Here is a 72,089-nt window from a genome sequence, read left to right as displayed (position 1 = left end):
TAGGAAGAAACCTAGAGAGGAACCAGGCTATGAGGGGTGGCCAGTCCTCTTCTGGCTGTGCAGGGTGGATATTATAACAGAACATGTTAAAATGTTAAAATGTTCATAAATGACCAGCATGGTCAAATAATAATAATCATAGTAGTTGTCGAGGGTGCAACAAGCACGTCCGGTGAACAGGTCAGGGTTCCATAGCCGCAGGCAGAACAGTTGAAACTGGAGCAGCAGCACGGCCAGGTGGACTGGGGACAGCAAGGAGTCATCATACCAGGTAGTCCTGAGGCATGGTCCTAGGGCTCAGGTCCTCCGAGAGAAAGAGAGAAAGAGAGAATTAGAGAGAGCATATTTAAATTCACACAGGACACCGGATAAGACAAGAGAAATACTCCAGATGTAACAGACTGACCCTAGCCCCCGACACATAAACTACTGCAGCATAAATACTGGAGGCTGAGACAGGAGGGATCAGAAGACACTGTGGCCCCATCCGATGATACCCCGGACAGGGCCAAACAGGCAGGATATAACCCCACCCACTTTGCCAAAGCACAGCCCCCACACCACTAGAGGGATGTCTCCAACCACCAACTTACCGTCCTAAGACAAGGCCGAGTATAGCCCACAACGATCTCCGGCATGGCACAACCCAAGGGGGGGGCGCCAACCCAGACAGGAAGACCACGTCAGTGACTCAACCCACTCAAGTGACGCACCCCTCCCATGGACGGCATGGAAGAACACCAGTAAGCCAGTGACTCAGCCCCTGTAAAAGGGTTAGAGGCAGAGAATCCCAGTGGAAAGAGGGGAACCGGCAAGGCAGAGACAGCAAGGGCGGTTCGTTGCTCCAGCCTTTCCGTTCACCTTCACACTCCTGGGCCAGACTATACTTAATCATAGGACCTACTGAAGAGATAAGTCTTCAGTAAAGACTTAAAAGTTGAGACTGAGTCTGCGTCTCTCACATTGGTAGGCAGACCATTCCATAAAAATGGAGCTCTATAGGAGAAAGCCCTACCTCCAGCCGTTTGCTTAGAAATTCTAGGGACAATTAGGAGGCCTGCGTCTTGTGACCGTAGCGTACGTGTAGGTATGTACGGCAGGACCAAATCGGAAAGATAGGTAGGAGCAAGCCCATGTAATGCTTTGTAGGTTAGCAGTAAAACCTTGAAATCAGCCCTTGCCTTAACAGGAAGCCAGTGTAGAGAGGCTAGCACTGGAGTAATAAGATCAAATTTTTTGGTTCTAGTCAGGATTCTAGCAGCCGTATTTAGCACTAACTGAAGTTTATTTAGTGCTTTATCCGGGTAGCCGGAAAGTAGAGCATTGCAGTAGTCCAGCCTAGAAGTAACAAAAGCATGGATTAATTTTTCTGCGTCATTTTTGGACAGAAAGTTTCAGATTTTTGCAATGTTACGTAGATGGAAAAAAGCTGTCCTTGAAACAGTCTTGATATGTTCTTCAAAAGAGAGATCAGGGTCCAGAGTAACGCCGAGGTCCTTCACAGTTTTATTTGAGACGACTGTACAACCATCCAGATTAATTGTCAGATTCAACAGAAGATCTCTTTGTTTCTTGGGACCTAGAACAAGCATCTCTGTTTTGTCCGAGTTTAAAAGTAGAAAGTTTGCAGCCATCCACTTCTTTATGTCTGAAACACAGGCTTCTAGCGAAGGCAATTTTGGGGCTTCACCATGTTTCATTGAAATGTACAGCTGTGTGTCGTCCGCATAGCAGTGAAATTTAACATTATGTTTTCGAATGACATCCCCAAGAGTTAAAATATATAGTGAAAACAATAGTGGTCCTAAAACGGAACCTTGAGGAACACCGAAATTTACAATTGATTTGTCAGAGGACAAACCATTCACAGAGACAAACTGATATCTTTCCGACAGATAAGATCTAAACCAGGCCAGAATTTGTCCATGTAGACCAATTTGGGTTTCCAATCTCTCCAAAAGAATGTGGTGATCGATGGTATCAAAAGCAGCACTAAGATCTAGGAGCACGAGAACAGATGCAGAGCCTCGGTCTGACGTCATTAAAAGGTCATTTACCACCTTCACAAGTGCAGTCTCAGTGCTATGATGGGGTCTAAAACCAGACTGAAGCGTTTCGTATACATTGTTTGTCTTCAGGAAGGCAGTGAGTTGCTGTGCAACAGCTTTTTCTAAAATGTTTGAGAGGAATGGAAGATTCGATATAGGCCGATAGTTTTTTATAATTTCTGGATCAAGATTCGGCTTTTTCAAGAGAGGCTTTATTACTGCCACTTTTAGTGAGCTTGGTACACATCCGGTGGATAGAGAGCCGTTTATTATGTTCAACATAGGAGGGCCAAGCACAGGAAGCAGCTCTTTCAGTACTTTAGTTGGAATAGGGTCCAGTATGCAGCTTGAGGGTTTGGAGGCCATGATTATTTTCATCATTGTGTCAAGAGATATAGTACTAAAACACTTTAGTATCTCCCTTGATCCTAGGTCCTGGAAGAGTTGTGTAGACTCAGGACAATGGAGCTTTGGAGGAATACCCAGATTTAAAGAGGAGTCTGTAATTTGCTTTCTAATGATCATGATCTTTTCCTCAAAGAAGTTCATAAATTTATTACTGCTGAAGTGAAAGCCATCCTCCATTTGCGAAGGCTGCTTTTTAGTTAGCTTTGCGACAGTATCAAAAAGAAATTTCGGATTGTTCTTATTTTCCTCAATTAAGTTGGAAAAATAGGATGATCGAGCAGCAGTGAGGGCTCTTCGATACTGCACGGTACTGTCTTTCCAAGCTAGTCGGAAGACTTCCAGTTTGGTGTGGCGCCATTTCCGTTCCAATTTTCTGGAAGCTTGCTTCAGAGCTCGTGTATTTTCTGTATACCAGGGAGCTAGTTTCTTATGACAGATGTTTTTAGTTTTTAGGGGTGCAACTGCATCTAGGGTATTGCGCAAGGTTAAATTGAGTTCCTCGGTTAGGTGGTTAACTGATTTTTGTCCTCTGACGTCCTTGGGTAGGCAGAGGCAGTCTGGAAGGGCATCAAGGAATCTTTGGGTTGTCTGAGAATTTATAGCATGACTTTTAATGCTCCTTGGTTGGGGTCTGAGCAGATTATTTGTTGCAATTGCAAACGTAATAAAATGGTGGTCCGATAGATAGTCCAGGATTATGAGGAAAAACATTAAGATCCACAACATTTATTCCATGGGACAAAACTAGGTCCAGAGTATGACTGTGGCAGTGAGTAGGTCCAGAGACATGTTGGACAAAACCCACTGAGTCGATGATGGCTCCGAAAGCCTTTTGGAGTGGGTCTGTGGACTTTTCCATGTGAATGTTAAAGTCACCAAAAATTTGAATATTATCTGCTATGACTACAAGATCCGATAGGAATTCAGGGAACTCAGTGAGGAACACTGCATATGGCCCAGGAGGCCTGTAAACAGTAGCTATAAAAAGTGAGTGAGTAGGCTGCATAGATTTCATGACTAGAAGCTCAAAAGACGAAAACGTCATTGTTTTTTTTTTGTAAATTGAAATTTGCTATCGTAAATGTTAGCAACACCTCCGCCTTTGCCGGATGCACGGGGGGTATGGTCACTAGTGTAACCAGGGGGTGAGGCCTCATTTAACACAGTAAATTCATCAGGCTTAAGCCATGTTTCAGTCAGGCCAATCACATCAAGATTATTATCAGTGATTAGTTCATTGACTATAACTGCCTTGGAAGTGAGGGATCTAACATTAAGTAACCCAATTTTGAGATGTGAGGTATCACAATCTCTTTCAATAATGGCAGGAATGGAGGAGGTCTTTATACTAGTGAGATTGCTAAAGCGAACACCGCCATTTTTAATTTTGTCCAACCTAGATCGAGGCACAGACACGGTCTCAATGGGGAAAGCTGAGCTGACTACGCTGACTGTGCTAGTGGCAGACTCCACTAAGCTGGCAGGCTGGCTAACAGCCTGCTGCCTGGCCTGCACCCTATTTCATTGTGGAGCTAGAGGAGTTAGAGCCCCGTCTATGTTCGTAGATAAGATGAGAGCACCCCTCCAGCTAGGATGGAGTCCGTCACTCCTCAACAGGCCAGGCTTGGTCCTGTTTGTGGGTGAGTCCCAGAAAGAGGGCCAATTATCTACAAATTCTATCTTTTGGGAGGGGCAGAAAAAAAGTTTTCAACCAGCGATTGAGTTGTGAGACTCTGCTGTAGAGCTCATCACTCCCCCTAACTGGGAGGGGGCCAGAGACAATTAATCGATGCCGACACATCTTTCTAGCTGATTTACACGCTGAAGCTATGTTGTGCTTGGTGACCTCTGACTGTTTCATCCTAACATCGTTGGTGCCGACGTGGATAACAATATCTCTATACTCTCTACACTCGCCAGTTTTAGCTTTAGCCAGCACCGTCTTTAGATTAGCCTTAACGTCGGTAGCCCTGCCCCCTGGTAAACAGTGTATGATCGCTGGATGATTAGTTTTAAGTCTAATACTGCGGGTAATGGAGTCGCCAATGACTAGGGTTTTCAATTTGTCAGAGCTAATGGTGGGAGCCGTCGGCGTCTCAGACCCCACAACGGGAGGAGTAGAGACCAGAGAAGTCTCGGCCTCCGAGTATAAACCATAGTATAAACCAGCCTTTAGTCGTGAAATCTTTGGTTGTTTAGTACATAGCCTCACATGTGAATCCTTAAAGAGATGGGTGGGGCTAAAGATTAAAAGGGTGTGAATGATGATGAATGGGTATAGACAAAGAAGAGCTCTCCAGTAGATACCAAAACATTCAAGGGCAATTTTCTCAAAAGTGAGGTTACAAGTTTATCAACTTTCAAAGCAGAATTACTTTCCCATTGTTCCTCAACTATAGTGTATGATATACCATTTTGTGGCTCTGAGTCTCTACTTTTATCAAATGTAAAAAACACAATTTCAAATTTTGCTACATAAGACCGAATCGAGCCGGTCGGTCACATATTGTGAATAACATTTAGAAAACCCCAAAACCAAAACACTCATATTGTAGCTCATTTGACTAGGGCTATAAAAAAAAAAACATCTTTCTTGATTGAATAATGATTTGCACATTTATTATTTGAATGAGTGAAAGAAACTATTCCAGGAATTACTTAATCTAGGGTTAGACAAACTATACTAATGTTTTACAGTATTCTGTACTTGTGAGTTCTAACATACTACACTATGTTTTACAGTTTTAGAGAATACAGACATTTTATGTTGTAAGTCATTTCACCTAAGTCCTGTGAGGAAATTGCTTCCGCCTTAAAGGACAAGGTCCATGACATCCCAAAGAAGGTTCTGTCTGTGATTTGAACCAAGAAAGCTACAGGGGGGGGGGGTCACAGACAGCGTGTCAGAGGTCACACAGGTTCTATGTGACATAAGGTCCCACTACATCTCGTGGCCTCGAGCTGAATAATTCCCAAGCATGGCAAGGGCCTTCAAAGAAAGTGGATTTCCAGGAGTGATTCCAGTTGTCATTTCTGGATGTGTACACCGGATGGCCTGAATCTGTTCATGATGCCAGGGTACTTCGAAATATTAACCTTTTCCAGCACCTTGAGCAGGCCAACATGGATGATTTCCACCTTCTCGGCGACTCAGCCTACCTCCTTGTCCCTTACCTCATTATGCCTTACAGGAACAATGGGCATTTCTCTCCAATGCAGAAGAAATTCAACTCCATCTCACAGCTCCACGAGAGTTGACATTGAAATGGCATTTGGACACCTCAAGGTCAAGTGGAGACGCCTCAAGTACCTGCCCATGGTGGACATTGAAAGGTCCCTGTGGTCACCACAGCAGCATTTTGTGTTCCACAACATCCGGCTGTGGCATGATGGTCTTGAAGACTGGGAGGCTGATGCTCCGGTCCCTCAGGATGTCAACGATGAAGAGGCTGAGGTCAGTATACCTGCACAGAGAGAGGGATGATATTGCTTTACTGATGTTTTAGAGCAACTGTTGATTTTTATGTTATTTCAGATTACAGGCCCAACATATTGTGGTGAATTACTTAGAATTTATTTTCATTTTAAAACAAGTATTCCTTTTTTGTCCCAAATATTTTTATTGAACAGAATAATTTGTTCCGTGAACAAATATGTTGCTAGGTTCTGACAAACATAGTGACAAACCAAGTTTATTCAAGTCAAACAGCTGAAAAGACAGACATGCATTTATACTCTCCTATTAGGCGGAGTCTCCTCCTTGCACATCTAGACAGCCAATTTGTTGCTAGTCAGGAAGTTAAGTGATGTGTGTAATAAAACTGTTCCTTCTCACTTCATCCGACCCGATTTCGGCTCACATTCCTCAGTAATCCACAATCCACGGATATCCAACCTAATCAGCGACCGCAACCAAGAGATTGCCTTTTCCCTCACTTCGTAACTATCCAGACCCTCATACATGTAATCATTAACTTCTAGTATAGCAAGTATTTCAAGCTAGAATCCAACAGTCCCCCCTTTTAGAAGAGTACCTCCATACTGTTCAACATGACATCAACTTTGAAATACTTGTAAATGAACAGAAAATAAAACATGATTAACATTCTCAGTTGATTTATATGTTCACACCTGTGAGACTTACGGTTTCTTATCTATAAGCACACTATGTACACTCTTATTCCCCCCTCCTCATACAATATTTTTTATATTTATTTTACCTTAATTTAACTAGGCAATTCAGTTAAGAACAAAATCTTATTTTCAATGACAGCCTAGGAACAGTGTTGTTCAGGAGCAGAAAGACAGATTTTTCATTGTCAGCTCTGGGATTTGATCTTGCAACCTTCCAGTTACTAGTCCAACACTCTAACCACTAGACTACCTGCTGCCTGATATTCAGCTGGAGCTTTTGACTTTCTCCATTTCCTCCTTCGGGTTCCTAAGAGAGTGATAACACAAGACTTGAAAAGCAAAAAGAAACACAAAACATAAGTATTTAATAATGCGTTAAGCTATGCATAATTATTTATGCAAAGAAAAACCTAAGATTGATAACATGATGATTCCAATTCTATACCTTCGGGATACTGTTCTGCTGGGTTCCACAAAAATGAAGGCCCTAAAAAAGCTCCTCATGCTTTCACCCAGTCTTCCCCCATTAGTTACAGGTAACAAATAAATTATTCTAATTTTCACTTCGCTCCCCATCTCCTTCCTCCATGGCCATCCGAAATACATGTGCATGGCCTTAATCAACTCGACCTCATCTTGAGTTAAATCAGCACTGTATACACGTTTCAACATCAATGCCTTCAGAAGGTGATATCCCAGCAATGGTAACAAGGTAACCCTTTTTACCACTAACACTGCCCATGATGCATACTTCAAGATACTCCTAATTTGTGCAGTAGTCCAGTTCCATACTGTTACTATAGCATCCTTCACCACTTCTACTGCTCCTTCAGTTACTGTCCCTACAGCGACTGTCGTGAGAATAGTTATTGCATTTAATCTGTCTCCTGCTCCTGATCTCCATTGCCCTTGTGGTTCACGGATAGATCTAGGACTGAATCTATCAGATACTTCCTACCTGTCTCCCAACTCATACCCGGTTTTCTAGCCACCAATATCTCCAATGACATCCTATGTTCTGCTACAGTCGGTAACTGTGGATAATACTTCCCTGTGCTCAGGTTAGGTACACATTCCTCATCCCAAGGCCGATCTACACCCTGCCCCTTTGTGAACACCCTTGTTAAAAGTGTAAACTTTTCGTCCCAACAGGTTGATAGGCAGCCACCTTCTGACACTTTCTGTTTACCGTCACTCTGTCCCAATCTTCTGGGAGATATGTCAAGTGTCTGCTGGGTGTTAGGAATGGAGGAGAGATTAGTGGTGTTGGAAGCATATCCAACCTCACAACTCTGAGTCACATGTTTCTTAATCACACTCTTGTCGTGACTTTACTTTCATTAATCTGATGACTGTTATTTATCGAATCACCTATGTTTAATTTGTTACCCGACTAAATTAATAATGTAACAATTAACTCAATAGGAATTTGGGGCACCATGAGAGCGTTTTTTTAAAGAGCTACCATCTCCAGAATTAAACTCTAAAAAGGTCTTTACCTATCACATCCATAAACAATCAATATATTAATGATAACCTCTTATCATATCATCATTCTGAACAGTTGTAACCTTCTTGGATCTGCAAAACCCCCAGCCTTATTTATGATTCAGTACTTCACAAATTGGTTTAATTATTTATTTACTATCTAACTAAATATTTCAAATATTTTTTTTCCCCCAAATTTTGCGTTTTGAGCCGTTGGAAACTGCAAAAACGATTTTAATCTATTTAAAGATGTTAATGAATCATCAATACTGGATCAGTAATGTGGGAGTTGGACATGAATGAATTTGCAAAAGCAGAATTAATTGATTAAGAAATGTTAATGATTAATCATATCGGTATAGGCTATCTGGGAATTAATCTTTAATCAACCTCACAGAATAAACATACACACTTAATACATGAGAGAAGGTCCCTAGCGGACTAACACAACAAATGGTGGCTTGTTACACAGAAAATGAAGGGGGGAAGAGAGAGGAAAAGACACTTATCGTTGATTCATTTTTGAAACTATTCTCACTGTAATCATATACTTTGCACACGAACCAACGCCCGTTTGGGAAATCATGAATGTAATTACGTTACGTGTGAATGCCTTCATTCGCCATTTCTCTGTCGGAACTAGCCCTCCTTAAGAAGGTTGTTGGCCTTTCAGCGGCACGCTTGTATGGCTCTGATTGTCCGAGAGGGGTCTCCCCTTTCCCATCTTTGTAAGAGGTGCGTAACTGGCTGCAGGGAAGTCAGGCGCAGGAGAGCAGAACTGGGTAATAACTGGAGCAGTTTAATGAGGCAAAACCAACGGCACCCAGAACAACAAAATATGGGTTGAAATAACCCGTCGCAAAGCAGTCTGAAGTGCACATACACTTTACAACAAACAATTCCACACACAGACATGGGGGAACAGAGGGTTATATACACGTCACATAATGAGGGAAATTAAACCAGGTGTGCGGGAAAACGAGACAAAACAAATGGAAAATGAAAGGTGGAAAAACCTTGTTCAGTCTCCTCAGGACTTTAAACGGCCCCACAAACCGCGGACCCAGCTTCCGGCAGGGCAGGCGGAGGGGCAGGTTTCCGGTCGAGAGCCAGACCCGGTACCGGGGCCTCACTGCGGTGACGGTCTACGCCGGCTTTCTGCCGCAGCACAGCGCGCTGAAGGTGAACATGGGCGGCATCCCATGTCGTCTCCGCGCGCCGGAACCAGTCGTTCACCGCAGGAGCCTCGGTCTGACTCTGATGCCAAGGAGCCAGAACCGGCTGATACCCCAGTACACACTGGAAGGGGGAGAGGTTAGTGTAGGAGTGGCAGAGCGAGTTCTGGGCCATCTCTGCCCAGGGCACGAACGCCACCCACTCCCCCGGCCGGTCCTGGCAATAAGACTGCAGAAAGCTACCCACATCCTGGTTAACTCTCTCCACCTGCCCATTACTCTCAGGGTGAAAACCTGAGGTAAGGCTGATCGAGACCCCCAGATGCTCCATGAATGCTCTCCAGACACTCGACGTGAACTGTGGAGCTCGGTCAGACACAGACACCCGTAGTGCCGAAAGACGTGAGTGAACAAGGCCTCCGTCTGTAGGGCCGTAGGGAGACCGGGCAGAAGAAGGAGATGGCAGGACTTGGAGAAACAGTCCACAACGACCAGGATCGTGGTGTTCCCCTGTGAGGGGGGAGATCTGTGAGAAAATCTATCGACAGGTGAGACCATGGCCGAGACCATGGGTAAGGTGCCTAGGAGCCTTACATTGGGCGCACACCAAGCAGGAGGAAACATAAACCCTCACGTCCTTGGCCAAGGTGGACCACCAGTACTTCCCGCTCAAACAGCGCACTGTCCGAACGATACCTGGATGACCAGAGGAGGGTGATGTGTGAGCCCAATAGATTAGCCGGTCACGGACAGCAGACGGAACGTACAGATGCCCAGCGGGACACTGGAGGGGAGCGGGCTCTGCACGTAACGCCTGCTCAATGTCCACGTCCAGCTCCCATACTACCGGCGCCACCAGGCAGGAGGCTGGGAGTATAGGGCTGGGGTCCATGGGTCGCTCCAATGTGTTATACTGCCGGGACAGTGTGTCTGCCTTGACATTCTGGGAACCTGGTCTGTACGAAAGGGTGAAAAAAAAACATGGCCCACCTTGCCTGGCGAGGATTCAGTCTCCTCGCTGCCCGGATGTACTCCAGATTGTGGTGGTCAGTCCAGATGAGAAAAGGGTGTTTAGCCCCCTCAAGCCAATGTCTCCACGCCTTCAAAGCCTTGATGACAGCCAACAAGTCCCAGTCCCCCACATCATAGTTTCGCTCCGCCGGGTTGAGCTTCCTCGAGAAGAAAGCACAGGGGCGGAGCTTCGGTGGCATACCCGAGCGCTGAGAGAGCACGGCTCCTATCCCAGCCTCGGACGCGTCCACCTCCACTGTGAACGCCAAAGAGGGATCCGGATGGGCCAGCATGGGAGCCGAGGTAAACAGACCCCTTAGGTGACCAAAAGCCCTGTCCGCCTCAGCCGACCACTGGAAACGCACCAGACCCCCCTTCAGCAGTGAGGTAATGGGAGCCGCTACCTGACCAAAACCCCGGATAAACCTCTGGTAGTAATTGGCAAACCCTAGAAAAGGGTGCACCTCCTTTACCATGGTGGGAGTCGGCCAATTACGCACAGCTGAAATGCGGTCACTCTCCATCTCCACCCCTGAGGTGGAAATGCGGTATCCTAGGAAGGAGACGGACTGCTGAAAGAACAGGCATTTCTCAGCCTTGACGTACAGGTCATGCTCCAACAATTGACCAAGCACACTGTGCACCAAGGACACATGCTCGGCGCGTGCAGCGGAGTATATCAGAATGTCATCAATATACACCACTACACCCTGCCCGTGCAGGTCCTTGAAAATCTAGTCCACAAAGGCTTGGAAGACTGATGGGGCATTCATCAACCCGTACGGCATGACGAGGTACTCATAATGCCCTGAGGTAGTACTGAACGCCGTCTTCCACTCGTCTCCCTACAGGATACGCACCAGGTTGTAAGCGCTCCTGAGATCTAGTTTCGTGAAGAAGCGCGCCCCGTGCATTGACTCAATCGCTGTGGCTATGAGAGGTAGCGGGTAACTGTACTTCACAGTGATCTGATTAAGAGCTCGATAGTCAATACATGGGCGCAGACCTCCCTCCTCCTTCTTCACAAAAAATAAACTCGAGGAGGCGGGTGAAGTAGAGGACCAAATGTACCCCTGATGCAGGGATTCGGAGACATATGTTTCCATAGCCGCCGTCTCTGCCTGTGACAGGGGATACACGTGACTCCTGGGAAGTGCGGCGTCTACCAGGAGATTTATCGCACAATCCCCCCGACGATGGGTGGTAATTGAGTCGCCTTCTTTTTGGAGAAGGCGAGAGCCAAATCGGAATATTCAGGGGGGAATGCGCACGGTGGAGACCTGGTCTGGACTTTCCACCGTAGTAGCATGAATGGAAACCCCTAAACACCTCCCCGAGCACTCTCGCAACCACCCCGTGAGACAGGCTAACCAGGGTAGGCCTAGCACCACGGGAAACGCAGGAGAGTCAATGAGGAAGAGGCTGATTCTCTCCTTGTGACCCCCTTGCATCACCATGCCCAGGGGAGTGGTGGCCTCCCTAATCAACCCTGACCCTAATGGTCGACTGTCTAAGGCATGAACTGGGAAGTGCATAGCCACTGGAACAATGGGGATCCCTAAACTATGGGCGAATGATCGGTCTATGAAATTTCCAGGTGCGCCTGAATCGACGAGCACCTTATGCTGGGAATGCGGGGAAAACTCAGGAAAAGTAACATACAAAAACATGTGTGCAACAGAGGGCTCTGGGTGAGAATGGTGCCGGCTCACCTGGGGTGACGCCAGAGTGCCCTGCCTGCTGCCTCGACCCCCAGAGGAACCAACCCGGCACTGACCAGCAGTGTGACCTCTGCGGCCACAGATGGTGCATGTGAAGGAACCCCCTCCGGTCTCCCTGAGCACAGCACCTCCCAGCTCCATGGGCATCGGAGCGGTGGTGCTGGGGGATGGAACCGACAGACCCCGCTCTGGACGTCCGCGGGTAGCCAGCAGATTATCCAGCCGAATGGACAGGTCCACCAGCTGGTCGAAGGCGAGGGTGGTGTCCCTGCAGGCCAAGTCCCGACAGACGTCGCCCGAACAAGGAGAGGAACCTACTTCGGTGGAGGTCGTGACTGTCTTCTACTGTTGTTCACTAATGGAAGATGCTCCTTGGAAAGGCTAGCCAGCCGTGTCAACGGATCCCATTGGTGATGAGCATAGTAGGATACAGTGATTTTATTAGTAGTAGGATGTTCCCACTTAAATTAGCTTTTCTAGATATTTGATTTTATACAGCGAATCAGCCATACCAGTGATTGTCTGAGAGGTGAGCTTCTCGCCTCTTGTGTTGATATTCAAAGTTCAAAAGCTCTCTGGATGTGAGCTGCAGCTCTACATGCCTCTCTGGTCTGGGAGAATAGTTTATTTTCTTCACCTCGTGTTGAGGTTCAAAGTTCCAACCATTTCGAACCATGTTTTCTGGTCTAATGTTAATTTCTGTTACCAATATCCTTTTATGCACTCTCTCGAAATGGTGGTTCCCTCAGTCTGACCTCACTCGGGGCATGGCTATTACTATGCACAGTTTATAGGAGAGATTCTCTTTTGGCTCCTAAAATCACACTCCTATCTTAACAAAAATACTTTCATATTGTTCATATTTAATATACAACATTAAGGATGGAAACTTGACCGATAAAGAGATATACTTTCCAAGTTACAGTATTTCATTGCTAACCTTTTTAATGACATCACAAAATAAAAACCAATATGACATTCATTTTCTACAGATCATCTCTGACCATTCCTCACATTGTTATGTTAGAAATATTGTTCCAGTATTCACTTTTTGAACGTGTTAGAGTTTCGGCGGGAAAAGCCTGTTAACAAAGACATTCCTTTGGTTCATACTGGAGGGGATGAACCAAAGAGAAGAGTCCTCTTCTCCTGTAATTTACAACAGGGTGTGAACTGTCAAACTGGCCCAGTTCCCTCCTCCCCTCTTCTGTGAGTGAGAAAAGGTCTGGTTACTGCCATCCACCACCAAGCTGATCTGACCCATTCTGATCCTCACGGGAACAGTCATGACATTCTGCAGAAGATGTGATGCTATTATTACAGCAAACTTCCCTTCTGGTGAGATGGCCACCTGTATACAGGGATCAGTGGCTATTCTTTCAAGCGTTGTACCTTTTTCGATGAACCCCTCACTAAAAGTTGACAATTGTGTCTGAAATGACAAAACTATCTCTGCTACTCTCACCATGATCTAGGTATGTGTGACATTCAACTTGTCTTCTTAGTAGTCTCGATATTGTGCACAGTTAGCTGTCCTTTCTCTACTACGAGCTATGACCTGTGTTACTATACACAGAGGAGTGGTAATCGTTCCCCAGAGAGTCTATTACCCACGCACATCTCCACCACAGTCATTAAATTCTTCTTTCCCAATTCCTTGCCTTGGTTTTTGGGACTCCATAGAATGCACTGATATTGTCAACAACGGTTGTGTCAAAGTTTTCAACCTCCTGAAATGTTTTTAGTTCTGGTAGCACTAGTCTGAAAGTTATCAACTGACCGTCAGAGCAAAATCTAGTTTTGTTCTTTAGACTCTGTGTCATTACGTTCCTTCCACACTCCTGTCTGTAATAAAACTACACCTTGTTCTGAACAGCCTACGTCCAATGTACTACTCCTGTTATCAAGTGGCTCCACCCAAATCACCATACCTTTGTGATTAGTGACCTGTCTGGGGTAGAGTCAGTTCGGGTACTGACTCTACCCCAATGCATTCTCATGTCAAATAAATGTATACATAGAAGGATTTATCTAACCCATAACACGTTAGTCACTACTGCTAGTTCACTTATATAGATATAAACATACTAAAACATGCTCCAGTCAGTTTCCAATTATCCCTCATCTGGAACAATGATCACTCATGTTCCACGCCACCTAGAAAACATATTGACTTAAACAGGGAAGAGAGAATACATGTTTAATTTCACACCACCCTTGATGAGATTGGGGCAAGGACCGTCCATCCGTTGAGTTCTATGCCAATGGGATGCTAGTCTCCACGCCAGTCTCCTTCATCCTCGGGTGTCAAAGCAAGACGCAGACTACGAGCCTTGTCATTATTAATTGTACTGTATCATCCAGAAAGCCATATGTATTGATGTGGTAACATTAGGATTCTGGTGACATGGTAAAATGAAACCCCTACTATCAATGTCCCCATCGTGGTTAGCCCAAGCTACCATCTAATGGGTTGTCTAATAACCTCCCTCTCGGAGGACATGAAAAGATAGATAAATTATCCAACCCAAATTTAGAATGACAATCCTTAGCGCTTCACGTTGAGTCTATCACTCGAATTCAAGACTAACACACGCCAACATTGTCAGAATGTAGAGACGGGAAAATATATATTCAGTATGTACTACTTATATTACCAGCATTAACTTGTCATCACCGCCCCCCCCCCCCATCCCTGTTTTACATCTAAATTACAATACATTTCCCAGTGTGCAGATCTCCACACTCAACCTGATACCCCAAATAATACAGTTTAGGGCAACCCTAAATACTTTACGGGCACAGTTGACCACCCCTGTGCGTCTTTTCATTTTCATCTTCAGATGGCGTTACAGTTCATCTTCCCAGTGGCACATATGTAACTCATGCCTTTGATGGCCTTTGATAATGTCCCAATTTTTCAATATCTGGGGCATAATCTGATTTTCCCAAGCAAACGGATCTCTCACCTGAGCCTCCACCACCATCCCGTACAGTTCATAATGTCTTGTCCATTTTCCCACCAGTGCATCAGCAGCATGAGAGGAGTTTGGACGGTCTCAGGACTCCTACCACTTTCGTCATAACTTCGAGAGAGGACAGAGCAGAAAAACAGTTTAGGGCATTTCTGAGTCAGGAAATACAGACAACCTATTCACCATATGACAAATATATTACATTCCCAATTAACTTAATACAACATTTCTAAGACGAATGTCAAAGAGAATAGCAACCCACTGTTGAAACCATTTTGCAAATTAGCTTATACTCACTGATCATACATAAGACCCAAAGACAAAAACAAAACAACCATATTATACTTCATATTAAACTTAAATCTCACCCATTATCTCTAGCCTTTCTAGTGAGGGTGATCAGGCCTCACCAGCAACTCAGAACAAAGGTAATGTCACGTCCTGACCAGCAGATGGAGCTATTGTATTAGTTTTGGGGTCAGGACGTGGCAATTTTTGTGTATGTGAATGATTGTGTTGTTGATTGGGACTTCCAATTGAAGGCAGGTGTGTTGAGTTGCCTTTGATTGGAAGTCCTATATAGGTGTGTGTGTTTTTCTTTGGGGTTGTGGGTGGTTGTTTTTGCACTGCGTTTAATAGCCTGCAGAACTGTTGCCACCTTTATTGTTTTGTCAAGTGGATGCTTTACTCCTTTTTTAAAATTAAATATGAGTATTCACATACTTGCTGCGCCTTGGTCTTCTCTCCATGACAACAGTTGTTACAGGTAATCCCTTTCCCCGCACTTCAGACTACTTATTTAAAAACATTTTAAACATTTCCATCATTCTGCGTACAAGGTTTACATTAGATTTTTCTTATCAGGAGAATTTACATTTGTGCAACCAACATTCGAACAATAGATAGTTCAGAAAATGTAATTTGTGTGCCCTTTAAGGTGTATCCTCTCTAACCCATAAAGAACCTATTAAAATACCCCACACAATTAAATCATACACGGTATTAACACCACCAACAAATATTAATAACTGGTGGGTTGTGTGTACGTGTGCTAGTGTGTGCGGTAAAACGTAGGGCAAAAACAAACAAATGGCCTTGCCTTACTTAATTGGGAGATCCCTTTACGGCTGGATCCAGGGAACCTTTTATACATTATAAAACCAACAAAAATTTCACTAACTGTTCTCCCAAGACAACAGCCTTGGGAAACATTTCAAAGATGGAGATGGAGACACCCCATCCTCTCCTGGAAGAGAAAGTGTACATTTCGTTAGTATTCACTATGCTAAATCTTAAATCAGTAACACAAGTTTTAATTATAGACAAAACAAAACATAACTTCTGTTCACCGGGAGTCCACTGTCCTCCCTCCACTCATTAATCATTTGTGTTTTAATCCATCCCAACATTTACTTACCATTTATGTAGCCTGTAGAGTTTTGAAAAAGCAATTCTGTCAAGCGACAGCAGTGGAGTTACCAAAAATAAAATGGCCTTTTCTAGTGCGGTGGTAATGCAAAATCATGGGGAGTAAATTGTTAGACCCTTAGACATGCGTCATTAGACATGTGTCATTTCTCTCGCCACTGAGTCTAACAATTGACTCCCCATGATTTTGCATTACCACCGCACTACAAAAGGCCATTTTATTTTTGGTAACTCCACTGCTGTCGCTTGACAGAATTGCTTTTTCAAAACTCTACAAAACTCTACAAACAATTACTCACAATATTAACTCCACTCTAATTTCTCATGACCCCTCCTCCCTTTTGTCAATTCTATAAAGCTATTTCAGAATAAGACAAAATGTCTCACAAGATTAACCAAGGAGTGTTTGGCAGTGCCAATTTTAACTTGTTGCCTTTTAGAATCCATTCCACTGGCATTTCACACAGATTATTAACAATTAATGAACATGCACCTATGGAACGGTCGTTAAGACACTAACAGCTTACAGATGGTAGGCAATTAAGGTCACAGTTATGAAAACTTAGGACACTAAAGAGGCCTTTCTACTGACTCTGGAAAAACACCAAAAGAAAGATGCCCTGTTCATCTGCGTGAACGTGCCTTAGGCATGCTGCAAGGAGGCATGAAGACTGCAGATGTGGCCAGGGCAATAAGTTGACAGAGCTACAGGGAGACAGGACGGACAGCTGATCGTCCTTGCAGTGACAGACCATGTGTAACAACACCTGCACAGGATCGATACATCCGAACATCACACCTGCGGGACAGGTACAGGATGGCAACAACTGCCCGAGTTACACCAGGAATGTACAATCCCTCCATCAGTGCTCAAGACTGTCCACAATAGGCTGAGAGAGGCTGGACTGAGAGCTTGGCCTGTTGTAAGGCAGGTCCTCACCAGACATCACCGGCAACAACATCGCCTATGGGCACAAATCCACCGTCGCTGGACCAGACAGGACTGGTAAAAAGTGCTCTTCTCTGACGAGTCATGATTTTGTCTCACCAGGGGGGTTGGTCGGATTTGCGTTTATCGTCGAAGGAATGAGCGTTACACCGAGGCCTGTACTCTGGAGTAGGATCGATTTGGAGGTGTATGGTCCGTCATGGTCTGGGGCGGTGTTTCACAGCATTATCGGACTGAGCTTGTTGTCATTGCAGGCAATCTCAAAGCTGTGCGTTACAGGGAAGACATCCTCCTCCCTCATGTGGTACCCTTCCTGCAGGCTCATCCTGACATGACCCTCCAGCATGATAATGCCACCAGCCATACTGCTCTTTCTGTGCGTGATTTCCTGCAAGACAGGAATGTCAGTGTTCTGCCATGGCCAGCAAAGAGCCCGGATCTCTAGGGCCATTCCCCCCAGAAATGTCCGGGAACTTGCAGGTGCCTTGGTGGAAGAGTGGGGTAACATCTCACAGCAAGAACTGGCAAATCTGGTGCAGTCCATGAGGAGGAGATGCACTGCAGTACTTAATGCAGCTGGTGGCTACACCAGATACTGACTTACTTTTGATTTTGACCCCCCCATTTCTGTTAGTCACATGTCTGTGGAACTTGTTCAGTTTGTCTCAGTTGTTGAATCTTATGTTAATACAAATATTTACACATGTTAAGTGTGCTGAAAATAAACACAGTTGACAGTGAGAGGACGTTTCTTTTTTTGCTGAGTTCATATTTTTTAAATTAGGGGATAGATTAGCCTAGGGTAGAGTTGCCAGTGTGCTCAGTGGGTGCAGGGTGGGAAGGGCCTGGGATCACATATAAACAGCTGGGGAGATATAAATAGGTGTGTTTTGGGAGCTGAGTGTGTGTGACCCACTCAAGATAGCGAGAAACACAGACTGTTGAGTGAAGGTAAACATTAAACAAATCTGAGTTTTGATAAGAAACAATCCTCCAGTAGGTCTTGAAGATAGAATGTTGCCATGAGTTAATCTGCAATGCTGTCATCCATTATACCTTTAACTATTGAACTTTGAAAGGCCATTGCATGCTAAACTTACAGTAAGAGGCTTGATAACTGTTGAATTTCAGCTTTTTTTATCCTGAAAATGTTATCCACGCTTCACAGCTGATGTAGTTTTCAATGTCCAATACCCAACACAAAGCCACACATAATATACCAAACCCATGCCTTATTTAGTCTTTATGATGCATCTATCTACTGTAATATTCTAAGTCCCAGGTAACTGCCTAACACCAATGCAGAGACCTGGAGCAGCTATTTCATGCAGAACACAACCATTGAGCATGTGAATATACTGTACAGCTATATATTTTCAATGCATTCTCCAGTTTTTTGTGTATGTGATGAGTCCATACACACTCACATAAAATACTGCAACATAACTGCACTGCTCTCCAGTTTTACTGTTGTCCATTGAATGTCTTCTGAGGCCCTTTTGGTATTTGAAGCTGATGGTGGATCACGTGTATGTCAGAATGACTGTGATATATGCAGTTGTCTTTCTTAGCAACTTTAAGATGAATGCACTAAGTCGCTCTCAATAAGAACATCTGCTAAATGACTAAAATGCAATGTCAAAATGTGTATGGTTCCTGGACGTTAACCCATCTGGGTAACACTTTACAATAAGGTTCCATTTGTAAAAGGGTTATAATTACATTAACGGTTATATCGCATTGGTCTAGAGTGCCGTCACTGGTCAATGTTTGCCAAATAGTCAGCCAATATTTACCTCCACTTATTAACCATTTATAAATGCACTTACAAATGCTTATAATATGAACCCTTATGCATCCTCATTTTCTATAGTTGTACAGTGGAACAATAGTTATTTTCTCACCTTTTTTTCCTACATTTTTATGTCCCAGGAACTGAAGAGGTTGGTTTTCATGTGTCTTGACCAACCTTTGCCCTGATGCCCAGGCCAAATTTACATTCAATCATCATCATTACCGCTTACCAGATTATATCAACACATACTTACCACTTCTCTGTGATAGCCTAAGTATGGTGAACACAGTGTAAAATGGTAACCCTAATACCTTTGGTTGGTGAAACAGTGGAGATATCCTCTCACAACATTGAATGTTTTGATCTTCATACCCACCATTCATTGACAAAACATGTTTAACAAAGTGTTGAATCTTCTCTCATGTATGTAGTGATGAGTACCCAATGTCTAATCTCTGAGAGAACTCTCAAATCATCTCGAAATTATTTCCCCACATGTATAACTGCTAAAAGTATATCTTATTTTAAAGTGAGACCTATAAACATAACTGAGTTATCAACATCTATAACTGCTAAAATTAAACCTTCAAAGGTGCAATATACACAAATCATTGCCATTACCTGATTGCAAAAATTATAATAGTTTGCCTAATTTCAGTTGATGTGGCAAAACAATCAGTCATTGTTTAGAGAATCATTGTACCATCTAAATCACTGTGAAATATGCTTCCCATAACCAAAAATATTGTATTTTCAACTGTTTGAAGCTGGTGTACAAAACCAAACGTAATACTGTAAAAACTAAACTTAAGAATGGGAAGCATAGAAGTATGGGCGGCAGGTAGCCTAGTGGTTAGAGTGTTGGGCCTGTAACCGAAAGGTTGCAAGTCGAATCACCGAGCTGACAAGGTAAAAATCTGTCGTTCTGCCCCTGAAGAAGGCAGTTAACCCACTGTTCCTAGGTAGTCATTGTAAATAAGAATTTGTAGTTAAATAAAGGTTCAATAAAAAAAATTGTGCAGATAGAACATATCTACCACTTCTTACACTTGCTTTCAATGACAGATCTATAACCTTTAAAGAAAGTCAAAACCTACTGACCATTTATTGAGTTAAGCCTACCAATATTTATAACTTTAAAAAATATAGCTTAAAACTGGAAACCTCCTGGCCATTTATTAATATTAAGTTACAAACATGTTTAATAGTATATAATCTCAAACATGCAATACATAGTGAAAACTATTGAATTGAAGGATACATTGGGAAAACAATTTAATTGCAGTGACTCAAATCTGTGTAGCCTATCAATGTGAGCCTAACTAATTCAGATAAACAGGAGTTATTTTTCTCTACCTTTTTTTAACATTACAAGTCACAATAGAAATTGATAATAGATTTAACTATTTAAAATACAACACAGCGCCCCATGGCCCCTTCTGTTATGGGTGTAAGATGGCACAGTGATGCCATCTGTTGGTAAATGTTAATTACTGCAACTCCAGTGTTTTTTACCGGTGTGCTTGAAATACCCGGATGTATTGCAATATACGGAACAAGACTGGTTACTCGCATCAACGCCTCTGTCTCGTCATTTAACATTCAAACACCTTCTGTTCGGTTTTCATCCGTTTCTTTCTTGTTAAGCATTTCCCCATTCTTGAGTCAGACCTTATGGGAATGTGTGGGACAGAAGAGGAATTTATGACAATTTAGCATAGACAATAGCTACAGTACTCTACTCTCACCATGTCTACCATTTAGGTTTAGCTAGTTATGTTATCCACTGCTAGCTAATAACTTGCTAACACTAATAGCTAGCTACCACAGATGACATTTTTATAATAAACTAGTAAGTTCGTCTTAAAATTGGAACCACTAATTTTAGTGTGCTGACAAAGGATGATAGTTAGCTAATTTACCAGCTACCTAACTAGAGACTGAACATGAGTTCAAAGGTTAGATAGCTAGCTAGCTACCACGCTAATCCCAAAAAACATTCTAAACAAATTGCATGGAATATCATGTCGATGTTCGCTAACTAGCTAGCAAATGTGATCTATTTAGCTATATCATGCCAAGGATTATCTCGTGTTAAAACGTCTAGCAGAACGTCTATATTGAAAAATACGTTTTAAAATTGACCTAATGCTAGCTAGCTAACGTTTCCTAGCCAGCTACTATAGGTAGGACAGAGGTGCTAGTTGAGCAGCGGTGCTAAATCCAGCAGAACTTCTGTATTCAAAGGTGAAACAAATTGCATAGCGAATTCACCCTCTCTACCCTGTATCCTTTGAACAACGTTTTTGTCACGCAATCTCTTGTCTGGACTTTGAACACTTCTCATAGCCACGTTCATCCTGATTATTTACGATGCACTGTCACATGATGTAAGTGTCAATTCAACATTCTGGGCACGTTCCAGGTCGTCTTTATTTCAAGCACGTTTCACAATTTTTCAGAAACCTATGAATCACACCAATAATATGTATTGAAACCTTGAGCGTTAATTTCTGTAATAAGTAAGTGTACCAATGCATCATCAGGGTTTCAAACATGGGGCAAGACACATCATGGGAGTTGACCATTGGTCTGAAAACCAACCATTTCTGTTCCTGGGACAGAGCAACAATGCAAACACACAAAAGTTAGAAAATAACAATTGAAAGTAAGGTTCCATGATGATACATAAGGGTTCAATATTATGCGCACATTATGCATTTATAAATGGTTATTAGCTGGAGGTAAATAGTGGCTCACTATGTGGCAAGCACTGACTGGCTATCACAGTAATTTGAGAAATTTGTTATAACCCATTTTTTAATGGTTTATAATGCATTGACAATTGATTAAATAACCGTTGTAATTGTAATTACAAACCCTTCATAAACCCTTTACAAATGGAACGTTATTGTAAAGTGTTACCTAAATCGGTGGCCCCGGTCAAATACAAGTAGATGAACAGAGAAGGAAGGTTGTTAAACATAATCTCCCCCAGCTCAAGTTAGTACTTTCCACAGGGGTATACTACAAAGCAGAATCAATGAGTTAGCCAGCTAAGTTTGATGAGCATCCAGAAATAACTATTGACTTTCTGGTTCATTAAGAATCTAAACAGATAAGCTTGAAATGACTCAATCAAAAACACATATCTTTCAAAACAAATAAAAGGTTATTCCTGAACATTTATCCAAGTTAGCTGGCTAACTAATTGAAGCTGCTTTGTATTATACCCCTCTGGTTTGTTAACCCTACCTGGAGTGACAGGTGAACACCGAGACAGAGGCATGATATGAGTTTGACCAATCAGAAGAACTAGGATGAAGACGAGGCCACATAGTACATGACTGGATAGAGCCTTCTGAAATGCAACAAGCACAATGGCTCATGCCCCAAGTAAGACCTTCCAAATGGTATAATACCTGCTACTTTCTAATGTGTCACTGTGAGGTCATTTCTGGGCGAGAGTATCTGCTACTGTCGTGCTTGACTGCCGCTTCTCCCTGGTACCTGTTTAGTAACAGTGTTTACTTGTCTGTTTTTCGTTAAGCGCTTGTTTTATCTATTTTCCGGCCTGTTGTTTTTGTCCACTTTTAGGCCTACTGGAGTTTTGTGACTCTTACAACCTTGAATATTAGTGCAAGCTAGCTTTGTAGTTAGCCTACCTCTGAGTCTGGACGGCTCTGCTGTGACCACATGCCAGCTTGCAGTCTTCCTCTGATTGCTGTAATCATGGTTCTCTGACCCACCTATGGATTATTGCTTTGGGAATTTATCTATTTTGGATTTCCCTCGCCATATACCTCCCTCTGGAATACCTGTCGGATTACCCTCTTTGGCTTTCCTGTGGCCCGATGTACCTCCCGCCTCCTCCCTGCTTATTCGCCGGCTAGCTCTACAGCCTCTCCCCTGAAGCGCTTCTCTCCCTGGCTTTTGCTATGGTAACCCAGCCTCCACTCCTTTTGCCTTCGCGTGGGCTCCAGGCGTCAATCTCATTGAGGACGTTTCCGTTCTCTCTTTGCTTTTGCTCTGCTGGCAAAGGTTGTGTTTCAGATGTGTTTTGACTGTGGGTTCTAGTGCTAGCTGGATAAAGTAGGTTAGTTGCTTGCTGCTTTGCCAACTGTGGTGGTTTCTGTGTGGATTTATCTGATGTTTTCTTGGATCTAAATCACTGTCATGCACCTGCTCACTGGCTCCTCTCTGTGCCTCCTGTTAGTGCTGCGCTCTGGTTACTATGGTTTCCCCCTCCCTGTTTTTTCAAGACCAGATACTATTCCCCCTTTGATCTTCGCCACCTGAAATATAACTATCGGCTCTCCTCTGATGTACTTATCCTTGCCCGCTCATCATACATCCTACGTAGACGCCGCTACCTGCATCGTGGCTCACGTTGCAACTGGTCTTTCAACTATACTACTGGTATCAACATTAACTCTCTTTGGTCTCACTCCACCCTGCTCCCAATCCATCATCTCGTACTGTAAACCATGACTGCCTTCAGCCTACCACTATCGATAAACTCACCTCTGTCTCACAATACTAACTTTGCTCTCCTCAACACTTGGTCAATGAGCAACAAAGCCCCCTTGCTCCATTAACTAATATCTGACAACAAGCTAGACTTACTTCTCCTAACTGAAACTTGGCAAAAACCTGGTGATTTATTCTCTCTTAAGCAAGCTACTCCCGCTGGTTATGGCTACCTGTGTCACCCCCGCTCCATCGACATCGGTATACTCCAAAATAACTGAACTGTCTTTCCCTACTGTCTCCTCATTTGAATACATTGCTTACAAATTATCTTGCTCCATGACCACTATCCTTATGTACCATCCTCCTAAAGCTAATGAATCATTCCTATCTGAACTACTCATCATTTCGGTCCCACTCTCTCCCCGCTTACTGTTGCTTCGAGATATGAATATATGAATATTTATGTGGACTCATCAAACTCAAAACTTGCCTCTGATTTCATTGCTGTTCTGGACTGTTTTCAATATTACCCAACATGTCAATTTTCCCACTCACATCAATGGACACATACTAGAACTTGTCTGTTCTGTTGGCCTCATCCTTCCTGTTCCCACTGTCTGACCACAAGAGGCCTATGAACTCCAATTATCTACAGAGATGCCCTCAGTGCTGCAAGGTCCACCTACTTCTCCAACATCATCAACATCACCGACTGATCAATCTCCCTCAGCTGCCCATCCCCCTTTCAACCTCCCAACCATCACATCAGAAACTTGGCTCTCTGAATTTTCCCCCATTGACTCTCCCTACATCTCAAAACTCATCATGTCATCCAAGACTACAACTTGCTCCCTGGATCCTCTCTCCACTGTTCTCATCAAAGTCTGCCTGCCTGCTCTCTTTCCATATATCACAAACATCGTCAAACCTCTCCCTTGCCCACGGAACTGTCCCCTCCAACTACAAAACAGTTCACCCCATCTCAAAAAAGACAGGACTGGACACCCCCATCCTCAATAACTTCCGCCCCATTTCCAACCTCCCCTTCCTTGCCAAGACTCTGGAACATACTGTTGCCTCAATTACAAACCCACTTGCTAATCAATTTCCGTCCCCTCCACGGTACTGAAACTGCACTCCTCAAAGTTATCAATGACCTCCTCACCTCTGCTGATGCTGGTACCCTCAACATCCTGATTCTCCTTGACCTGAGTGCCGCTTTTGACACAATGAGCCATCAGGTCCTCCTCACCAGTCTGGAGGGCTTGGGCGTTGAGGGAACTGCACTCTCCTGGCTACAATCATACCTCACAAACCAGACCCATTACATCTCCCTCAATGGCCACACCTCAGACTCTGCTGCAGTTATGCAGTGTGTCCCCCAGGGCTCTGTGCTGGGTGTGGTGGACGAATCAGAATTAGTTGGGTAACATAGATGATTAAGATGTTTTATTAGTATAATATGCTTATGTGAGATGCTTGTCATTAGAAGGTGTCCTTTGGACTCTGGTATGTTTCAGTTGCACGTTTAGCTGGGGCTCAGTCACTTGGGGCCCAGAGAGGGGAGAGGTCAGACTTGTTTTTTACATGTCTCTGTTGCTATGCAGAATATCAGCAAGAGAGGAGGGCAGAATGAAATATTGTCTTCATATGTGAATGTCTCTTTACCTATTCTTAAACCATGTGAAGGGATGGCGTGATTCATGGGGAACCAATGACTTGTCTCCACAATGTCTGTGAGCAAGTCACTCCCTCCTTTTCTTTATTGTGGGGAGGTTTATGGCAGTGTCTGGGACCATTGTATGTCCTCTCTTAGATCTCACACTTATCCTGTGATAGTATATGGCCTAGAGGGTCACTCCCCTCAGTGAGCTTGTCCAGGAGTGGGGTCAAGAGGGGGTTTGCTTGAGATGGGAGTATCTAGAGTTGACAATTGATATATGCCATTGGATGAAATTGTGTTTTTGTTCTATGACGTACCAGGGACGAGATTAGAATCTCGTCATTAGGGAACAAACTGAACGATAATTTATAGCGAATGCTATCTGGCTGTAGATACTCCTCTCTAAAGTAAACAGTCTGTGGTTTGTCATGTCAAAAGGGGGTGGATCTTGCTATAAAATATCTCACTAGCCATTGTGTTGGGACCTCCCTTTTTCAATGGCATCATTGAAGGTCAAGTGCTTTTGCAAAAGTATCTTAATTATTAAAGATGTAGTTAACTCGGACTGGTGTGTTTGTAACTCTCCTCATTTGGTAATGCAGAAATTAGCCACCACATGGGTCCCTTACTCTTCATTATCTACATCCTCCCTCTTGGTCAAATCCTCCGTCACTTCAACCTTGATTTCCACTGCTATGCCAATCTACCTCTAAATTCCTCCTCAACCCACCTCTGACCCACATTGAATCCTGCCTTTCTGCATTAAAATGATGAATGCAACAAAACTTCCTTAAGCTCAACAGGCACCAAATCCACCCTCACCATTGACGAAGCCACTGTCACTCCCTCCCTCCCTCCCCCCATGCACGCAACCTTGGCATCATTCAATCAAATAAAATCAAAGTTTATTTGTCACGTGCGCTGAATGCAACAGGTGTAGTGAAATGCTTACTTACCTGTACTAACCAACAGTGCAATTTTTAAGTAAAGAATAGCTATTAGGTGAACAATAGATAAGTAAAGAAATAAAAACAACAGTAAAAAGACAGTGAAAAATAACAGTAGCGAGGCTATAATTGAGGTAGTATGTACATGTAGGTATGGTTAAAGTGACTATGCATATATGATAAACAGAGAGTAGCAGTAGCGTAAAAGAGGGGTTGGCGGGTGGTGGGTGGCGGGACACAATGCAGATAGTCCGGGTAGCCAATGTGCGGGGGCACCGGTTAGTCGGGCTAATTGAGGTAGTATGTACATGAATGTATAGTTAAAGTGACTATGCATATATGATAAACAGAGAGTAGCAGCAGTGTAAAAGAGGGGTTGGGGAGACGGGACAATGCAAATAGTCCGAGTAGCCATTTGATTACCTCTTCAGGAGTCTTATGGCTTGGGGGTAAAAGTTGTTGAGAAGCCTCTTGGTCCTAGACTTGGCGCTCCAGTACCGCTTGCCGTGCAGTAGTTGAGAGAACAGTCTATGACTGGGGTGGCTGGGGTCTGTGACAATTTTTAGAGCCTTCCTCTGGTGTAGAGGTCCTGGATGACAGGCAGCTTAGCCCCAGTGATGTACTGGGCTGTACGCAGTACCCTCTGTAGTGCCTTGCGGTCGGAGGCCGTGCAGTTGCCATACCAGGCAGTGATGCAACCAGTCAGGATGCTCTCCATGTTGCAGCTGTAGAACCTTTTGAGGATCTGAGGACCCATGCCAAATCTTTTTAGTTTCCTGAGGGGGAATAGGCTTTCTCGTGCCCTCTTCACTAATGTCTTGGTGTGTTTGGACCATTTGGACCTTGGTGATGTGGACACCAAGGAACTTGAAGCTCTCAACCTGCTCCACTACAGCCCCGTCGATAAGAATGGGGGCGTGCTTGGTCCTCCTTTTCCTGTAGTCCACAATCATCTCCTTTGTCTTGATTACGTTGAGGGATAGGTTGTTATTCTGGCACCACCCGGCCAGGTCTCTGACCTCCTCCATATTGGCTGTCTCGTCGTTGTCGGTGATCAGGCCTACCACTGTTGTGCCATCTGCAAACTTAATGATGGTGTTGGAGTAGTGCCTGGCCACGCAGTCGTGAGTGAACAGGGAGTACAGGAGGGGCTCCAGCGTTGAGGATCAGCGTGGCGGATGTGTTACCTACCCTCACCACCTGGGGGCGACCCGTCAGGAAGTCCAGGATCCCGTTGCAGAGGGAGGTGTTTAGTCCCAGGATCCTTAGCTTAGTGATGAGCTTTGAGGGTACTATGGTGTTGAACGCTGAGCTGTAGTCAATGAATAGCATTCTCACGTTGGTGTTCCTTATGTCCAGGTGGGAAAGGGCAGTGTGGAGTGCAATAGAGATTGCATCATCTGTGGGTCTGTTCGGGTGGTATGCAAATTGGAGTGTGTCTAGGAGAGCGTGATCACACAGTCGTCCGGAACAGCTGATGCTCTCATGCATGACTCAGTGTTGCTTTCCTCGAAGCGAGCATAGAGGTGATTTAGCTCATCTGGTAGGCTCGTGTCACTGGGCAGCTCGCGGCTGTGCTTCCCTTTGTAGTCTGTAATAGTTTGCAAGCTCTGCCACATAAGATGAGCGTCGGAGCCGGTGTAGTACGATTCAATCTTAGCCCTGGCGCTTTGCCTGTGACTCCACCCTCTCATTTGACTACAACATAAGACATCCTGCTTCTGAAACCCTCATACATGCATTCATCTCCTCCCGTCTTGACTACGGCAACTCCCTACTCTCTACCATCAACTCAAGCTCCCTCGATTAGCTCCAAATGGTTCAAAACTCTTTAGCTGACTCCTCACCCATATTAAGACCTGGCAGCACATCACTCCTGTCCTCCACTGGCTCCCTGTCTCACAGCACATTGATTACAAGATCCTCCTTCTGACCTACAAAGCCCTTCACCACCTTTTTATTTAACTAGGCAAGTCAGTTAAGAACAAATTCTTATTTTCAATGACAGCCTAGGAACAGTGGGTTAATTGCCTTGTTCAGGGGCAGAACAACAGATTTATACCTTGTCAGCTCAGGGATTCGATCTTGCAACCTTTCGGTTACTAGTCCAACACTCTAACCACTAGGCTACCTGCTGCTACCTTGCCACCCCTTACCTCTCAGGCCTTCTTCTCCCTCACCAACCCACACGCGCGGTCCATTCCACTACAGCAGGCCACCTTGCCACCCCCAGGTCGAAGCTCCAGAGCTTCGGGGACAGGGCCTTCTCCAGGGATGCTCCTAGGCTCTGGAACTCCCCCCAGCCATCCGTGACTCGGAGTCCATCACCATCTTTCATGCCCTCCTAAAGCCCCTCCTCTTTGACACCTCTACCCTTAAGCCTCCCCCAATGACACTCCTCTCTTCACCATACTGAGCAGCACCTAAGCTAAACCCTTACCCTACCCCTTGCCCTAAACCGGATTCGTATCCTAAACCAGGTTCATAACCAAATCCCAACCCTACCCTCCCCATAACACTGACACGTCACAGTGAGCCCACCCCTATCTTTATTCATGTTTTGTTTAGTCTGATGTTTTTCATTTCTATAATTGTAAAGTGACATATAAGTCCCATGTATTATTATTACTTTATTCTGTGCATTCCACATGGATTAGCTGAGGAATGGCCAAGTGATTCAGTGTTTATACATATTTCCCACAATGGTCCTGCAGGCCTTGAATGTAATGACCTCTCCAGTCTATTAGATTGTATGGCCCCTATTTCCTGTGTGTGGACTTGGGTCAGAGGTGGATATAAGATAGAGGGATAGGGACAGTAGTGCCATACAAGCTACAGCCAAGTCTATTGACTTTTGTGCTGTTCCAGTGCAGGATACTGGAGGGCCGAGCGATGAATAGCTATCCTGATCTTCAGATGCGCCTCAATAGTCTAAATATAACTCCTCTCCTTGTCTTGTCTCATTCAGGAAAGTAAAAACAATATTGTAGTTTAGCAGGAAATATCTTTCACTTCTCACATATAAATTTAACTTCTTACGGATCAAATCCCTTTAGCAGGATCGATTTGACAACAGCCAGTGAAAGTGCAGGGCGCCAAATTCAAACAACAGAAATCTCATAATTACAATTCCTCAAACATACAAGTATTATACACCATTTTAAAGATAAGATTCTCGTTAATCCAACCACAGTGTCTGATTTCAAAAGGCTGTACAGCGAAAGCACACCAAACGTTTATGTTAGGTCAGCACCTAGTCACAAAAAAACATATAGCCATTTTCCAGCCAAAGAGAGGAGTCACAAAAAGCAGACATAGAGATAAAATTAATCACTAACCTTTGATGATCTTCATCAGATGGCACTCATAGGACTTCATGTTACACAATACATGTATGTTTTGTTCGATAAAGTTCATATTTATATCCAAAAATCTCAGTTTACATTGGCGTGTAATGTTCAGTAATGTTTTGCCTCCAAAACCTCCGGTGATTTTGCAGAGAGCCACATTAATTTACAGAAATACTTATCATAAACTTTGATAAAATATACAAGTGTTATGCACAGAATTAAAGATATACTTCTCCTTAATGCAACTGCTGTGTCAGATTTCAAAAAAGCACACCTTGCAATAATCTGAGTACAGCGCTCAGACACCAAAACAAGCCATACAGATACCCGCCATGTTGTGGAGTCAACAGAAGTCAGAAATCGCGTTATAAATATACACTTACCTTTGATCTTCATCGGAATGCACTCCCAGGAATCCCAGTTCCACAATAAATGTTAGTTTATTTAAAATACCTCCATTTTGTTCGCTCGTTAGGTTCACTATTCCAAATGCACAAGGTGCGTGTGCACTAAGTCCAGATGAAAAGTCAAAAAAGTTATACTACAGTTTGTAGATACATGTCAAACGATGTATAGAATCAATCTTTAGGATGTTTTTTATCATAAATCTTCAATAAAATTCCAACCGACAATTCCTTTGTCTTTAGGAATGAAGAGGAACTCAGCTCGCCCCCAAGGCTGCACGCGTGACTGAGTTCATGCCTTTTTTCCAGACACCTGAATCCAACAGCTCTTATTCTCTCCCCATTCACAGTAGCTGCCTGAAACAACGTTCTAAAGACTGTTGGCATCTAGTGGAAGCCCTAGGAAGTGCAATATGACCCCATTTACACTGTATATTGGATAGGCAATCACTTGAAAAACTACAAGCCTCAGATTTCCCACTTCATGGTTGGATTTTTCTCAGGTTTTCGCCTGCCATATGAGTTCTGTTATCCTGTTAGGGCTAGGGGGCAGTATTTACACCGCCGGATAAAAAACGTAGCCGATTTAATCTGGTTACCACTCCTACCCAGTAACTAGAATATGCATATACTTATTACATATGGATAGAAAACACCCTAAAGTTTCTAAAACTGTTTGAATGGTGTCTGTGAGTATAACAGAACTCATTTGGCAGGCAAAAATGTGAGAAGGTTTCATTCAGGAAGTGGCCTGTCTGACAAGGTGTCGTTCTTCTTGTCTCTGTTTATTGAAGAGTGAGGATCTTAGCTGTCCCGTGACACTTCCTACGGCTGCCATAGGGTCTCAGAAGGCGGTAAAAAGCTGAATCGTGGCTTTGCAGGCTCTGGCTGAAAAAAAAGTAGCGCGTTTGGGTAGTGGCTGGTTACAGTACTGTGAGACTCAGGCTCGTGCCCGCGTCGACCGAAAGCTTTGTTTACTTTCCTCTGTTTAGCTAAATGGACATTCCCGGTCGGAATATTATCGCTTTTTTACGAGAAAAATGGCATAAAAATGGATTTTAAACAGCGGTTGACATGCTTCAAAGTACGGTAATGGAATATTTAGATTTTTTTTGTCACGAATTGCGCCATGCGCGCGACCCTGATTTACCATTTCAGATAGTGTCTGGGACGCACGAACAAAACGCCGCTATTCGGATATAACGATGGATTATTTTGGACCAAACCAACATTTGTTATTGAAGTAGCAGTCCTGGGAGTGCATTCTGACGAAGACAACAAAAGGTAATCAAACTTTTATAATAGTAAATATGATTATGGTGAGTGCTAAACTTGCCGGGTGTCTAAATGGCTAGCCTGTGATGCCTGGGCTATGTACTTAGAATATTGCAAAATGTGCTTTCACCAAAAAGCTATTTTAAAATCGGACATATCGAGTGCATCGCGGAGGTCTGTATCTATAATACTTAAAATGATTGTTATGCCTTTTGTGAACGTTTATTGTGAGTAATTTAGTAAAATGTTAGCGAATTCCCCGGAAGTTTGCGGGGGGTATGCTAGTTCTGAACGTCACATGCTAATGTAAAAAGCTGGTTTTTGATATAAATATGAACTTGATTGAACAAAACATGCATGTATTGTATAACATAATGTCCTAGGGTTGTCATCTGATGAAGATCATCAAAGGTTAGTGCTGCATTTAGCTGTCTTCTGGGTTTTTGTGACATTATATGCTAGCTTGAAAAATGGGTGTCTGATTATTTCTGGCTTGGTACTCTGCTGACATAATCTAATGTTTTGCTTTCGTTGTAAAGCCTTTTTGAAATCGGACAGTGTGGTTAGATTAACGAGAGTCTTGTCTTTAAATAGCTGTAAAATAGTCATATGTTTGAGAAATTGAAGTAATAGGATTTTTAAGGTTTTGAAAATCGCGCCACAGGCTTCAACTGGCTGTTACGTAGGTGGGACGAATTCGTCCCGCCTAGCCCAGAGAGGTTATACTCACAGACATCATTCAAACAGTTGTAGAAACTTCAGAGTGTTTTCTACCCAAATCTACTAATAATATGCATATCCTAGCGTCTGGGCCTGAGTAGCAGGCAGTTTACTCTGGGTTCGCTTTTCATCTGGACGTGAAAATACTGCCCCCAGCCCAAAGCGGGTTTAATGAAAAGGACAGGACGCCATGTTAGACTATTGAGACTTATCCCCTACCTGTCCTCCTGTTCTGCTAGGTAATGAGGAGGCCCTGACAAGTCTGGCTGAGCAACCAGTAGGCATGTCCAGAGTAGACGACAGAGGATGGATCCCACTACATGAGGCCGCAGTACAGGAGAAGAAAAGTATTCTGGTGATCGTTTTCTCAGGTACTGGTATAGAGACATACAGTGTATCTCAAGGGACTTTCTTGGTAAAATCTAGATAATATAAGTAATATGCAGGTCCATGTGTCCAGCCTCCCCCAGGGTGCAGGGCAGTGCCGGACTCTGAAGGGAGAAATGCCTCTCTTCCGGGAGAATGCTACATTCCTGCTACAGAACGGATGCTGTCCTGACCTCCAGAACGATGATGAGGAATCTCCGCTCGTGGCAGGTATACAAAACATATTTTAGATTTTCGTAGATTTAGATTTTTGTTAATTTAAGGAGCACAACTTTAACCTTTGGCCATTCTTCCTGCTCTGTCATCTATTTCTTACAGCTTTAGTAAATTACCAAAATGACAGTGCCTCGCTCCTGCTTTGCTGCAATGCCAAGGTAGACCAAAAAGGAGATCTGGAGTGGACTGGCCTCCATGAGGCCTCCCTCCTGGATCTGAACAATTATGTTTACCTGCTCCTGTAGTCTGGAGCCGACCCAAACGCATGTGATGTCGACTCTCTGACCCCTGGCACTGGCTGCAGAGACGGGGCACCTGAAGGGGCTGCTGAGATGTATAGCCGCGGGCTATGCACCCAGTGCCTGGAGGTCCTTCTCAACACAGGCTACAACCCTAACATCATGCTCCACCCAGGGGGGGGTGCAGTAAATATGATGTTGAATGCAGGTCACTACTTCGCTGTGTCAAACAATGATGTCCAGTCCACCCGTCTGCTGAGGTCATGGTCAACCAGGACCTTGTCAACTGTCTACAGGTGGCACTGTGGCTGGGAAACTAGGATCTTATAAACACTCTGCTGAGGTAGGAATCAAACTCAAGTCAAATCAAACTTTATTCAATAAAGTGCATTTCAAAGTCTCAATGCACTTTACAGTAACATACAGCCTATTCGGAAAGTATTCAGACCCCTTAACTTTTTCCTTATTTTGCTTTATTCTAAAATGGATGAAATATTTTTTTCCCCTTATCAATTTATACACAATAGCCCATAATGACAAAGCAAACCTGTTTTTTTTTTAATTATTGCAAATTTAAATATAAAAAAAGGTGATATCACATAAGGATTCAAACCCTTTACTCATTACTGTGTTAAAGCACCTTTGGCAGCCAATACAGCCTGACGTCTTCTTGGGTATGATGCTACAAGCTTAGCACACTTGTATTTAGGGAGTTTCTCCCATTCTTCTCTGCAGATCCTCTCAAGCTCTGTCAGGTTGGATGGGTTCATCGCTGCACAGCTATTTTCAGGTCTCCATAGATGTTCAATTGGGTTCAAGCCTGGGCTCTGGCTGGGCCACTTAACCTGTTGAGAACAGACGTTCCGCCTGCGGAACCCCTAGCCAACAGCCAATGGCATCGCACGGCGCGAAATACAAAACCAACTAAAATAACACAATTCAATTTTCTCAAACAATCAACTGTTTTACACCATTTTAAAGATAAGACTCTCGTTAATCTAACCACATTGTCCGATTTCAAAAAGGCTTTACAGCGAAAGCAAAACATTAGATTATGTTAGGAGAGTACATAGACACAAATAATCACACAGCCATTTTCCAAGCAAGCATATATGTCACATAAACCCAAACCAGAGCTAAATGCAGCACTAACCTTTGATGATCTTCATCAGATGACACTCCTAGGACATTATGTTATACAATACATGCATGTTTTGTTCAATCAAGTTCATATTTATATCAAAAACCAGCTTTTTACATTAGCATGTGATGTTCAGAACTAGCATACCCACCGAAAACTTCCGGTGAATTTACTAAATTACTCATGATAAACGTTCACAAAATACATAACAATTATTTTAAGAATTATAGATACAGAACTCCTTTATGCAATCACTGTCCTTTTCGGCGAAAGCACATTTTGCAATATTTTGAGTACATAGCTCGGCCATCACATGCTAGCTAATTTGACACCCACCAAGTTTGGGGCTTACTAAACTCAGAATTACTATTAGAAAAATTGGATTAACTTTGCTGTTCTTCGTCAGAATGCACTCCCAGGACTTCTACTTCAACAACAAATGTTGTTTTGGTTCCAAATAATCCATAGTTATATCCAAATACCTCCGTTTTGTTCGTGCGTTCAGGTCACTATCCGAAGGGTGACGCACGGGTGCATTTTGTGACAAAAAAAATGCAAAATATTCCATTACCGTACTTAGAAGCATGTCAAACGCTGTTTAAAATCAATTTTTATGCTATTTTTCTCGTAAAATAGCGATAATATTCCAACCGGGCGACGTTGTATTCATTCAAAGGCTGAAAGAAAAAAAATTGAGAAGTCTCGTGAACACGCATCTCCAGTTTCACTGTCCCCAGGCTGACCACTCACAAACAGAGCTGCTGTACTTTGCCCAGAGACAGCAGACACCCCATTCCACTTTCTGGCGGCTTTAGAGAGCCAATGGAAGCCTTAGAAAGTGTCACGTTACAGCACAGATGCTGTAATGTCGATAGAGATGCAACAGAAGGACAACAAATTGTCAGACAGGGCACTTCCTGTATGGAATCTTCTCAGGTTTTGGCCTGCCATATGAGTTCTGTTATACTCAGACACCATTCAAACAGTTTTAGAAACTTTAGGGTGTTTTCTATCCAAATCTACTAATTATATGCATATTCTAGTTTCTGGGCAGTAGTAGTAACCAGATTAAATCGGGTATGTTTTTTATCCGGCTGTGAAAATATTGCCCCCTATCCCAAAGAAGTTTTAAGGACATTCAGAGATTTGTCCCAAAGCCACTCCTGCGTGTCTTGACTGTGTGCTTAGGGTCGTTGTCCTGTTGAAAGGTGAACCTTCGCCCCAGTCTGAGGTCCTGAGCGCTCTGGAGCAGGTTTTCATCAAGGATCTCTCCGTTCATCTTTCCCTCAATCCTGACTAGTCTCCCAGTCCCCACCGCTGAAAAACATCCCCACGGCATGATGCTGCCAGCACCATGCTTCACCGTAGGGATGGTGCCAGGTTTCCTCCAGACGTGACACTTGGCATTCAGGCCAAAGAGTTTAATCTTTGTTTTCATCGGACCAGAGAATCTTGTTTCTCATGGTCTGAGAACCTTTAGGTGCCTTTTGGCAAACTCCAAGCGGGCTGTCATGTGCCTTTTACTAAGAGTGGCTTTTGTCTGTCCATCATTTAAGAATGATGGAAGCCACACTGTTCTTGTGGACCTTCAATGCTGCAGACATTTTTTGGTACCCTTCCTCAGATCTGTGCCTTGACACAAACCTGTCTCGGAGCTCTACGGACAATTCCTTTGACCTCATGGCTTGGTTTTTGCACTGTCAACTGTGGGACCTTTATATAGGAAAGGTGTGTGCCTTTCCAAATCATGTCCAATCAATTGAATTTACCACAAGTGGACTCCAATCAAGTTGTAGAAACATCTCAATGATGATCAATGGAAACAGGATGCACTTGAGCTACAATGTAGAAAATAGTAAAAATAAAGAAAAACCCTGGAATGAGTAGGTGTGTCCAAACTTTTGACTGGTACTGTATATTTTTTTATTATTCTTTTTTGGGCTTTTTACCCCTTTTTCTCCCCAATTTGTGATATCCATTTGGTAGTTACAGTCTTGTCCCATCGCTGCAACTCCCGTACGTGCTCGGGCTCCCGAGTGGTGCAGCAGTCTAAGGCACTGCATCTCAGTGCAAGAGGTGTCACTACAGTCCCTAGTTTGAATCCAGGCTGTATCACATCTGGCTGTGATTAAGAGTCCCATAGGGTGACGTACAATTGGCCCAGCATCGTCCGGGTTTTCCCGGGGTAGGCCGTCATTGTAAATAAGAATTTGTTCTTAACTGACTTAGCTAGTTAAATAAAGATCAAATAAAATAAAGAAATAGGTTGAGAGCCATGAAACATGGCCCTGCCAAGCCACACTTAACTCAGAAGCCAGCCGCCCCAATGTGTTCTACATTGGCGACTGAAGACAGCGTGCATGCGCCCGGCCCATCACAGGAGTCGCTAGAGCGCTATGGGACAAGGACATCCTGGCCAGCCAAACCCTCCCCTACACCGGATGACACTGGGCCAATTGTGTGCTGCCTCAAAGGTCTCCCAGTCATGGCCAGCTGTGACTCAGCCCAGGATTGAACCAGGGTCTGTAGTGACGCCTCTAGCACTGAGATGCAGTGCCTTAGACCGCTGTGCCACTCGGGAGCCTAATATCATTTAAAAGTATACATTAAGGTGTTTGTAGTAAAATATACTTGGCAAAAACAAATGTAGATGTTAATAAATGCATTTTTTTATAGCTTCCCAAAAGTAAAAAAAAAAGAAAGTACAATGGAGGAGTACCTAAATGGCTGCGTGGGGGTTATAAAACAGCGCACCCTGTCAGTCATCTGGGTATTTAAACACATAATTGGTACCAACTGGGGTTAAACTGGTTAGGGAAAAAGTATTTGAACTTGGAACTTAAAATGACGTGTATTTATTGAATTTGTAAGGAATGACAAATTGAGGGATTTTGTGTATTTGAATGTGTATTGTATGTCCTATTTTTATTTGCAATCTACAATAATTGTATTTTGTCATTAAACATTTAAACTGAACTTTAAGAACTGAGTTGAGTAACATTTCTATTTTCATCTACTAACATTAAAATCCATTTCACCCATTGTGCACACATCATATGACATTGGACAATGAATAACAAGATGTGCATGCTTTGCTGTTCTCTGGTGGTGAACCATTGTATTAAATCTGAGAAAATATGACTGTCCATTTTTGTTCTTATAGTAGGCTTTGTCAGATGTCATTTTGGATGCATGGTCTCAATTAAATAGGCCAGACAAAACTAAATGAGCTTTTCCCACTCTGATCACCACTCTTTGTATATCCAATGTCAGACTGAAAGCGGGTAGGTCAGGGAGTTATTAGGCTTATACGATCTATGGATATTCCTCTGATTCAAACAAATGCCTCTTTATGCCACTAAGTTACCACGTGTGACAGATGGTATAAAAGCATAACTTTAGATACAAGAACAGCTTAATTTGACAATATATGATTTTGTAAAGATTTCTATAATAATCCTTTAGTGAAAATTTGTGTACATTTATTTTGAGTGGACCATACTATCTGTAAAGAAGAAATAAAGATAGTCATACTCAGAGGCATCATGCCGATAGGGGACACATGCCCCTTCAGATTTGTCCTATATATACAGTACCAGTCAAAAGTTTGGACACACCTATTCATTCAAGGGGTTTTCTTTATTTTTACAATTTTCGACATTGTGGAATAATAGTGAAGACATCAAAACTAGGAAATAACACATATGGAATCATGTAGTAACCAAAAAAGTGTTAAACAAATCAAAATGTATTTTATATTTGAGGTTCTTCAAAGTAGCCACCCTTTGCCTTGATGACAGCATTGCACAGTCTTAGCATTCTCTCAACCAGCTTCACCTGGAATGCATTTCAATTAACAGGTGTGACTTGTTAAAAAATTATTTGTGGAATTTCTTTCCTTCTTAATTAATACATATGAGCCAATTAGTTGTGTTGTGACAAGGTAGGAGTGGTATACAGAAGATAGCCCTATTTGGTAAAATACCAAGTCCATATTATGGCAAGAACGGCTCAAATAAGCAAAGAGAAACAATAGTCCATCATTACTTTAAGACATGAAGGCCAACCAATACGGAACATTTCAAGAACTTTGAAAGTTTCTTCAAGTGCAGTCGCGAAAAACCATTAAGCGCTTTGATGAAACTTGCTCTCATGAGGACCGCCACAGGAAAGGAAGACCCAGAGTTACCTCTGCTGCGGAGGATAAGTTCATTAGTTACCAGCCTGAGAAATTGCAGCCTAAATAAATGCTTCACAGAGTTCAAGTAACAGACACATCTCAACATCAACTGTTCAGGGGAGACTGTGAAGCAGGCCTTCATGGTCAAATTGCTGCAAAGAAATCGCTACTAAAGGACACCAATAATAAGAAGAGACTTGCTTGGGCCAAGAAACAAGTGGGCCAAGAAACAATGGACATTAGACCGGTGAAAATCTGTCCTTTGGTCTGATGAGTCTAAATTTGAGATATTGGGTTCCAACCGCCGTGTACATGTGAGACGCAGAGTAGGTGAACGGATAATCTCTGCATGTGTGGTTCCCACCGTGAAGCATAGAGGAGGAGGTGATGGTGTGGGGGTGCTTTGCTGGTGACACTAAGTGATTTATATAGAATTCAAGGCACATTTAAGCAGCATGGCTACCACAGCATTCTGCAAGGATACACCATCCCGTCTGGTTTGCGCTAAGTGGCACTATCATTTGTTTTTCAACAGGACAAATGACCCAACACACCTCCAGGCTGTGTAAGGGCTATTTAACCAAGAAGGGGAGTGATGGAGTGCTGCATCAGATGACCTGGCCTCCACAACCACCTGACCTCAACCCAATTGAGATGGTTTGGGATGGGTTGGACCGCCGAGTGAAGGAAAAGCATTCCAGGTGAAGCTGGTTGAGAGAATGCAAAGAGTGTGCAAAGCTGTCAAGGCAAAGGGTGACTGCTTTGAAGAAACTAAAATATATCTAGATTTGTTTAACACTTTTTATTACTACATGATTTCATGTGTTATTTCATCATTTTGATGTATTCACTAATATTCTACAATGTAGAAAATAGTGAAAATGAAGAAAAACCCTTGAATGAGTAGGTGTCCAAACTTTTGAGTGGTAAAAATATTTAATCCCTTTTTCACCCCTGTAATACTACTAGCCACTTAGCAATTTTATGAAGTTGTCTTTAGCATTCCCAGATACAGTAGTTTCCCAATCTCCCAACCACATACCTACCTACAAGCAATTTCAGGGTATGAATCAAGTTAGAGTAGCTGGCATGCCTGCTGGCAATGTACTGAATAAGACTCACATTCCTTTCAATCTTTTATCCAGATTTTAGCAGAGAAGCATATTTAGTTTTTCAAAAATAAACACCAATCAGGAATACAGACAGCTCAAGAGGTATGCTTAGATATGCAGAAAAATAAGACATTTTTTACTTAGAATTATGCATAATGATTATGGCTCTAGATTCCAGGAAAAACCTGTTTTAGGTGTTTGAAAAATGCACAATTCTCCAATTTACAGGTGTGTGTGTGGGGGGGGGGGGGGGGCATTGTTGCCCACCTCCAGCATCCTCACATACTTTACGCCCCCTCAGATTTGTGGGGTGCATGACGCCCTGGTCATACTCATACGCAGAGTCCCGTTATGAGAGTCAGGTGACCTACGATTGTCCACAAAGGTAGACGTTCAGCCAGCAGCTGTCTCAGAGAAAGTTATTTGACTTAACGGCCTGTAGGAGGCGCGGCTTTTCTTGAACGTAAACAGAGTGACGACAGCGCTTTGCAGTGGTGGAGAAGAAGGCATACGTCATTCACAATGGCGGAGACAGGGTGAGGAGGAGAGTGTGTTAGTGAAGCGGCGCAGTAACCAACTACATTGCCCGCGAAAGACGCTCACGGTGGCTGAAAAATGGCCCTGAACTCCAGAGTGGAGAGAAAAACGGACATACAGTGTCTGAAGACCGGCGAGCTCGACGTGGAGAGTGGCGATAACAAGAAAAATTCGTGGTCAGCCGCCATCTCGGCCACATCCAACCAAAATGGCGATCAGACTGGATGTGAAGACCGTATAATGCCGGAACAAGAAGCATCTGAGCGGCGGAGGAGCGGGCATACGGATACAAGAAACTCCAATAATTCACCGCTACCCGGCCAGAGACCGGCTGAACAGTTGCCAAGGAGAAATTTTCAGATCCCGAGGAAGATTAAGGAACGGAAAGGTTGTGCCCTTTCTGTACTATTTCCAACAGAGGCTGCCTTGTGTCATAATTCAAGTGCAGCGTGTTGCAAACCCGCGTTCCCTACCGGCTGAATTTAGATGATTGACATGGTTAAATGTGATCCATCTGCAGAGGGTAGCTAGTTTATTGCGCGCAAACCTCGTTATTGCCTTTGTTAACGTAATATCGGTTCCCGTACTCTCGGTCAGGATTGCAGGTAAGTTTCGGCCCAGGCGCCAGGAGGGAAGGACGTGAAGAGACTCAGCCCATCTTGCCTGATTAATCAGGCTGATAAGGGAGGGACTATACAGATACTCCTGGTGCCCAAAATGGATGACGTATGTCGCGCAGCGAGAGTTGAGTGGGGACGAACGGATTCGGTTCAGTCGGTCTTAATGAGCCCTTGTGGCTAGAAACTTCAGCGAGAATTTGAGACTTATCTGCCAGAGGTGGGACTTCGAGTGTTCAGAATCATTCCGTTTTTGTCAGAGTATTTGAAATAAATACAAGAAAACAGATTATAAAGGGAAAATCCAAACTATTTTTATTTTTTTACGTTACTCCATTGTTGATACAGTCCCAACTTGTTTTGCATATCTGCAGTCAGGTTTTCAAGATATTTGACTTTCAAGAAGCAAAGTGCCACTTTAGAAGTTTGGTGAAAATCACTAAAATAAATGTGCTTTAGGTGTTACCCTGGCCTGATACTGGTTACACCATCTAACTCAGGGATGGGCAACTTTTTAAATGTTTTTTATTTATTTAACAAATTCTTATTTACAATGACTGCCTGCCAGGGAACAGTGGCTTAACTGCCTTGTTCAGGGGCAGAACAACATTTTTTTATCTTGTCAGCTCTGGGATTTGATCCAGAAACCTTTTGGTTACTGGCCGAATGCTCTAACCACTAAGCTACCGGGGGATAGGGGCTACTAAATTCATCATGAGGGGTCATAGTGGCTCATGGGTCTGTACCCACACATGCAATCAGAGCTGTTCCTAGCCTTTTGTTGGGCCCCCCCCTTCACCTACCATGCGAGCAAAACATTTACAGAGATTATTATTTTTTTTTTACATTTTAGAGTTAATTTATTGCAATTCTACACATTTTGACATGGGGTGTGGAGAAAATGTACTTTTGAAGAAAGTTTGCTGCAATTCTACACTACAACATTTTTTTTACTAATTTTTGTTGGGGTGGAGAGAATGATTGTCAGTTTTAAAGCACATTTCTGGCAATTCTACAGATTTTGCCATAGGGTGGGAGAGTGACTAACAAAATCAATGGGGGCCTGCGGTCAGAATTCGACCATTATTACTACACGTTTAGATAGCTGGCTAGACTAACTTACCAATCTAAAAACATTTTTGCTGACCTGGACTATTTGATTGACATAAGAGAAACTGCTGATGCACAACCAAATTTTGAAATTGCACCTTGTGTATTCTACTATTTTAACTCTCAACAGTAATATAAGACCCCGACTCCTAATTTATAAATAAAACAATTCTGAGTTCCCCATCTCTGATTTAGCTACTTTCCACTCCTTACTGCAGGACAGCAGTGCCCGGCAAGCGGGTGCAAACTCTCCCCATTTGACGGTGACATCCAGATGGTTACTATAAATATTACAAGTTATTTCTCATGTAGGCTGCTATCCCACTATAAATAAAATCAAGTGGGATGGAACAAATTGGCCACTAGCTACCACAAGTGATGCAGCAGGCACTGCATCTCAGTGCTAGAGGCGTCACTACAGACCCTAGCTGTATCACAACCGGCCGTGATTGGGAGTCCCATAGGGCGGCACACAATTGGCCCAGCATCGTCTGGGTTAGGGTTTGGCCGGGGTTGGCCGTCATTGTAAATAAGAATTTGTTCTTAACTGACTTGCCTAGTTAAATAAAGGTTAAATAAAAAGAAATGATACAGCTGCCCAGTGGGAAGCAACAGTGAGAATTGCACCTCGATATTCACACCGGCTTTCTGTAACGTTAGCTAATTGGCATGTCACGGTGACGTCCAGATGGCGACCAATACTACAAGTTATTTCTCCCTCACCCATCGAAATAAACTTCACTTTCTTTGACAAGTTTTAACTAGCGCCATGCTGCTGTGGTTGCCAGTTAGCCAGCATAAACTATAGCTGGAAAGGGCTCATCAGGACGACCGATTGAACCGAATCCATTTGTCTCCACGTGACTCTCAGCTGTGCAGCATACGTCATCAATTTTGGCACTAGGCGTGTCCGTATAGCCTCTCACGACTGATACAATGGAGAACGTGCATAAAGATGGCAGAATTCCAATATGTCATTGTTTTAGCACTATCTACTGAGTTTTTAAACTATGGCGTGCGATGTGGTTCAATGTGCCAATAAATCCGCACAGTCTACTTTTTAGATTTTCAAATTGACCGCGTCTTGAAGCTAAAATTGTAATCACGTATACTCTGCTAATGACCATACAAAAAAAAGAGTAACTGAGAACTTAGCAAAACAAGGACTTTGTGGTAAATGCCATCTTTGAGCACTTCCGCTATTGAATTGGTATACAGTCTGAAACAGGAGTGCAAAATCGTGGAAATGTTCCTTACAAGCCAGAATGTTTAATCAAATTAAACTGGTTGTCTGTGCGGTTGGTCCTTCAGCTGGACATGCAAAACCATGTAAACATTCTGTCTTGTAAGGAACATTTCCATGATTTTGCACTCCTGTGTTTCAGGCTATATACCAATTTAATTCTGTATCACAGTCTGATTAATCAGCCAACTTCCCATCAAGCCTCCATATTCCTTGGGTCTACACAGAGGCTGATGTGGAGAGTGAAATTAGTTTTGATGATGGTATTCAGCCGAGGACCCAATTTGAAGGCTTTTTGGTGGAAAATGACTATAGTGGTGAAGTCCACTCGGTTGCACAAACACCACACCCATCTAGACTGGTTACCATGGCCCTTCAGTGAAGCTTCAAAGATAGTCAGCCGTCGTCCCATATCTTCACAGATTTGATACAGATTATGGAAGACAAGTCCAGACTTTAATTTTATTCCCGTGCTCACTCGAAATAGTGAACCCATTGGTAATCCAGGAGTGTAGCCAGACTAGCAATCTAGGCTAGATCATTCTTCAGATGGGTTACTGTGCTGTTATTGGCTTTTACATAAACTTTTTTGGGCGTCAGCATGCTTCAGTTCGGCTGGCGCTTAGCCGAACCGAACAAATGTGCTTGCGCACTCCTTTAAAAGACCTTCGCTTGAAAAAATGCAATAGTACTGTTTGTCCATTTTAAAGACGCCCTAGCCAAAATGGTCAGAATTAGTTTAAGATATCTCAAGAAATCTCATTAATTCTGAGCTGTTTGCCGAGGAGATCTTAGTCGCGCAATTTTATATCTAACAAAGATGTTTGGTTCAGTATTTCTCAATGAAAAAATGAGCATGAGAACGAGTCGTCTCTCGTTGAATGACAACAGACTTTATTTAAGAATCCCTACTGTTGACCAATCACCGACAAAGGGGCGTAAACTTCGGCTTGCCTCCAGAAAAAAAGTTAAAAAAAAAAATAACAAAAACGTCACAAAATGTTGTCATAATATATGCACAAACTGTTTCGACCTGGGGAGCATGCGGATGTCTTTAGACTACTACTATGCAATGGACACAACCATGGGCATTGGAAGCCTGTTTTGTCATGGGTCCACTGCTTCGATTGTCATCGGAAAGAATTCTAGCTATGCAATGGTGCCCGCTATATTCACAGGTTGTATGTGTTTGGTTTTGTAGTTGTGGAGATGCAGAATTATGATGGCACAGCCTGCAAAGTTCATACAAGTTGCTCTCATGGGCATATAGCTACATGATATCTCATTTTATGTTAGATCTAGAATCTAGCCTATTGCTTGATGGGTATGTCCCATGCATTAGGTGACTGTAAATAGCCAGTTAACCAATTTTCAGAATGCATATGCTAGTTTTAGATGTTCCAGTTTCTTAGTGTGATGCCAGCTCTGTTGGAAAATAGACTGGTGGATGAAACTTGTTTGAAAATATTTCATCATCATCATAATTGAGCACAAAGTACATTGAGAGAACTTGGCCATTTTTGCATAACTATTGAATATAGGGTGGTAGGGTCATTTGGTGATCTGATGAAGTAGCATTAGATGAAGATAGGGAATTGCTATTGGTAGTGGTCTGCATTACAGTGCAGCCCCATCCTATCACTCTTAACAATGGCAACCATTTGGGAAAGTGAAGCTCTTTAGTGTACTAACCATCTTGTATAGTTGGGGTATGTCTGTTGATGTTTTGATATGTTGTCTATCATACTGACCTCATGTTCTGTGAACATCTGAGTTGTGGTCAATTCAATGTCCATTGGACATGGGACATTCCTCATAGCAATGACATTCCATTTTAGAATAGGACGGAATGAATTGACCCCAACTCTGGATCCCAAATGCCATTTCTTATGTCCCCAATTCATATATTATTTGCCCAATACTATTTTCCATACCTGGCAATTTATTAAACCTCTCATCAAATTGTATTTGTCACATGCTTCGTAAACAACAGGTGTAGACACTGAAATGCCTACATATGAGTCTTTTACCAACAAAGAATTAAAGATGAAATAGAAATAGTGACACAAGGAATACTGTAAAAACACAACGAATAACAACAATCAAAAATAACATGGCTATATACTGGGAGTACCAGTACCGAGTCGATATGGAGGAGTACGAGGTTATTGAGGTACATATACAGTGCCTTGCGAAAGTATTCGGCCCCCTTGAACTTTGACCTTTGGCCACATTTCAGGCTTCAAACATAAAGATATAAAACTGTAATTTTTTGTGAAGAATCAACAACAAGTGGGACACAATCATGAAGTGGAACGAAATTTATTGGATATTTCAAACTTTTTTAACAAATAAAAAACTGAAAAATTGGGCGTGCAAAATTATTCAGCCCCCTTGAGTTAATACTTTGTAGCGCCACCTTTTGCTGCGATTACAGCTGTAAGTAGCTTGGGGTATGTCTCTATCAGTTTTGCACATCGAGAGACTGAAATTTTTTCCCATTCCTCCTTGCAAAACAGCTCGAGCTCAGTGAGGTTGGATGGAGAGCGTTTGTGAACAGCAGTTTTCAGTTCTTTCCACAGATTCTCGTTTGGATTCAGGTCTGGACTTTGACTTGGCCATTCTAACACCTGGATATGTTTATTTGTGAACCATTCCATTGTAGATTTTGCTTTATGTTTTGGATCATTGTCTTGTTGGAAGACAAATCTCCGTCCCAGTCTCAGGTCTTTTGCAGACTCCATCAGGTTTTCTTCCAGAATGGTCCTGTATTTGGCTCCATCCATCTTCCCATCAATTTTAACCATCTTCCCTGCCCCTGCTGAAGAAAAGCAGGCCCAAACCATGATGCTGCCACCACCATGTTTGACAGTGGGGATGGTGTGTTCAGGGTGATGTGCTGTGTTGCTTTTACGCCAAACATAACGTTTTGCATTGTTGCCAAAAAGTTCGATTTTGGTTTCATCTGACCAGAGCACCTTCTTCCACATGTTTGGTGTGTCTCCCAGGTGGCTAGTGGCAAACTTTAATCGACACTTTTTATGGATATCTTTAAGAAATGGCTTTCTTCTTGCCACTCTTCCATAAAGGCCAGATTTGTGCCGTATACGACTGATTGTTGTCCTATGGACAGAGTCTCCCACCTCAGCTGTAGATCTCTGCAGTTCATCCAGAGTGATCATGGGCCTCTTGGCTGCATCTCTGATCAGTCTTCTCCTTGTATGAGCTGAAAGTTTAGAGGGACTGCCGGGTCTTCGTAGATTTGCAGTGGTCTGATACTCCTTCCATGTCAATATTATCGCTTGCACAGTGCTCCTTGGGATGTTTAAAGCTTGGGAAATCTTTTTGTATCCAAATCCGGCTTTAAACTTCTCCACAACAGTATCTCGGACCTGCCTGGTGTGTTCCTTGTTCTTCATGATGCTCTCTGCGCTTTAAACGGACCTCTGAGACTATCACAGAGCAGGTGCATTTATACAGAGAATTGATTACACACAGGTGGATTCTATTTATCATCATTAGTCATTTAGGTCAACATTGGATCATTCAGAGATCCTCACTGAACTTCTGGAGAGAGTTTGCTGCACTGAAAGTAAAGGGGCTGAATAATTTTGCACGGCCAATTTTTCAGTTTTTTATTTGTTAAAAAAGTTTTAAATATCCAATAAATTTCGTTCCACTTCATAATTGTGTCCCACTTGTTGTTGATTCTTCACAAAAAAATTACAGTTTTATATCTTTATGTTTGAAGCCTGAAATGTGGCAAAGGGTCGAAAAGTTCAAGGGGGCCGAATACTTTCGCAAGGCACTGTAGGTAGGAAGGAAGTAACAAGGCAACGGGATAGATGGACTGAGCTGTAGCAGTAGTGTATGTGGAGCAGCAGTAGCAGCAGTGTATGTGGTGAGTGTGAAAGTGCGTGTGGCGTCAGTATGCATGTGTGCGCATGTTATGTGTGTGTGGTGTCATTGTAAGGAAATGGAGTTCATCCTGATTATGCTGCAGCACCATCCTGATATGCTGCAGTGCTTCCAAGCATTACTCACACAACACCACCTCCACAACCCTTATGTGCCCAATCCCAGATCGACCCTCTAGGCACTTGTGTAGATATGAAAGGATTCAAAAGGAAAAGCAATATGGAGAAGAAAAATCCACCTTGTCACGCGGAGGGAAGGTGGTTTAAGCATAATGCTAATACCTGTCTAATCTCTTGAAATCTCCATAAAGTGCTTAGATGTAGGGGCAAGCGGTTTTTATAGAATTAGACAATGCTATTCCCAAAACAGAGTAAAGGGGATTCTGTAAAGAACTGTCATTACAGTGTGAAACGTGTTTTTCCAAGTCTGCACCCTCTTAAACACACTTACTAATCCCTTTTGACAGTTTAAACTGACCAGATAGCCAGAAAGTAGCCTATTGAGTGCTTAAAAGTAACAATGCATACAAATGAACAATGTCATCCTGTTCTATGTTGTGCCAATCACATCCCAGATACTAATCCACTGTTTCTCTCCTCCTAGGCCTGTACCAGTTTCTGCCCCCTGACTCCCGGGAGTTTGAGGGCCTTGTGAAGATTCTGTCCTCCTCCTACCTGGATGTATCGTCCAGAGGGACATTCTCCTACAGCAAGGCCAGGCTCATTCACAATGAGCTGCTGGAAAAAGAGGTAGCATCAGCAATCCCCCCCCAGTTAGCCTCTGGCTGTTCTCAATGTCAAGATGTTATTTGAAGTTTAGCAACAGCTCCATTTCCTAATGTTCAAACAAAACACATTACCCACTGCTTATATTGTCCCCAGACTGGCCTAAAATACTAATTGATAATTTAGCACGACCAATGACAAATACGTACTTCATACCTCATTCACCCACCCACACATCTTTTCTCATGATGCCATGTTTTCCTGTGTGCCAGTTCATTGAGAAGAGGAGGGAGCTAAAGCAGGAGGGCCGTACAGACCCAGAGCTGGTGGAGTCCTACTGCTTCATGTTCCCAGACAAGTCTAAGGTGAGCCTGAGGGCTTGCCTGCCTCACCAGGGGGTGTGGTACAGCTCATTGATTTACTACTCTGATCTGATGTTGCTGCTACAGTGAAGTCTGGATCTTTCGATTATGCATTAGGTCTACAATCTGAGTTTTGCTGCTTTACTCCTGGTTTTCCTTTGAAACCGTTTTACTTTCTTTTTTGACTTATAATTTGTGAATTACTTTTTCCAGCTCCCGTGGATTTGTGAGAAGGGTCTGTCCGTGGGACACTCCAGGATCACTGCACTTGGAAATCCAGCAATGGGTGGGTGTGTGTGTGCCTGTGTACTTACTACCAAATGTCATGCATTATGTTGTTTTTAGGGAGAGTTTGCAAATGTCAAATTTGTGCTGTTCACCTTCTAAGGATTGGACTCGGGAAGGATAGCTTTTCTCGCTAATGCGTTTATCTAACTGTTAGATGTTTTTGGGCCTGGTGTATGTCAGTTTACATTTACATTTACGTCATTTAGCAGACGCTCTTATCCAGAGCGACTTACAAATTGGTGCATTCACCTTATGATATCCAGTGGAACAACCACTTTATAATAGTACATCTATATATTTTTTTTTTTGGGGGGGGGGTTAGAAGGATTACTTAATCCTATCCCAGGTATTCCTTAAAGAGGTGGGGTTTCAGGTGTCTCCGGAAGGTGGTGATTGACTCCGCTGTCCTGGCGTCGTGAAGTTGATCTGCTTTTGAACAAGTTTAATGTTTAATGACTCTCTTTAATTGATGAAAAGCTGTATGCCTCAGCACAGTAAGGGCAGTTTTGTCCACTGATGGACAGCTTAGCATTTCTACCAGATACAGCTACATGAGAAGATACCCAATACATGACCTAGCAACAGCTGAGTATTGTGGAAATATTTATTACAATACATAAACTACGTTGCCTCAAACCTCAGTCATAAAATATTAGCCCACACATAGAATTAGATTTGCCAAAGGTTAAAGTTGTCTATGAATTGTTTTTGTCTCATTAGTTTGTGCTTGACATTACTTTTGTTTTGTCATTTCAGGTGTTTATCTGTCCAAATTCTCTGATTTGCTTCAAATGAACCCGTTTGAAGCAGGCACCTGTGGAGACATTGTTGTATTTAAAGTCATGAGGGTAAATAAATGTCCTATCTAACTCATTATGGACACAACTGAAACTACATGTATATTATGAATACCTAGAAAATAGTTGCTTACATTGCTACAGCCTAGCGTTGAGTGCAACCAACATTAGGGATGCAAACTAGTCACCTTTTGGCGAAATTCGCCGTTTTGAATCTAAAATAGGTGACCTATGTGATTCGTGTAGATCCGATGGGAAACGTTTTTTTTGGGGGGGGGGGCTTTGGATCACTATTAACTGGTATACTATAGTGACTCCATGCCGTTCCTCAAGTTATAAAGTGTTAGTTGCTTACTGGACCCTGGCAATCTGTGTGAAATGTTAACTAGCTAACGAACTAACTACTATCTGTGAACTGATTTTTTCCGTCTAATGTGGTTCATTTTCAGAATGAGAGAATTAGGTGAAAATGATGAGTTGCTTGTTAAACAAGTTGATTCAGGGATGAAGTGTAGCTGGAGCTGGGCCTGGCTTAAGCTGGATGCCACCAAATAGGTGAAAGGAACACCACACACGTTCCCTCTTTTTCAATACAGTGGATAAAAGGGGTATTTCAGGTGTTCTCCCTGCCTGAAAGAGATCAATTATGTCAACAAAGGGTTTCATGCTCTGCTGGCACATTATAGAGCAGATGTCCACAGGCAGAAAGTGTACAATGTAATAATGTGTAGCCCAAAGATATTGCTTTTGTGTTGAACTTGACAGTAACACTTGTGAGTGAGGGTGGATTATTACATGTTTTTACTCAGTGAACATTATTTTTTCACACATGTACCCTTGTGCACATGATCAATGTCGATAGTGGCCACTAATAGAGCAAAAATAGAATGCCTGTTTGTTTCATTCTATTCTACTTTAAGATTTTTTCCCCCGAAGTGCAATATTTAGATGTGTGTGGTCACAAGCATTTTATTATAAAGGCTGTCATGGCTAACTGCAATATTAGTGTATTGTTCTCTCTCATTTGCAGTAAAGTCTAGACAACAAATAACATTGGATTGCTTTCATTACATTTTGTTGCTGTGAGTTAGGTTCACATTAACCACTTTTTATTTTACACACAGAGACTGATGATGTAGATCATATTCTTTGTTTAATTAGTTAAAACCTGCATTTCCCCCTAGCAGGGATTTTTTTGCATGTTTCAATGCAAAAGAAAGTGTCACCTTTTTGGGCCCTCACCAGTTTGCATCCCTGCAACATATACCAGCCTGTATACCACACCAGTTTAAATTATCTGTAACCCAGTAAGTGTGTTTGTCCCTCAGGGCCGGCTGAAGAGCATCTTTGAGAACATGCCTAAGAGTGTCCTGGACCCCACGCCCAAGTTTGACTGTCATGTCTCTAAGAACGCCACACGGGTCACTTCCTTGCTGTCATACAGGGCCTTTGAGCTCACGCAGCAGTATTTCTATGAGTTTGCTTTTGATGAGATCAAGTCTCGGCCCAGGCATGTGTGTCCATACGCTGTGGTGTCCTTCCAGTACAAAGGCAAGGAGTCTGCTGCTGCACCTATGGCTGCACGCAGGTTCAACAGCACTGTCTGTGAAGGAGGAAGCAGAAGTACGCTCCCATTTCCTTTTTTTACATTATCTCTGCTTTATTGTGTTTGTACTGAAGGATTTAGTAATTGTAGAGGTGAAAGTATTGTACCACTACCACATATCTACAGTACTAAATCCATGTGTATGTATAGTGCGTATGTTATTGTGTGTGTGTATGCATGTGTGGGGCGGCAGGTAGCCTAGTGGTTTGAGCGTTGGACTAGTAACCGAAAGGTTGCAAGATCGAATCCCTGAGGTGACAAGGTGAAAATCTGTTGTTCTGCCCCTGAACAAGGCAGTTAACCCACTGTTCCTAGGCCATCATTGAAAATAGGAATTTGTTCTTAACTGACTTGCCTAGTTAAATAAAAAATTAAAAGCTGTGTCTGTGCCAATGTTTGTGTTGAAGTAGGTATTGTAGCATGTAGTTTGATAGCTAGCTTGTATGTTGGCTGACTATGTCCATATTTAACCTGTGACTGGGGCCATTGTTTCTATTGCAAATGTAAAGTGTTTTGAATGCACTTTAAATAAAGTTTGATTTGCCTGTTAGGGTGGAGTAGCTACACTGTGTGGAGTGGGTCGCTGGTGAACAAGGGACAGGAGTTGTGCCAGGTGTGTCTGCGCTCCTCTACACGCCATTTCCTCCCTTTCAAACTGTGAGTACCCCTTTATTATCTATACACATATTTATTTCTATAACTAAAACATGGCTGTCAGTTGTAATTCATAGTTAATAAACATGAAGTTATATAATAAGTAGATTAACGGGTGTGTGTGTTCCATTTGCAGAGCGGAGAAGTTGGAGATGAGTATGGGGATGCAGCTGGACCAGGTGAAGAGGAAGATTCCCTCTGTTCTGTTTTCCTGGGACACCTACAGCAGAACACGAGAAGGTCAGAAACACTCCCCACCGCTATAGCCTTACTCCTAGTCTGGCTCATCTATTCTCTGACGAAGACAGCAGTACATAGGCATAGAACAGGGGTGTCAAACAAATTTTGCCCCTGGGGCCTCATTTGGTCTTCAACGAGGTTCAGAGAGGCCACACTGAAAATATACATTTACTTGCCATCAACATAAACAAAATGTCCTCTGTCCATTGTTTTTGGAATTTCTGATGCTCCCTGAATGTCTAGCTTTCATTTCGGTGATTATTAGCGAGCTGGACACAGTCAAGAAAAGGTGGACCATTATCATATCTGCACAGTTTCGATTTGGTTTGAGTCATTGTTTGACACCCCTGCTATAGAATGGCAACAACAACACTGAATCTGACTAACAGCAATGTAGGAACTGTCACCCGGAATCTTGAAATCACTGTGTAGGTGTTTTTTTGTTTTGTTTTTTACCAAAGTGTGTGTGTGTTTCAGTGCTAAAGTGTGGAATGTACTGCAGCCTGTTTGAGGTGGTGGATGGGAAGGGAAAAGCAAGCACCAGCACTTTATCAGGACTAATACACAAACTGGAGAGAGAAAGGATGGTGAGTCACTCCCTGACTGTCCCGCTGGAGGATGTTTAATCAAGATAGATAATACAAAATTGTATATTTAAAATTCTCTGAAATGTACCTTGCATCAGCAAAAATCCTTACCAGGACATAAAAATAAAAATAACAATTGACAATGTACAAACACATATAAGGATTGGGGACTGTGCAGGGGACTACAAGTGATTAAAAAACAGCACGTCACAGTTTAATGGTTACACATCAAGACTAGAAAAGGAGTGGGGAGGGGAATGCGGGGTGGATCATATTGTCATACAGTACATCCTCACAGTCTTTCATTTGGTCCCCCATGACGTTTGAAATGTGGAGCAGCTAAATTGTTAAATTCCCTAGAAGGGGCGCTGTCATTTGTTCCCCATATGTTTTTAATTGATAGAGCTAATGAGAATCAGGTCATTCCAATGCCGTAATGTTAAGTCAAGAATAGTGTTTGTTTAGATGTAGTGAATGTTAACGTCTCCTTTCCTCCCCTGTGTAGGTGCTAGTGAAGCCTTTATTTGATAAAGGCTTTCTCTTCCTCTTGTCATCTACTCAGATGGTCAATCCCAAGGGTACGTCTTGTCTATCTCTTATCACGTCTCTTTCGTTCTCACCTCTCATTTCTCAACTTATCTGACATGTTGTTTGTGTGGGTTATTACTGAGGAGGTTGTTTTGTGTATTCTAGAACGACAGGGTCGGTTTGAAAAGAGCCTGCAGGCACTGTTTATCTTTCAGGAGTCCAGGGGAGTCATTAAGTACAGTAAGTATTCTAAAAGATCCTTCTTCAAACCACAGTTGCAGCTTATTTTTCCTTGATATGTGATTTCTAGTAAGAGCCTTTTATGTGCACCTTATGCACTTTTAACCACTACCTCCATTGACCATGTCCCTGCTGTCATTCTTCCCCCAGAGCAGGAGCCCCTGTCATCTGAGCCTCAGCCCCCCCTCTTGGTCTCCATGGAACCATTCATCCCAGCCCTGCACTACGCCCTGCTCAAGATGCGCTCCACCCCCGACATCAAGCACCTCAGCACCGGGGTGGAGCGCCAGGCCCTAGACTACCTGACCAGGAGGGACAGTGTCAGGGCCTTCCTTGTCCCAGAGTACCAACAGAACCTGGACGAGAGGGGCAGCATGCACCCCGCGCCCCGTCCCAAATCCAACATGGAGGGTCTGCTACGCTCCTACCTGCATGGCCCCTCCTCGGCTTACGTCCTCCCCATGGTCAAGGCCAGGGACATGATGGACAGGATCAACCAGCCCCCGTCTGCCCCGGCACCCACCACCACGGACTACAGCCCTGTGTCAGACTGGGGGGGCTCAGGAGGGTCGGACAGACCAGAGAGACCAGAGAGCAGTAGGAGGAGAGGGGGGCCTTCCCAGGCCCATTCTAACGGGGCTGCAGCAGGGACAGGGGCCCCTCCCCAGAGGTCCAGGCTAGCCCAGAGTGAGTATGATAAGGAAAAGATGAAACAGCTTCTGAAGCTGATCCAGCTGCATAAGAAGGCTCTTGTGAAGGAGCCAGGGGGGAAGGAGAGGGCCGAGGGGGGTGATGATGGGTCCTGGGAGGGCCCCCATGTCCTGAAGAGAAAACTAGAGGAGGACGAATCAGGAGCCATGTATAAATATTTACGGGGAGCCCACTTCAGCAACGGAGAGCCCAGTAGAGGTGAGCCTGTGACGTGTGTTTGTGTGAGAGAGCGAGATGGTGTTGGAGGGTTGCAAAATATTGTATGAGAGAATGAATGAGTGAGTTGGTGTGGGAGAGAGTGATAGGTGGGTGTCGGTGTATGCAAGACTGAAGAATAAGGGAAAGAACAAGTGTGGGAGGGAGACATAAGTTTGGTAGGGCAAGTTATAATAGTGTTTTAACATTTATATGCCAACCAAAGAGAAAATATTGATTTCAGGGTCTGTTTTAACACTTAAGTCTAGGCCTATATAGTCAATAATATCCTTTCTAACCTTTCCGTGTGTGCACTGTAGAAGCCTACCTTATAAGCCTGGTAAGTGAGGCTACATCCATCCTAACCAAACTGTCTCCATCCTCCCAGTAGCCCAGGGGGAGGAGGAGCAGGAGGGGGAGGGTGGGAACTACAACCTGGCAGCAGTAATGGAGAGTATGGGGATCTACAACACCGACCTGAGGGACAGGGTCAACTCCTCTCAGGCCTCCTCGGCCAACGAGACCCAGCGCCTGCTCAAGATCCTGCTCTCCACCCTCAACAAGGCCATGGCCCAGGGTGCTGCCGCCACCGACCTGCCCGACCACGGGGAGCCCACCACGGGCACGGCCAGCATGGAGAAGCCCCTGGCTGGAGCGCCGTACGCAGGGCGAGTGGAGCAGGCCCAACAGGACTACCTGGAGGTGAGATGTTTGTGAGAAAAAATGAAGTACGGACTCAGACAATATGAATGTACTGAATCCTCTGGTGTTGTGATGGAGTATTGTGACTAACCGTGGTGGTGGTGTTGTTTGTTTAGGAGCAGACGGTGTGCAGTCTGGCGAGCCTCTTCAGCCCCAGCTCTCCAGGAGAACAACACCACACCTCAGAAAACCCACCACTCACCTTGGAGCTGGCCTCTCACACAGACAAACCTTTCCCCTTCCTTGATGCTCTGACTGACGGCCACCTGGAGCAGAGGAGAGGTCTGGAGGGGGGTGAGAGAGGTCAGAGTGGTGACTCCCTTGAGTGGGAGACTGTTACGAGGGAAGCCTCTATAGAGAAGGTAGCCAGGGGGGCTTCCTTGGAGAGGGCTCTGAGGGGAGCCTCTCTGGAAAGGGACAAGGTTCTTAGAGGAGCCTCTCTGGAAAGTGAGAGGGTAGCAAGGGGCACCTCCCTAGAGAGGAACAGCAGGGCGGAGAGGCCAGCCAGGCCATCCAGCACTCTGGACACCATCATTAGCCAGGAGCTCCACTGCCTCTCCAACTCCATCCAGGGCCTCATGGAGACCCAGAGGATCTACTACAACTCCCAGCTGTCCCCACGGCTGCCCCAGCACCTCGCCTGGCAGCCCAACAGCTCTTTCTCAGACTTTGTGGCACCCTATGTCGTGTCTGTCCCTGTCCAGGGCCACGTCAACACCCTGTGTGAAAAGATGGGCCAACTGGTGCCCCAACCCCGCCACACTGACTCCGCTAACGCACATGGGGCTCGTTCTACCCTCTGTGCTCCCCCCACAACTGTGCCACCCCCTCCACATGCTCTCGCTCCTGCCCCTCCCATGCCCTCTCTCCCTCCACCTCCTCATCACATCCACCTCACCCCTAACCCTCCTATTCTCACTCTCCCTTCCCCACCCCATTCCCTCACTTCCCTTCCCCCCATCCCTCACCTTCCACCCCCAACTGCCCTCGTCCACCTCCCTGACCCTGTACCCATCACGTCCCCCACCCCCAAGCATGTCCCCAAAACCATAGCACAGCCCCCTCAGGATAAGAGCGCCTCTTCCTCTCAGAGCCGGCCACACAAGAACCTCTCCGCAGCACAGAAGCCCTCCACGAAGAGGAAGTTTGAGCCATCTGCCTCAGAGTGTGAGATCTACTCCCCTTCCCAGGCCACCATGGGCTCCCCAGAATGCACCCCCACCCGGCCTAAACAAGCCCCTCTCACAGCCCCCTCTCCCCTGACCCCGGCCTCAGCCGCTGGACTACTGATAGGCCAGCTGAAGCCTGAGGTGTTCAGCAGCCTGGTGGAGATCTTCAAGGATGTGCAGAAGAACACGGTCAAGTTCTACATCCACTCTGGAGATAAGGAGGAGGAGAGTGACATCTGTGTGGAGATCAAGGTACTGTAGGCCTCACTTATGATTAGCACCCATGTTGTCAATGTTTGCCCACAGATTAACTCCTTCTCACCAATGATTGAGCTAACGCTTCACCAATACCTTTATCCAAAGTTTCTCTGTCACAGGCGCTGAATTGTCCGCTGTAAATATCGCAGATTAGCATTTTTCATCATGAATGTTGTTCTGGGGGCAGCTCTGCAGAGTGGCTACTTGCTGGCACAGCTAGTCATAAAATCAACTTTTAAACCTAACCTTAACTACACCGCTAACCCTAATGCCTAACCCTAACCTTAAATTAAGACCAAAAAGTGAATTTTTACAATATAGCCAATTTAGACTGCAGATGGCCCATCGAGCGGAAATCGCTCAGTTCTGCCTTCAGGACAAGACTCGTCCCAATAAATGTCAACCTGCATCATTATCTGCATTGTGAATGGTCACTCAGTGGCTTACTTTTCACAGTTCCCTCATGTTGTTGATCTACAAACATCATTAAAATAACTTTCTCCTCTGGAAGACGAGCAGAGTCACACTTCATTGTATTCTCCTTGTTTAACTGCAGAACACTACTGCCATTAAAAAAACTGTTTACAATATTGCACGACTCCTCATTCCCTTATCTTCACCATGTCAATTTGGTTTTGTGATGTGTGTCGATGTCTTTGATCCTGTTCTAAACCCCTTCTTTCTGTCTCTCTCACCGTGACAGGAGTATTTGATGAGCCTGGGTAACACAGAGTGTAACCCCCAGACATTCCTGGAGAAAAACAGCAATCTGGATAAACTGCTCATCATCATTCAGAACGAGGACATCTCTGCCCACGTTAACAGGGTAACATCATCATTATCGGCTGGCTGACTGCCTGACCCGCGGACTGACTTACTGATTGACTGGCTGGCTGCTAGGATGAGTCATCATCGCCACGGCACCAGAGAGAATTCTCATTAGCCCCCCAGAAAAGATCTGAAATAATGAAATTCTAATTGGACCTGTGGAATAGATTTTTAAATCCAACAAAAAACATGGATGCAGCACAGAGATAAACATAGTGTCATTAATTGAATATGTAGACAGAGATGGAAGACATACTCCTCTCGGCAACTAGTCTGACCATGGTCATTACCTCTGTTTCACACAAATGTACATTTCAATGTTAAGTGTTGAGGATGAATTTAAAGCTGTATGTATGTGTGTCTTAATTAATGATTTATTCTGAACCATTCCCCCTGTCAGATCCCAGCCCTGGTGTCGTTGAAGAAGCTGTCCATGGTGAGCTTTGCTGGAGTGGACAGTCTAGACGATGTGAAGAACCACACCTACAACGAGCTCTTTGTCTCTGGAGGATTCATCGTATCTGACGAGTTTGTCCTCAACCCAGACTTCATAACGCACGGTGAGCCGCCTAAATTGGTCTCCGCAAATCTCCTCAACAGTCATTGTGATGTGTGGGATCCACGTGTGAATATCTTGAGTTTTCGGTCACCGGTCCTTTCCATGAAGTTGGATAAATGCCATCGTTACAGATGATTTTGAAATAACATGCAGCTATACTATATAAACTCAGCAAAAAAATAAACGTCTCTTTTTCAGGACCCTGTCTTTCAAAGATAATTTGTAAAAATCCAAATTACTTCACAGATCTTCATTGTAAATGAACATGCACCTGTGGAACGGTCCTTAAGACACTTACAGCTTACAGACGGTAGGCAATTAAGGTCACAGTTATGAAAACTTAGGACACTAAAGAGGCCTTTCTACTGACTCTGAAAAACACCAAAAGAAAGATGCCAAGGGTCTCTGCTCATCTGCGTGAAAGTGCCTTAGGCATGCTGCAAGGAGGCATGAGGACTGCAGATGTGGCCAGGGCAATAAGTTGCAATGTCCGTACTGTGAGACGCCTAAGACAGAGCTACAGGGAGACAGGATGGACAGCTGATCATCCTCGCAATGGCAGACCACGTGTAACAACACCTGCACAGGATCGGTACATCCGAACATCACACCTGCGGGACAGGTACAGGGTGGCAACAACAACTGTCCAAGTTACACCAGGAACGCACAATCCCTCCATCAGTGCTCAGACTGTCAGCAATAGGCTGAGAGAGGCTGGACTGAGGGCTTGTAGGCCTGTTGTAAGGCAGGTCCTCACCAGACATCACCGGCAACAACGTCACCTATGGGCACAAACCCACCGTTGCTGGACCAGACAGGACTGGCAAAAAGTGCTCTTCACTGACGAGTCGCGGTTTTGTCTCAGTTGACAGTGAGAGGACGTTTCTTTTTTGTTGTTGCTGAGTTTACTCATTAGAAACAGTATTTGGTCAGTTTTTTTCCCGTTATAATTCCATTGTTGCTTTATGTACCATGCAGCTGTCATTACATTCTGGTTAGTAAAGTGTTCATAGATTGTCTACATAGCAGAAGGGCATAAGCCATGTGTTTTTTTTGGAGGGGAAAGACTGAACTCTCATGACAGGTCATTTATGTGGGGGGGGGGGGTCAGTACGAGTATAAAGTGTTGTGTGTTAATGTGTTCCCCGTGCAGATCTGTAATGTGTTATTGTGTTTCCTGTGCAGATCAGTAATACGTTGTGTATTATTGTGTTTCCTGTGCAGACCGGTTGCAGGCATTCCTGGGGTTCCTAGAGGAACAGAGCTCTCCAGAGAACCCCTGGCAGTGGAAGATCCACTGTAAGTCCCAGAAGAAACTCAAAGAGCTGGGCAGGTCAGTAATTACCCTCCACTATTACCATTCAGCATGGCCGTCTACATAGACCTATGACAAGCCATTCAGTAACATCGTCCAGCTCATACAAAGACTGGTAAGAAAGTCTATCAACCAATAAGGAACGTCTCTGGGAGGTTCAAAGTAGTAATAGTGGTGACGTTTATAAGGCTGAGAAACAATAAAAAAAACATTATAAAACATAGGACATGATATCATGCTCTCATCAATCATTTTTCTTTTTTTTTGTCTTATGTATTTAGATTTTTTTAGTATTTATTTTATTTAGTTAACCTTTTTTTAGCCTCTCTGGGCGAGGCGGGACGAATTCGTCCCACCTACGCAACAGCCAGTCTAATCCAGTGGCGCGATTTTCAAATACCTTAAAAATCCTATTACTTCAATTTCTCAAACATATGACTATTTTACAGCTATTTAAAGACAAGACTCTCGTTAATCTAACCACACTGTCCGCCATCACGGGCTAGCTATTTAGACACCCGGCAAGTTTATCACTCACCAATATCAGATTTACTATTACAAAAGTTTGATTACCTTTTGTTGTCTTCGTCAGAATGCAATCCCAGGACTGCTACTTCAATAACAAATGTTGGTTTGGTCCAAAATAATCCATCGTTATATCCGAATAGCGGCGTTTTGTTCGTGCGTCCCAGACACTATCCTAAATGGTAAATAAGGGTCGTGCGCATGGCGCAATTCATGACAAAAAAAATCTAAATATTCCATTACCGTACTTCGAAGCATGTCAACCGCTGTTTAAAATCCATTTTTATGCCATTTTTCTCGTGAAAAAGCGATAATATTCCGACCGGGAATGTCGGTCGACGCTGGCACGAGCCTGAGTCTCACAGTACTGTAACCAGCCACTACCCAAACGCGCTACTTTTTTTCAGCCAGAGCCTGCAAAGCCACGATTCAGCATTTTACCGCCTTCTGAGAGCCTATGGCAGCCGTAGGAAGTGTCACGGGACAGCTAAGATCCTCACTCTTCAATAAACAGAGACAAGAAGAACGACACCTTGTCAGACAGGCCACTTCCTGCATGAAATCTTCTCAGGTTTTTGCCTGCCATATGAGTTCTGTTATACTCACAGACACCATTCAAACAGTTTTAGAAACTTTAGGGTGTTTTCTATCCAAAGCCAATAATTATATGCATATTCTAGTTACTGGGCAGGAGTAGTAACCAGATTAAATCGGGTACGTTTTTTATCCAGCCGTGTCAATACTGCCCCCTAGCCCTAACAGGTTAACTAGACAAGTCAGTTAACCTCTTACATCTAGACGTTCCGCTAGCGGAACACCTGCTCCAATATCCAATGAAGGGCGTGGCGCGAAATACAAATTCCTCTGAAATCCGAAAACTTCCATTTTTCAAACATATGACTATTTTACAGCATTTTAAAGACAAGACTCTCGTTAATCTAACCACACTGTCCGATTTCAAAAAGGCTTTACAGCGAAAGCAAAACATTAGATTATGTCAGCAGAGTACCCAGCCAGAAATAATCAGACACCCATTTTTCAAGCTAGCATATAATGTCACAAAAACCCAGAAGACAGCTAAATGCAGCACTAACCTTTGATGATCTTCATCAGATGACACACCTAGGACATTATGTTATACAATACATGCATGTTTTGTTCAATCAAGTTCATATTTATATCAAAAAAACAGCTTTTTACATTCGCATATGACATTCAGAACTAGCATACCCCCCGCAAACTTCCGGGGAATTTACTAACAATTTACTAAATTACTCACAATAAACGTTCACAAAAAGCATAACAATTATTTTAAGAATTATAGATACAGAACTCCTCTATGCACTCGATATGTCCGATTTTAAAATAGCTTTTTGGTGAAAGCACATTTTGCAATATTCTAAGTACATAGCCCAGCCATCACGGGCTAGCTATTTAGACACCCGGCAAGTTTAGCCTTCACCAAAATCAGATTTACTATAAAAAAAAAATTATTACCTTTCCTGTTCTTCGTCAGAATGCACTCCCAGGACTTCTACTTCAATAACAAATGTTGGTTTGGTCCCAAATAATCCATTGTTATATCCAAATAGCGGCGTTTTGTTCGTGCGTTCTAGACACTATCCGAAATGGTAAATCAGGGTCGTGCGCATGGCGCATTTCGTGACAAAAAAATTCTAAATATTCCATTACCGTACTTCGAAGCATGTCAACCGCTGTTTAAAATCAATTTTTATGCAATTTATCTCGTAAAAAAGCGATAATATTCCGACCGGGAATCTGCTTTTCGGTAAATAGAGGGAAAAAAAGAAAGACGGGGGCAGCCAGTGCACGCGCCTAAGCCCTTTGTCCTCTGATAGACCACTTAGCAAAAGCGCTCGTGTGTTTCAGCCAGGGCTTTGAATTACGTCATTCAGCTTTTTCCCGGGCTCTGAGCGCCCATGGAAGCCGTAGGAAGTGTCACGTAACAGCAGAGATCCTTTGTAATGGATAGAGATGACAAAGAAGGCCAAGAAATGGTCAGACAGGGTACTTCCTGTACAGAATCTTCTCAGGTTTTGGCCTGCCAAATGAGTTCTGTTATACTCACAGACACCATTCAAACAGTTTTAGAAACTTTGGAGTGTTTTCTATCCAAAGCTAATAATTATATGCATATTCTAGTTTCTGGGCAGGAGTAATAATCAGATTAAATCGGGTACGTTTTTTATCCAGCCGTGAAAATACTGCCCCCTAGCCATAACAGGTTAAGAACAAATTCTTATTTACAATGACGGCCTATCAAAAGGCCTCCTGCGGGGACGGGTGCTGGGATTTAAAAAATAATTATATATTTTTTTTATATAGGACAAAAGTCACCACGACAAGAGAGAAAACACTACATAAAGAGAGACCTAAGATAACAGCAAGGCAGCAACACATGACAAAAAATGTTAGCAACACAACATGGCAGCAGTACGAAACATGGTACAAACATTATTGGGCACAGACAACAGCACAAAGGGCAAGAAGGTAGAGACAACAATACATCACGCAATACAGCCACAACTGTCAGTAAGAGTGTCCATGAATGAGTCTTTGAATGAAGTGCTTGAGATAAAACTTTCCAGTTTGAGTGTGTGCTGCAGCTGCAGCGAACTGAAAATACAAGCGACCCAGGGATGTGTGCTTTGGGGACCTTTAACAGGGGCTCCCGAGTGGCGCAACGGTCTAAGCCACTGCATCTCAGTGCTTGAGGCGTCACTACAGACACCCTGGTTCAATTCCAGGCTGTATCCCACCCAGCCGTGATTGGCAATGCCCATAGAGTGGCGCACAATTGACACAGCGTTGTCCGGGTTTAGCCGGTGTAGGCCGTCATTGTAAATAAGAATTTGTTCTTAACTGACTTGTCTAGATTAAAAAAAGATTAAATAAATACTAAAAAAATCGAAATACATAAGACAAAAAAAATGAAAAAGTTATTGATGAGAGCAGGATATCATGTCCTATGTTTCATGTTTATTTTTATTGTTTTCTTGTTTCTCGAAATTGTTGCAACCCCTATTACTAGCCTGTTCAATCTCTCTTTCGTATCGTCTGAGATTCACAAAGATTGGAAAGCAGCTGTGGTCATCCCCCTCTTAAAAGGGGGAGACACTCTAGACCCAAGCTGTTATAGACCTATATCCATCCTGCCCTGCCTTTCTAAAATCTTCGAAAGTCAAGTTAACCTCTATGGGCTAGGTGGGACGCTAGCGTGCCACCCGTGGTGCACTCCATCAACAGCAGGTGCATTTCAAGAGCGGCAAATTTGAATCCAAATAAATGTCAAAATTCAAATTTTTCAAACATACAACTATTTTACACCCTTTGAAAGATAAACATCTCCTTAATCTAACCACGTTTTACGATTTCAAAAAGGTTTTACGGCGAAAGCATAAATTTAGAGTATGTTAGGACAGTACATTTACAAGAGTTGTGTGTAATGTTTTGTCAAGTCAAAGACAGGGTCACCAAAACCATAAAACCAGCTAAAATGATGCACTAACCTTTTACAATCTCCATCAGATGACACTCCTAGGACATTATGTTAGACAATGCATGCATTTTTAGTTCTATCAAGTTCATATTTATATCCAAAAACAGCGTTTTACTATGGCATTGATGTTGAGGAAATCGTTTCCCTCCAATAACCGGCAGTCAAGTCAGCGTCACAAATTAAATAATTAAAATTAGAAAACATTGGTAAAATATTATATTGTCATTTAAAGAATTATAGATTTACATCTCTTGAACGCAATCAACTTGCCAGATTTAAAAATAACCTTACTGGGAAATCACACTTTGCAATAATCTGAGCACTGCGCCCAGAAAAATACGCGTTGCGATACAGACTAGACGTCATGTTGGGGAGATCTAAAATCGAAAATACTATGTAAATAATCCATTACCTTTGATTCTCTTCATCAGATGTCACTTCCAGGTATCACAGGTCCATAACGAATGTAGTTTTGTTCAAAAAAGCTCATAATTTATGTCCAAAAATCTCCGTCTTGTTAGCACATGATCTAAGCCAGCCGGACTTCTCGTCATGAACGAGGGGAAAAAAATATATTTACGTTCGTTCAAACATGTCAAACGTTGTATAGCATAAATCATTAGGGCCTTTTTTAACCAGAACATGAATAATATTCAAGGTGGACGAATGCATACTCTTTTATAACGTATTGGAACGAGGGTACCTAACATGAACTCGCGCGCCAGGTGTCTAATGGGACATCATCGTTCCATGGCTCTTGTTCGGTCAGATCTCCCTCCAGAAGACTCAAAACACTTTGTAAAGGCTGGTGACATCTAGTGAAAGCAATAGGAAGTGCCAAAATATTCCTCAGCCCCTGTGTTTTTCAATGGGATAGGTTTAAAGGTAATACAACACATCAGGTATCCACTTCCTGTCAGAAAATGTCTCAGGGTTTTGCCTGCCAAATGAGTTCTGTTATACTCACAGACACCATTCAAACAGTTTTAGAAACTTTAGAGTGTTTTCTATCCATATATAATAAGTATATGCATATTCTAGTTACTGGGTAGGATTAGTAACCAGATTAAATCGGGTACATTTTTTTTATCCAGACGTGCAAATGCTGCCCCCTAGACCCAACAGGTTAAGCATCTCCAATCCAAAATGAAATCTAGAATCGGCTTCCTATTTCGCAACAAAGCCTCCTTCACTCATGCTGCCAAACATACCCTTGTAAAACTGACTATCCTACCGATCCTTGACTTTGGCGATGTCATTTACAACATAGCCTCCAACACTCCACTTAGCAAACTGGATGTAGTTTATCACAGTGCCATCGGTTTTGTTACTAAAGCCCCATATACTACCCACAACTCCGATCTGTACGCTCTCGTTGGCTGGCCCTCGCTACATATCGGTCGCCAAACCCACTGGCTCCAGGTCATCTATAAGTCTATGCTAGGTATTGCCCCCGCCATATCTCAGCTCACTGGTCACCATAGCAACACCCACCCGTAGCACGTGCTCCAGCAGGTATATTTCACTGGTCATCCCCAAAGCCAACACTTCCTTTGGCCGCCTTTCCTTCCAGTTCTCTGCTGCCAATGACTGGAACGAACTGCAAAAATCACTGAAGCTGGAGTCTCTAACTTTAAGCATCAGCTGTCAGAGCAGCTTAACGATCACTGTACCTGTACACAGCCAATCTGTAAATAGCACACCCAACTACCTCATCCCCATATTATTACTTACTCTCTTGCTCTTTTGCACCCAAGTATCTCTACTCTCACATCATCACTCCAGTGTTAATGCTAAATTGTAATTATTTCTCCTCTGGCCTATTTATTGCCTACCTCTCTACTCTTTTACATTTGCACACACTGTACATAGATTTTTTTCTATTGTGTTATTGACTGTACGTTTGTTTATGTGTAACTCTGTGTTGTTTGATTTTGTCGCACTGCTTTGCTTTATCTTGGCCAGGTCGCAGTTGTAAATGAGAACTTGTTCTCAACTGGCCTATCTGGTTAAATAAAGGTGAAATAAAAAAAATGAGGGCTGCAGTAGATATCTCAGATGAGGGGAGTGAGGCCTAAGAGGGTTTTATAAATAAGCATCTACCAGTGGGTCTTGCGATAGGGAAATATAGAGATGACCAGTTTACAGAGGAGTATAGAGTGCAGTGATGTGTCCTATAAGGAGCATTGGTGGCAAATCTGATGGCCGAATGGTAAACATCATCTAGCTGCTCGAGAGCACCCTTACCTGCCGATCTATAAATTACGTCTCCATAATCTAGCATGGGTAGGATGGTCATCTGAATCAGGGTTAGTTTGGCAGCTGGGGTGAAAGAGGAGCGATTACGACAGACAGACATCCCCACCCCCTCTCTCCTCTCATAGGTTGAACAGTGATGCCATGGATCTTCTGAACCTGCTGACAGCCTATCAGAAGAAGCACCTGGTGGAGTTCCTGCCTTACCACGAGTGTGACGCCCAATCACGTCAGGCCCCTGATCTAGACTGCCTGGTCAAGCTCCAGGCTAACCACACCCAGCACCGCCACATCATCTTCCTCACAGGTATCACCACCATCATCATTTTCACAACATTATCATTTATCATCCTCTTCCTCACTCACTGCTTTGAGAATATCTCTCTGTAAGGCATTTTTCAGTTTTTTGTTTGTAAATCAGAATATTTACTTTTTCAGTTGAGCACCCCTCTTTTGTTGTTTGCCCCTAAAGAGAGGCGGTTTGAGATGTTCCTGCAGTACTCCAGGAACGGCATAGTGATCGCGAACATCGATGACATCATGACAAGTTTTCACAGCCTAATTGGCTGCAGCGATCTGAACGAGCTGCCCACACCGCCCTCTACTGGTGGGTATCATGAACAATGAATTCACAATTCAAATGCATAATTCTTTGTGATGGCAAGATATTTGTGAACAAAATGTTCAAAAACGTGTGGCCAAATGTGAAATATTTTACTTGAATGTATCTATAACCTTTTCTTTCTCTTCCCCTCGTCTCCACTCTCACTTTTTCTCCCCCTCTACTCCTCTCTCAGTAGTGCATGACGAGTGTGTAGAAGAGGAAGATATGTCGCTGGACTCTGATGACGACACCCAAAACCAGGTTATCGCCAAGCCCCCTGCCCAAAGCCAGGAGGGGGGAACAGGAGGGGGCATGGGGGACGCAACCCAGCAGCCCCCCTTACCTGAGTCAGACGATTTCCGCCCCCCTCTTCCCGACCAGCTCAACACCCCCGGCCGACACACACCCTCCTCCCTCTCTTACTCCAGCGGCACCGCCAACCTGTCCGACTTCGCTGCTCTCAAATCAGCCATCTCCCAGTTCAAAGCCTCTAACCAGGTTGGGAGGGCAGGCTTGGCGGACGTAGGCAGCACTTCGCCAGGAGCGTTTGCTGTCAACCCCCACCAGAGCTTCCTGTGTCCCTCCACCCAGTGGGCATCCTACTCTGGCTCCTCCGGCTACACGGCCTCCCCGGCCTACCCCGCCTCACCCTGCAGCAGCAACCAAGAACAGGACTACAGACACCCAGCCACAGCACCTACTACAGCCCCAGGCTCCACTCTCACCACAGGGCCTCTGACCAGCCAGGCCCCCCTCACCCTATCAGACATCCCCCAGCCTCCCCTTCCACCACATCTCATGTTGGGTGGGGCTCTGTCTCAGTCATTTAGGCTGCCTGGCTCTGATACTGGAGCAGCAGGGGTTGGTGTTGGAGCATCCTTCTCTATAGCCAGCAGTACTAGCATTCTGTCAAGCACAACCATAGAGGTCTCTTCCTTTTCTCCATCCACTGCAGTTACATACTCAGACCCTGCTGTTGCCTCCTTAGGCCTGGGCTATTCTCAGAACGAAATGGCCCAGCTCGGCTACCCGGAAGGGGTAGGCTCCAGCACTAATGGGACCACCACCCAGCAGGGGGACAGGACACTCAGTGGGCCCGGGGAGAGCCTATGGGGGGTAGGAGGTGGAACCCCTAACAGCCAAGGAGGGGCCACGCCTGGCTCTGTTTCACACAGCGGTCTCACCCAAAGCGGGGAGAGGGAGAGGACAGGCACTCCTGGTGGCAGTACCCCTGGAAGTCAGGGGGGCCGGACTCCAGTGAACAGTGTAGAAAGCCTTGGAGCGGGCATGGCTATTGCCTCTGTAGCCACCAGGGGGTGCTCAATAGCTAGGCCAATGCTGCCAATCCTTGAAGGTACTGGAGGTAGTCGTGGCGGCGTGGCCAGTGTACTTCCACTCAGCGATGGTGGCTTCAGCTGTATAGGTGCCATGCCTGGACAGATGGATGGGGGTATGGAACGCGGGAGCATAGTTCCCAGGGGAATGGGTCCCGGATCGTTAGGGGAGTGCCGAGGTAGAGGAGCCCCACCGGGACGCCCCTGGCCCAGGCCAGGTGGACAAGATTACTACTCAGATTACACATACTCACACAACTACTCCCCCTGAACAGACGATCATAATTAAAGAGGGGGGGGGTAATGGGCACACCACACTGGTACAGTTGAATGTACATATTTACTTGTCATAAACACATTGAATTGATACTGGACAGAAGGATCCTGTTTTTTTTTACAAATAAACTTGATACAGGCAGTGCCGAGTGTCGTTACTGTCATGTATAAACGTACGCTCTTTACATGTGAGCCTTTTCAGACCCCTGTTCCAACCACTATATTTATAATTGCCAAGAAATGTAATGGCCTTCCACGCTTTTCGGTTTTGTTTTATTTTTTGTTCTTTTTGGTTTTAGAACGGTTTCTGAACAAGGGGGAAGAGACAGGCTATTTTTTTTTTACGAAAAAAAACGTAAGTGAAAGGCACTCACTTTTCACTGTTGGTTTTCTTTTTTACATCCTTGGTTGTTCAAAGAAAAATATCTATTAAAATAAACATGTTTCAAATAATATGTCGCTTTGATAACTATTAGCATAATCATGATGACTAGCAATCTAAAAGCATGCACCACAGCTGTCACCACCTGTTATTGAGTTCTCTTTTTGTTTCTGCACACCTGGAGATCAAACCTTAAGGTTCATGATGAGCTAATTGTCCTGGCAGCTTTTTGGACATATGAGGGTTAGTCTGTCATGGAGGTGTTATAAGCCAATCGATGGGAGCTACAAATCTATACTAACAATTTGGTATGTAGTGCTAAGAACCTCCAATAATCTGAATGACATCTCTTATTGGTCTAATGGAGTCTAGCAACCACCGGGTTCAGAAGTATAGCAATAGTAGGCCCATCAAAATAAATTGAACTTTGATAAGGTTGAGAGCCATGTCATAGGAGAGAATAAAATAGAACATGGTCCAAAAACAATTGAGTTTTTGCTCCAGTTCAGGACTAACACACCAAATTCATCAATACCGTGATATTGTGTAAATTGTGTAAGTGCTGGGCTTGACCAACATCCTGCAAACAACATAGCTTAGGTCGGCACTAGGGTTCATTTTTTTAGACGATATCAGAGGAACTGAAATAACCTGTTTCTTGTTGTCGACATTTAGAAAGTTTGCATAGAAAAAAGATGTGACAATTGCCTTCTACGGTGCGTTTCCATTGAACTGTCTTGTGTCGATAAAACAATATTCAATCTCTTTTCTATGGCAAGCCTAAATAAGTTCAGGAGTAAAGATTTGCTTAGCAAGTCACCATAATAAGTTGCATGGACTCTGTGTGCAATAGTATTGATTAACATGATTTTTTTGTGTGTAGATGAGACTTTTTAAATAAATGTTGAATTCAGGTTATAACACGTGGATAAGTCAAGGGGTATGAATACCTTCTGAAGGCACTGTACATGACGTGTTGAAACTAAGTTGCACGCTATTTTTGTTGCAAGGTTTTGTAGAATGAGTGTCTTCCAGGTGCAGAAAGAGGCTAGAGAGACCCAAAGACATTGGTGGAACTGCAATCCGGATTTATGGCGCTACTATGACTGCTTCCTTAGTAAGTGGACCTACTGTCAGAACTGGTGCTTCTACTAGTCCTGACATGGTTTCGAGGCCTGTTCATAAATCCTGCTCCCATAAATGTACTTTGTCAAAGGACACTTTTATTGTAAATAAAATTGGCTTCATACAGTGCCTTCTGAAAGTATTCAGACCCCTTGACTTTTTCCGATTTTTTTTTATACATTAGTCTTATTCTAAAATGGATAAAATAAAATCTCAGCATTCTACACACAATACCCCATAATGACAATGCGAAAACAGGTTTTTAGAAATTTGATTTTTATTAAACATAAACAGATACCTTATTTGCCCTTCACTATGAGACTTGAAATTGAGCTGTTTCCATTGATCATTGAAGGTCCCCAAGAACACAGTGGTCTCCATCAAGAAGTTTGGAACCACCAAGACTCTTCCTAGAGCTGGCCAAACTGAGTAATCAGGGGAGAAGGGCCTTAGTCAGGTAGGTGACCAAGAACCCGATGGTCACTCTGATAGAGCTCTAGAGTTCCTCTGTGGAGATGGGAGAACCTTCCAGAAGGACAACCATCTCTGCAGCACTCCACCAATCAGGCCTTTAAGGTAGAGTGGCCAGACGGAAGCCACTCATCTGTAAAAGTCACATGACAGCCCACTTGGAGTTTGCCGAAAGGCACCTAAAGGACTCTGACTATGAGAAACAAGATTCTCTGGTCTGATGAAATCAAGATTGAACTCTTTGGCCTGAATGCCAAGCGTCACGTCTGGAGGAAACCTGGCACCATCCCTACGGTGAAGCATGGTGGTGACAGAATCATGCTGTGGGGATGTTTTTCAGATGCAGGGACTGGGAGACGAGTCAGTATCGAGGCAAAGATGAACGGAGCAAAGTACAAAGAGATCCTTGATGAAAACCTGCTCCAGAGCGCTAGGACCTCAGACTGGGGGTGAAGGTTCACCTTCCAACAGGACAACGGCCCTACGCACACAGCCAAGACACCGCAGGAGAGGCTTTGGGACAAGTCTCTGAATGTCCTTGAGTTGCCCAGCCAGAGCCAGGACTTGAACCTGATCTAACATCTCTGGAGAGACCTGAAAATAGCTGTGTAGCATTGCTCCCTATCCAACCTAACAGAGCTTGAGAGGATCTGCAGAGAAGAAACACCCTAAATACAGGTGTGCTAAGCTTTTAGTGTCAATCCCAAGAAGACTCGAGGCTGTAATCGCTGGCAAAGGTGCTTAAACAAACTACTGAGTAAAGGGTCTGAATACTTATGTAAATGTGATATTTCAGTTATTTATTAGGAAACATTTAGAAAAAACCTTTTGCTTTGTCATTGTGGGGTGTTGTGTATAGATTGATGAAGGGAATAAACTATTTAATCAATTTTAGAATAATCCTGTTAAATAACAAAATATGGAAAGAGTCAAGAGGTCTGAATAATTTCCGAATGCACTGTAGCTTTCATTGGAAAGGTTATCAACACGACTTGGATTGACGAATGCAGAAATGGCAGGTTGAAGATTATTGTGGATACGACAAACAGAGTTATTAGGGGTAACAGATGTTACTATCGACATGATTTTTGAAATGCTGAATAATCCTAAAGATGGATTGTCTCAGCATGATAGAGGGAAGAGATTTGATGGGTTTCGAGATTTTGGGGAGGATTTGGTAAAAGTTAGTAGGGATTTTTTTTTTCTCTTTTTCTTAGCAGTACAAAATTAGGCAAACTAAAATTGATCACACACTCCAGCACAGTAGTACCTTACACGTTTGGTTGCGGACCGCAATTATACCATAGAAGAAGAGCAAGGGTCTTCTTCAGGAATTGCAGTCGCACTTAAACCCTAAATCTAACCTTAAATATTTAAATTAAATATCGGTTTGCAGGTGTGTCCCCATATAGCCAAAATGTTCTTTTCTTTTAGCGTATAAACCTGGGTCAATCATAGAGAATAATTTATATATATAAATTATTCTCTATGCTTTCTTCAATATATACTACGTTCGAAATTTTGTGGTCACTTAGAAATGTCCTTGTTTTTGAAAGAAAAGCAAATTTTTTTGTCCATTAAGATATCAATTTGATCAGAAATACAAGTATAGACATTGCTAATGTTGTAAATGACTATTGGAGCTGAAAACGGCAGATTTTTTATGGAATATCTACATAGGTGTACAGAGGCCCTTTATCAGCAATCATCACTGTGTTCCAATGGCACGTTGTGTTAGCTAATCCAAGTTTATCATTTTAAAAGGCTAATTGATCATTAAAAAACCCTTTTGCAATTATGTTAGCACAGCTGGAAACTGTTGTTCTGATTAAAGAAGCAATAAAACTGGCTAGACTAGTTAAGTATCTGGAGCATCAGCATTTGTGGGTTCGATTACAGTCTCAAAATGGCTAGAAACAAAGCACTTTCTTCTGAAACTCGTCAGTCTATTCTTGTTCTGAGAAATTAAGGCCATTCCATGCAAGAAATTGTCAAGAAACTGAAAATCTCGTACAATGCTGTGTACTACTCCCTTCACAGAACAGCGCAAACTGTCTCTAACCAGAATAGAAAGAGGAGTGGGAGGCCCCTGGTGCACAACTGAGCAAGAGGACAAGTACATTAGAGTGTCTAGTTTGAGAAACAGACGCCTCACAAGTCCTCAACTGGCATCTTCATAAAGTAGTACCCGCAAAACACCAGTCTTAACGTCAACAGTGAAGAGACAACTCCGGGATGCTGGCCTTCTAGGCAGCCTTCTATGCAGCATCAGCCTTTTACCAACCCATAGTCAACTTTTGAAAAAAAATGTTTGACCAGATACAATGCTATTTTACAGTAAACAAACTGACAACAATCTTTCAGCATGCTTATAGAGAATGACATTCAACAAGCATAACACTTAGACAAATGACTGATGATTGGCTGAGAGAAATTGGTGATAAAAATATTGTGGGTTTTGTTAGACTTCAGTGCGGCTTTTGACATTATCGATCATAGTCTGCTGCTGCCAAAACGTATATGTTATGGCTTTACATCCCCTGCTGTATTGTGGATAAAGAGTTACCTGTCTAACAGAACACAGAGGGTGTTCTTTAATGGTAGCCTCTCCAACATAATCCAGGTAGAATCAGAAACTCCCCAAGGCAGCTGTCTAGGCCCATTACTTTTTCAATCTTTACTAATTAATTGCCACTGGCTTTGAGGAAAGCCAGAGTGTCTATGAATGCGGATGGCTCAACACTATACATCTCAACTACTTCAGCGACTGAAATGACTGCAACACTCAACAAAGAGTTGCAGTTAGTTTCAGAGTGAGTGGCAAGGAATAGATTAGTCCTAAATATTTATACAACTAAAAGCATTGTATTTGGGTCAAATCATTCACTAAACCCTAAACCTCAATTCAATTCTTGTAATAAATAATGTGGAAATTGAGCAAGTTGAGGTGACTAAACTGCTTGGAGTTACCCTGGATTGTAAACTGTCATGGTTAAAACATGTTGATACAACAGTAGCTAAGATGGGGAGAAGTAAGTCCATGATAAGGCGCTGCTCTGCCTTCTTGACAGCACTTGACAGCACTGTCAACAAGGCAGGTCCTACAGGCCCTAGTTTTGTCGCACCTGGACTACTGTTCAGTCGTGTGGTCGGGTGCCAAAATTGCAA

General features: G+C 43.5%; 1 protein-coding gene and 2 long non-coding RNA genes across 5 annotated transcripts; 2 read left to right on the top strand and 1 right to left on the bottom strand.

Moving 5' to 3' along the window:
* Positions 1 to 20,293: 20,293 nt before the first annotated feature.
* On the bottom strand, positions 20,294 to 21,490 carry LOC106571842 (uncharacterized). The gene is made up of 2 exons (XR_001321017.1): positions 21,407 to 21,490; positions 20,294 to 20,803 (listed from the first exon to the last, which is right to left on the bottom strand). It is a non-coding gene; the product is annotated as an uncharacterized lncRNA (long non-coding RNA).
* LOC106571841 (uncharacterized) lies at positions 20,690 to 33,474 on the top strand. The gene is made up of 4 exons (XR_001321015.2): positions 20,690 to 22,528; positions 32,204 to 32,335; positions 32,425 to 32,561; positions 32,670 to 33,474. It is a non-coding gene; the product is annotated as an uncharacterized lncRNA (long non-coding RNA).
* A 6,270-nt stretch (positions 33,475 to 39,744) lies between these two features.
* LOC106571843 (protein TASOR) lies at positions 39,745 to 67,396 on the top strand. Of its 3 annotated transcripts, none has more exons than XM_014145315.2 (20): positions 39,745 to 40,164; positions 47,268 to 47,413; positions 47,662 to 47,754; positions 47,965 to 48,037; positions 48,796 to 48,887; positions 50,165 to 50,459; positions 50,994 to 51,099; positions 51,233 to 51,336; positions 51,814 to 51,923; positions 52,429 to 52,501; positions 52,617 to 52,691; positions 52,842 to 53,600; positions 53,989 to 54,299; positions 54,416 to 55,720; positions 56,430 to 56,552; positions 56,955 to 57,114; positions 58,338 to 58,446; positions 64,858 to 65,036; positions 65,202 to 65,336; positions 65,527 to 67,396. In XM_014145315.2, the coding sequence occupies exons 1-20, from the start codon at positions 39,855 to 39,857 to the stop codon at positions 66,936 to 66,938; spliced, it is 5,970 nt and encodes a 1,989-aa protein (XP_014000790.2). In that variant the 5' UTR covers positions 39,745 to 39,854; the 3' UTR covers positions 66,939 to 67,396. The 3 variants fall into 3 exon arrangements, with proteins under 3 accessions (XP_014000790.2, XP_014000791.2, XP_014000789.2); XM_014145316.2 differs by having other exon boundaries at positions 53,986 to 54,299; positions 65,530 to 67,396; XM_014145314.2 differs by having other exon boundaries at positions 53,986 to 54,299.
* The last annotated feature ends 4,693 nt before the right edge of the window (positions 67,397 to 72,089 follow it).

Source organism: Salmo salar, chromosome ssa15 (assembly GCF_905237065.1).
Source record: "Salmo salar chromosome ssa15, Ssal_v3.1, whole genome shotgun sequence".
In the NCBI taxonomy this organism is placed as follows: Eukaryota; Metazoa; Chordata; class Actinopteri; order Salmoniformes; family Salmonidae; genus Salmo; species Salmo salar.
The sequence above is the reverse complement of the archived record's forward strand: the minus strand, read 5'-3'. Positions and strand labels throughout refer to the sequence as shown.

Bases quoted from the DNA above. Each gene is read 5' to 3' on its own strand.
- LOC106571843 (XM_014145314.2), top strand. From the start codon at position 39,855: ATGGCCCTGAACTCCAGAGTGGAGAGAAAAACGGACATACAGTGTCTG. The intron at 51,337-51,813 runs GTCAGAAACACT...TGTGTGTTTCAG, and splicing joins CTACAGCAGAACACGAGAAG to TGCTAAAGTGTGGAATGTAC. The intron at 53,601-53,985 runs GTGAGCCTGTGA...CCATCCTCCCAG, and splicing joins CAACGGAGAGCCCAGTAGAG to TAGCCCAGGGGGAGGAGGAG.